Below are 72,089 nucleotides of genomic sequence, written 5' to 3' on the forward strand. Positions count from 1 at the left end.
TGTTTGGTGGCATAAAAACCAGAGAGAAATGCTAAGAGAGGGAGGGCAAGAGGTAGATACATGGACTGAAATGAAAAGGGTGATGAGAAAAAGGTATGTGCCCACTAGCTATAACAGAACCATGCGATAAAAACTCCAAAGGTTGTCCCAAGGGAATTTAACTGTGGAAGAGTACTATAAAGAGATGGAAATGGCGTTAGTGAGGGCCAACATCAAAGAGGAATCCAAAGACACAATGGCTCGTTTTCTGAATGGTCTAAACCCTGAAATCAGAGATGTTATTGAATTACAGGAGTATGTGGAGTTGGATGAACTGCTACATAAGGCACTACGAGTTGAATAACAAATTAAAAGAAAAAGTGCAGCAAGGAGGAACTCACCCAATACGTACAACCAGAACTGGGCCAACAGATCCAAGAAGGAGGGAGGTAATTCATCCAGCCCAACAGCAACATCCCCACATGGAAAGTCAGCAGCATCCAGTGTTGGTGGAAGCAAACATAACACTTCCACTTCCTCATCCAATATTGGAACCAAAAACATAAAATGCTTCAAATGCTTAGGCAGAGGACATATTGCTTCTGAATGTCCAACCAGGAGGACCATGATCATGAAGGCTGATGGAGAAGTCACTAGTGAGTCTGAAATCAGTGAAGAAGAAGGGGAAGAAGAAGAGTATGAGGAAGAAGCTATGTAGGGTGATATGCTGATGGTGAGAAGGCTGTTGGGAAATCAGATGCAGCCACTGGATGACAACCAAAGAGAAAATATTTTCCACACCAGGTGTGTCATTAATGGTAAGTTGTGCTCTTTAATTGTTGATGGAGGAAGTTGTACCAATGTTGCAAGTTCCAGGTTAGTGACCAAACTGAATTTGGAAACTAAACCTCATCCTAGGCCATACAAGCTTCAGTGGCTTAGTGAAGATGAAAAGGTAAAAGTGACTCAACAGGTTGAGGTGAGTCTCACCATTGGGAGATATAATGATAGGGTGTTGTGTGATATGGTCCCAATGGAAGCGACCCATGTGCTGTTAGGAAGACCGTGGCAGTATGATACCAAGGCAGTGCATGATGGCTTCACCAACAAAATCTCTTTCAAGCAAGATGACAACAAAATTGTTCTCAAACCGTTATCTCCGAGAGAGGTTTGTGTGGATCAGATAAAAATGAGAGAAAAGAAAAGGAGTGAGACACTTGAGAGGAAAAAGAGTGAAACACTTGAGAAGGAAAAGAGGGGAAAGAAAAAGAGTGAAACACTTGACAGGGAAAAGAGAGAAAACAAAAAGAGTGAAACACTTGAGAGGGAAAAGAGAGAAAACATAAAGAGTGAAACACTTGAGGGCAAACAACTTTGTATAGCAACAAAAAGGGAGGTAAGGAGGGTGCTTTGCGCGAGACAACCCCTCTATTTATTGTTTTGTCAACGTCAAATGTTGCATGCTAACCAATTTGATGAATTTAAATTGCCTTATGGTATTGAGTCTCTTCTCCAGGATTTTGATGATGTGTTTCCAGCAAGTGTACTGGATGGTTTGTCACCATTGAGGGGAATTGAGCATCACATTGATCTCATTCCAGGAGCGTCCTTGCCCAATCAACCAGCTTATAGGAGCAACCCACAAGAAACTAAGGAGATCGAAAGGCAAGTGTCCAAACTCCTGAGCAAGGGTTGGGTGAGAGATAGTATGAGTCTGTGCGCTGTACCTATCATTCTAGTACCCAAGAAGGACAGCTCATGGAGGATGTGTTCTGATTGTAGAGCCATAAACAACATCACTATCAAGTATAGGCACCCAATCCCCAGGTTAGATGATCTTCTTGATGAACTGTATGATGCATGTGTGTTTTCTAAAATTGATTTGAAAAATGGCTATAATCAGATTAGGATCAGAGAGGGAGATGAATGGAAAACTGCCTTTAAAACAAAATATGGTTTGTATGAGTGGATGGTTATGCCATTTGGTTTGACTAATGCACCTAGTACTTTCATGAGATTGATGAACCATGTTTTAAGGGAGTTTATTGGAAAATTTGTGGTGGTGTACTTTGATGATATTCTTATCTATAGCACTAGTCTTCATTTGTATGTTGAACATTTGCAATCTGTTTTAAGTGTGCTTAGGAAATAAAAATTGTATGCCAACCAAGAAAAGTGCTCATTCTGTACTGATCATGTGGTGTTTCTGGGTTTTGTTGTTAGTGCTGAGGGAGTACGGGTGGATGTGGAAAAGGTTAAGGCCATCCAAGAATGGCCAACACCTAAGACTGTGAGTGAGGTGAGGGGATTTCATGGTTTAGCAAATTTCTATAGGAGATTTGTTAAGGATTTTAGTACATTGGTTGCACCTCTAACTGAAGTTGTTAAGAAGAATGTGGGTTTCAAATGGGGTAAGAAACAAGAAAATGCCTTTGTTGCCCTCAAGCATAGGTTAACTAATGCACCTATTCTTGCTATGCCTAATTTTGCAAAATCATTTGAAATTGAGTGTGATGCATCAAATGTGGGTATTGGGGCTGTTTTGTTGCAAGAGGGACATCCGATTGCTTATTTTAGTGAAAAGTTAGGAGTCGCTGCCCTTAACTATTCAACTTATGATAACGAACTGTATGCTTTGGTTATAGCTTTACAAACTTGGCAGCATTAGCTGCTACCCAAAGAGTTTGTCATCCATAGTGATCACGAGTCCTTAAAGTACTTAAAAGGACAAGGAAAACTTAATAAGAGGCATGCTAAGTGGGTAGAGTTTTTAGAGCAATTTCCAAATGTCATCAAACATAAAAAGGGGAAAGGGAATGTAGTGGCTGATGCGCTGTCTAGGAGACATGCTTTACTTGCTATGCTTGAAACTAAACTGTTTGGTCTCGAGTCTTTGAAAGACATGTATGAGCATGATGTGGACTTTGCTGAAATTTTTGTTGCATGTGAAAGTTTTCTGAAAATGGTTACTATAGGCATAATGAATTCTTGTTTAAAGAAAATAAATTGTGTGTTCCATTAGAGAGTTGCTGGTGAGCGAATCCTATGAGGGAGGTTTGATGGGTCACTTTGGGGTTCAAAAAACCCTGGAAATTCTGCAAGAGCATTTCTTTTGGCCTCATATGAGGCGTGATGTGCATAAGTTTTGTGATCATTGCATTGTGTGTAAAAAGGCTAAATCTAAGGTTAAACCTCATGGATTGTATACTCCTTTGCCTGTTCCTGAATATCCTTGGACTGACATATCTATGGACTTTGTTTTGGGGCTTCCCAAAACCAAGAATGGAAAGGATTTTGTGTTTGTTGTTGTTGACAGGTTTTCTAAGATGGCACACTTCATACCTTGCAAGAAAGTGGATGACGTTTGTCATGTGGCTTATTTGTTTTTCAAAGAAATAGTGCGGCTTCATGGATTACCGAGGACCATTGTCAGTGATAGGGATGCAAAATTCCTTAGTCACTTTTGGAGAACCTTATGGGGTAAGATTGGTACCAAATTGTTGTTTTATACTACTTGTCACCCACAAACTGATGGTCAAACTGAGGTAGTCAACAGGACTTTAGGCACACTGCTTAGGATTGTTTTAAAGAAAAATCTTAAATCTTGGGAAGCATGTTTGCCTCATGTTGAGTTTGCCTATAATCAGGCTGTCCATAGCACAACTAATTGTTCACCATTTGAGATAGTGTATGGATTTAATCCTTTGACTCCTCTTGATTTGTTGCCTATGCCTAACATTGCTATGTTTAAGCATAAGGATGCATAGGCTAAAGTGGAGTATGTGAAGAAACTACATGAGCAAGTGAAGGCTCAAATTGAAAAGAAAAATGCGAGCTATGCAAGGCAAGCCAACAAAAGCAGAAAGAAAGTCGTGCTTGAACTAGGTGATTGGGTTTGGGTACACCTTAGGAAGGAAAGGTTCCCAGAACACAGGAAGTCCAAGCTTCAATCTAGCAGGAGACGGACCATTCCAAGTGTTGGAGAAGATCAACGACAATGCCTACAAGATTGACTTGCCTAGTGAGTATAATGTAAGTGTCACTTTCAATGTGTCTGATTTATCTCTTATTGATGCAGATGGAGGAGCCTTGGATTTGAGGACAAATCATTTTCAAGAATGAGGGAGTGATGAGGACACAACTAAGGACAAGGACCATGAAGCACTTGAAGGGCCCATGACCAGAGGCAGACTTAAACAGGTCCAACACGTCATAGAGATAAGGCTAGTCATTTGTATAGCTGCCATGGATGAGGATTGAAGGCCCATGTTTCCATAATTTTTATTTTTATTTTATTATTTAATGTTTGCAATTAAATAAATAAAATTGGTGGTTGTGGCTGAAACCTATGCCTTTTCAGGTGCATCAATTTATTTCCTTTTTTAGGGTTTGGTGAACTATATATTTTTTCGTCAAAATGAATGAAAGGGGACTTTTGGCATTCTTTTCAAATACGTGAGAAAGCTTCTCTCAGGGTTCCTGTTGAACCAAATTCTGACTTATCAAGGTTGTTTCTTTGTGGCGTCACCGTGACTTATCTTCCATCTCTGGAAGTGGCATCCCTCTCCGACAACAATCTTGTGTCAAACGTTCCGCCCCGTAAGATTCATGTCACCTTGAAAACCCTCGGCATCAGGAACTACATCATCAACAGTTGCTTCTTCAGGCTATTCGTGGACCTCGTTAGCTGCATGATCCACGTGTTGAACATCCTCAACAACAGGTGCAGCTTCCTGTTGCGTACGTGCAAATGTTGTGAGCCTTTGCCGCTAGGAACCTTCATGCGAATCACAATTTACTTCTCTTCCCAAGATTCTTCCTATAACCCTGCCTAAAGCCCAACTCGAATCTCTGGTTCTAACCATAATCTACACATTTAAACAATCATAACAACTAAAGTCATCATTCATTCAAACAATACTACAATCAATTACTATTTTATAATTCTTAAATATAAAAATTTATTTTTAAAATTACTTTTTTATTACTTTTATAAATTCTAAATGTATATGGAATTTTTTTTCCAAATATATAAACTTGACAACAATATTGAAGTAAATTTAAATTAATCACCAAAATGTAAGTGAAATTTTGGTTTTCATTTATAACAATTTACTAACACAACAACTATTAATTTTCTAAAACAAAAAAAAAAAATTATACTTGCAACCACTATTTATATAAATATTTAATACTATATTTATAACTATGAGTGTACTAAAATATACACCACTATATGAATAAAAAAAATAATTTACTTACATGCCAAATATAAATAAACTACTTACATTTTACAAATAAAGAAATATCAATAATATTTATACACTCATTTTTAAATAAACAAAATAGTTAATTTAAATAAAAAAACTTCAAAAAAACAAATATAATTAATTAAATATAAACATAAAAATGTACAACAATATTTTTTTCTTATAAAGAAACTTTCCAAATAAATAATTTAATTCTTTTTATTTATAAAAAAATAAATATATTATTATTTTATTATTTAATAAAATAAAAAATAATTACTTAATTATACAAATTAACAATCTGTAAAACAGATACGGATTACAGATTGGTAATCCGTATAACTCATGGGATTGTCAATCCGTAAGAGTTATATGAATATTCAATCCAAACAACTAACACACGCACACATTAAAAACGAAATCAACGAGGAGAAGCGCTTATCGCAATGGCGAAAATGCGATGGCAGTGGCGGTGACTACCTAAACGGCAACAATGGACACAAACGGCGATGACGGCGGCGCGACAAGAACAAGAAAACGAAGGAGGAAGGAGGCGCAACACAGACGTCGTACGAAAATGAGGGAGAATGTAAGATTTTTAAAATTTAAGTGAAGGGCATTTATGCCACTTCACATATTTTACTGGTGCACAAGTATTTGTGTTGGGTGCACCTAGCAACACCCTGATTCCAAACATACACTAAATATGTTGGGCCTGTAATGGGTCATCTAATATAATAACTTTTTACATCGTTGACAGACATGATGAAAAATACGCGATTAAATTGACTATTTATTCTAAAACACAGTCATATTTACAACATGAACAACTCTTCTTGCACCCTTTGTATTTATACTTATACTCCCTTTTTCATTTAATATATAAAAAATCCCAATATCACTTTCTCTCCTTGCTAAGCCGCCCTTCCTTTGTCTCTTCCTCTATCGTTTTCCAACCGAATATGCGCCGCTGAAGTCACCGGTAAGATGCTCATTATTTTTTCTCTCGATCTATTCAATTTTTCGAATTGTCGAATCTGAAATGCAATTTTATTCTAGTCTAGAAAACATAATTTGGTATGAAAGAAATAATGTTCTAGATTAAGTAATCCATAATGACACCCCTTTTTGGGTACATCTTGGATTACGATTAGGCATTTTGGAATACCTATTTCGAAAGAGGTAAAACTCATGTGATCTAAAAAATACACAATTAGGGTGAATGCTTATGGGTTCATCAATCCGTAGCACACAAGACCTTTCTGGAATAGGTATTCCAAAAGAACAATCATGAAAAAAAATTGTTTGGCGAAAGGGGAGATACATGGTGGTTGACATCTAATGCCAGGGTCGGCAGTTGCGGCGGCGACAGGTCACAATCTAAGAAGGGGATGCACCAACAAGGTATTAGGGTTTAGAGTGATGAGTGACGGGTATTTTAGGGTGGATAATTTTGTTTTTTTAAGTTAAAAGGGGTATAGATATATGAAGGGGTGAGGAAGAATTGCCCTTGTAAAATTACTCTCGTGCTGCAACTAGCTAGGATCCAAATGCAACTTTGGCCACTAGCGTTGAGATGCCTTTGCACGCTGTGTGTGTGTGTTTGTTACAAATACTTGTATCTTTAATATAAACAAAGATAAAAGTTGAATATAAAAAATAACTGCTGAACATCCAAAATAAAAAGTTGGATTGCGCTTTTATGCAGAAAGCTAGTCCTTCTTTTGCACACAGATCATTAGATATTGCTCGGGTTTTCCACGGTGGTTTTTGTTATAGCATCGTTGTTTTCCAAGAAAGCTCTGATAACTATAAGCAAAAACCAATTGTGGTTACAAGACCAAAGGCACAACGAATACATGTTGGGATTCCATAAGCAAATCCAACAACTTTAAAACTTTCACTGGGTTGAATTCCCAGTCTGTGCTCAAATTGCATGACCAAGATGCACAAAGCATACAAACTTTGGTTTGTAATTTTATTGGTCAAATTTACAACCAAAAGAAAACAAAATCATATATTAAGTACTTTTAACTTGGCAGCATTCCACACAAGCAACTATTGTATTTGGTTAAAACTCTGGAGCACTTTTTTTTTTGGAAGGCATAAAACTCTAAGTACTTGATTCTATATTAACACTGTTTATGTACTTAAATTAAGGAAGTGATTTCCCCCTTCATTCCCATTTACCTACATACTTGAGAAAATTCGGTTAAGCGCAACAGTGAGAGGTATTGCCTCCGTTTCACTCTGACCTGTCTTCCAGACCTTGAATTCTAAGGGATGTGAGGCACTATCACTCCAACGTTTGAGTGCAGACATTGAGAAGGGTCCTCCTTTTTTACCATAAGGACCTACACAATACCAAATAGAATTTTCAGGACTCTCCACCACCTTTCTTCCCATTGAATTATCTGCAGCATTGGCCTCTTGTTCATCATCGTCACTTAACACAATGACATTTGTCGTTGAAATGCTAATTTCCTGTTCTTCAACTGGAATAGCTGAGATACCCATATCCTGTTTGTCATTGACACTCACAACAGGAATGCTTTGCTTTTCCTTTATTATTTGTTCAGCATATCCAGTACCACTCAGATTTCTGCCATTTATGATAACAGAACCAGATTCAGTGTTCCTTGGTTGACACAAGCCATATTTTGCAGGATTGCTTAATTCTTCAAAGAGTGTAGCCTCAGGATCATCTTGCTTTGCTGGATTGATTAATTCTTCAAAATGTGTAGCCTCGGGACCATCTTGCCTTGCTTTTGAGGCAGACTGAGGCAGATTTCTTTGAGAAGTGCCTTTATCCTGGGAAGACGTATCGGCAAACAAATTCTCAACAGAGGCAACAGGAAAGGCTGTATCATCTTGGTTTTCCTTTACTGCAAATTTTGGACCTAAGCCATGAAAATTAACACAATGCATATAGTGAGTGACATTTTAAAAATACTTTATCTACACAAACTGTTGCTGGCTTAATAACTTTTAAAAACAAAATGAAAGCAAGCAAAAATCACTTTTTACAGTGAAAGGCATACACATCTATAGATTGCTATGGTAGACTAAATATAGGAATGAAATAATAAAAAGATTCATAAAATTCACATTAAAAGCTAATTAATCCAAGTGACCTTCATCTGAGTAAAACATGAATTCGGTGGTTTAAAACAGAAAAACTTAAAAAAATTGTGTATATTATTTCAAATGTACAGTATTCTCTACATATTAGAGACACTGCAGAATATTAGGGAGCAATTTCCAATAATTAAGGAAACAGATCCCTTTAAAATAGGAAGTTATTAGCAAATTACTTACTGAGCTGGCCTGTTTAATCACAACATATTTACAATAAAAAAGAATATTCTAATTCACACAATCAACACTTCCCCTCAAGCTGGCATGTAGAACTTGATTGCAAATTTGTAAACAATAGAAATAGCAGATTTATTGTCACAATAGTCTCATTGGTGCAGGACTATGAACTTTAGCTCCCTTAATAATTTGTTAATCCACAAACATTCACAAATCCTTTGTGCCATTGAGCTGTGTATTCAGCTCTTCCCTGCTCCAAGCAACCACATATTGTTTTTTACTTCTTCAAGTAACTAGACTTCCTCCAATAAAGATACACTGAAGTGGACCTTCTATCCGGTAATGTTAACAGTCCATTTTGCATCAATATATACTCCCAGATAGAAACCTGGTATCTTTATTAGAAAAAGTTTGAGAGATTTTCAGAATGAAAGGTTGTGACTCTTCACCAAGGGTCATGAGGTGTGACTCCTCATCAAGGGTTGTGAGATGTGACTCTTCACCAAGAGTCAAGAGATGTGTCTCTTTGAAAGGTTAAATCTCTTTACTAAAAGACATGAGATGGTCTATAAATAGAACCAATCTACATGCAGAAAAAGGACACAACCCAACAGATTCTTTGTATCCATATTGGCATATCATTTCCTTTATTCCCTTGTGTGCAGAGAGAACTAAGGAAATTATCATTCTATATTAGATTTCAGCTTAAAACCAATTGGCTCTAAGTGAATTTGCTCAATAGATATGTAAGATGCACCCTAAGAATTGAGACAGACAATGTGGGACTTCCTAACATTTTGTAAACTCTCATTGACGATACGCTTGTTGTGGGTGTGCAAACCATATCAAGAGACTCTATTGTATCCTAAAGGAGATTTGCCAAGACATCCTATTGTATCCAATTTCTAGAGATTGGTGTGGGCAAATCGAACCTAAAAGTTAGTGTTTACACATGCCTTAGAGATTTGTGCCTTCTCTCTTCTTTATTGCAGAACCATCACCACCAATTGCACCAACAAAAAGAATGGGGAAGATCTCGCCAATTTACAATACAAAACTACGAGGGTCCACACCTCCCAATACCAAAAGGCCCTAATTTCCTCTTACAAATGACAAAGACATCTCTTCCCCTCAACCCCTCTTCCTATTTATAGGCAACATGCCTTAATTCTTCTAATCATCTCAGCCCAACTAATTTACTAACTCTCGTTAACAATTATTAACAAATGCTAACAGATATCTAATACTAACAGATGCCTGACAATACTCCCCACTAGCCCCGGAAGTTTCAACTTGTTCTCAAGGTGAAGGGCTTGTGGCTGCTGAAGTTTCGCCTTCTAACAATATGTGATGAAGACAGCAATTTTACTAGTGTATGTTTGTAAATCATGATGTACTCAGTCTGGCTTTGAGTGTAGCCATGACATCTAAAACAATCCCAAAAGTTCAAACCAAGCTCTTAGGGATTGTTTTCAGTCCATATAATGATTTTCTTAATCTTCACACTTGATTTCTTTTTAAATTTCCTTAAAAAAGGCAGATGACTCAAACACTTACTCCAAATCCACATTTAGGAACATATTTTTTGCATCCAATAGATGTAGAGGCCAATTGCAATTTACAGCATAGGACAAGAGTTAATTTTAGAAACTGCCACAAATGTTTCTTGACAATCAACTCCACAGGTTTGAGTAAACCCTTCTGCCACTAATCTTCCCTTCTATCTGTTTTGTTAAAATAGGAGAAACAGAGGAATAATTGACTGAAAACTGTGTTTGAATACACAGCGGATTTGTGTTTATATAGGCTAATATACATAGATAGAGGATATTTTGTTTCCTATAAATCAAAGATTATTTTCCTATAAATTGCTATTATTAATAAATACAAAATATTATATTCTGGTTTTCAACACTGAAAGCCAAGTATTTGAATACACAGCGTATGCATGTTTATATAGGCTAATTTCCTTAATTATATATACATAGAGGATATTCCGTTTCCTCTAAATCAAAGATTATGTGCTTATAAACTACTATTAATAATTAATACAGTATTCTATTCTGATTTTGATATGTAAATATATATAAGAAAAAGATGTTAGTTAGTTAGTAAGCTACTGTTAGTTAGGATTTTATGGCTGTTGGGTAGCTGTCTATAAATAAGGTTGGGCTGTTGTCTTTTAGACAGACTGAATGTAGACTGAATGATAAGAACAAAAGTGCGGTGCACAGTTCTTTGACCTCTCTGTTTCTCTTCTCTTTCCTTTATCCTCTCTATTCTGTTTTCTTCTCTCTTCCCCTCTTTCTTTCTCATTCTTTCTCTTTCCCACCTAAATTCTATATCAGATTTTCAACGTGTCTATACTTAAATCAGCCTTATGTTTGATAGTGAAAACCCATTTACAACCTCTTGTCCCCTTATCATTAGGGAAATCAACAATGTCCCAAGTCCCATTCCTTTTAAGAGCATTCATTTTCTCCATAACTGCTAATTTCCAATTTAGATCAACTAGAGCTTCCTAAATGTTTCTTGGAACAAACAGATTGGTAATTCTAGAAGGGAAAAGCTTTATGTTTGAGACCAAGTTTGATAAGAGATGAACTAAGAAATAGGGTGATTTCTGCTGCAAGTTCTAGCACTTTTCCTAGTACAAACACTAACACCTTTCCTAAAGGCTATAGGGGTATTAGAATTTGAATTAGAATAAGGGGGTTCAGTATTACCTGGAACAATTTCAGAAGAGATTAGGAAATCTATTTGTTCTAGTGTCGGGATGATAGGCTGTACTTTCTTCTGTTGTAGTTTCCTTCGTGTATAAACATGTTGCACCTTATTTGACAGTGGTTTTTCTCCCCCTGTCTGAGAACTATCTAATGATGCCATTCCATCTTGAGCAATTATTTCAACTGGAGCAATAGAATACAAGATAGGATAAGATAAAAACTGATTGGTTCTCAAAAAGCAGTCAGAGAGGAAAAGAACAAATGAAAGGAAAGAATCAGCAACAAAATTACAGTTATTGCTCTGCCAAGGAAAAGTTCCCTTCAAACAACTGCAATACAGTTCTCATACAACAATTCTCAAATGCCCCTGATTACCTGATAAGCACCCAAGCACTTGGAGAATCCTCTCCTTAAAAGCTAGTTGTGTTTGTGTAGGGGGGACCAAGCACTTAAATACTTTACCGAACATCCCATGCTACTTGATGTGGGACTTAGACACCCCATAATACCTAAGTCCCTATCATAGCACCGCCCCTAAGAGCTGATGTCTCCGCAGCTGACACTCTACGACGCTTCACTCAACCTTTCCGGTTAACCCCCTTAGTGGGTAGCCCTTTCCTAAACACCAATAACCTTGCTCTGATTCCAATTGATAAGCATTCAAGCACTTGGAGAACCCTCCCTTAAAAGCTACCTATTAAGGGGGGGAGAACCAAACACTTAAATATTGGGACTTGGACACCCCATAATTGCTGGGATTAGGGGTAATTATGAAAGTTATTGGCAAAAATTAGGAGAAGTTACATATTATTAAATGTGTGTATTGTTTTATTAGGTCTAGTTACGTACTTATGTATTTTAGGAATGTTAAATTTCATCTTAAAACCAATTGGCATTAAGTGAAGGTGTCCAACAGATATATAAACTGCATCCCGATAATTGATGTAGGCGATGTGGATCTTCCTAACACACCCTCCACAAATGTCTGCCAAAACAAGTGAGCTTACTAGAATAGGCAATTTACAAAGTGGACTATAGGCTCTGATTCCATGTTAGATTCCATCTTAAAACCAATTAGCATTAAGTGAAGTTATCTGTTGGGAATGATTTTGGGATGCACTATAACTATGATAAACCTCTACAGGTTTATTATAGAAGGAAGAAAGGATCCAATATAGGATATAAAGGGGCAAACACTTGTAATCGACTAACGATTAAGAGTTTGTTATATTTGTTATTAGTTTGTTAGTTAGCTTTTGATAGAAATCTGTTACAGTTTGTTATTAAGTCTATTAGGAAGTTTGTTTTCCTTTATATAGTCCTTTTGTTGTAGATGAGGGGATCTGTTTGGAAAATCTTTGTAACTGGGAGTTCCAATGAGAAAAGGAGAGTGCTCCTTTTGGGGGTAAACTTGTTTACCTTGGTTCTATTGTGTTCTTGGTTCTTTGTTCAATTTAGAGGAAGTTTCAATATTCTTCTCTTCTGTGAGAGAGAGTTTTCTTGGTTAGGATTTCAGTATTCTAATCTCAAAAGGAGATTCCTAACAAATTGGTCTGACCTGCCGGATACAACATCATCACAATGGAGAATTGGGTTGGAGCGTTGGAGAAGGCAATTGATGTACACGGGGAGAAGTTGACAGAGATGAAGGCAGGTATAGATTTCATCAAAGATTTGTTGTTACAAATGAACAAGAAAACACTTTCAGTAGTGGGAGACCATTCTATGAACAAGAATGAAAGGCCTTGGGAAGAAGAGGAGAGTGGCAAAACTAAGGAAGATAAAGATGTGCCCCTTCGTTCTTGGATCAAGAAAGTAGAATTACCCACTTTTGAAGGTCACGATCCTTTGGGGTGGATGGCTAGAGCTGAAAAATTCTTTGAGGTGCAGCAAGTTAAACCCTCGGAGAGGTTAAGGCTAGCATTCATTAGTATGCAAGGAAATGCAATACATTGGTTTCAGTACTGGCATCTAAAATCCAAGAATCTGTCTTGGAAATAAGTTGCAGACACTTTGATAAGAAGGTTTGAAGGAAACGGGAGAGGAACAGTATATGAAAGACTGGCTTCTCTAAAGCAAACCGGAGGAGTCGAGGAGTATGTTCAAGAATTTGAGCTTTTGGTTGCTCAAGCCCAAACCTAGGGCGGAGGACCAAATATTGGGGTATTTCTTGGTTGCTCTGCGCCAAGATATTAGAAGTCTGGTTCGCCCACATGACCCTAGGGACCTCACAGGAGCCATGGAGGTAGCATGTGACGTTAAAGAAGCAATGAAACAGATGCGGAGCTATGGGAACACATAGGGACGAGGGGCAAGTTCAGGTGCAGGTTTTAGGTACCAAGTTGGCGGTGGAGTTATACCTCGTGCAAGGGCGTTTGGAGGTGCAAATAGTGCCCAAGCATCCAACGGTGGGACTCGGAATTCACAAGGATCCATGTCTTCAGTGGCCAAACCAAGTTTCTCTAGAAGCAGGGGAACTCGAACCATTCCTTATGCTGAATATGTCAAGAGGAGAGACGAAGGAAGGTGTTATCATTGTGGAAATGCTTTTGGACTAGGTCATCGCTGTCCCGAAAAAACCATGAGGGTGTTAATCTTGGCCGAGGATGAGTAGATGGATGATAATGGAGAGATTTCAAGAATGGAAGAGGAGAATGAACATGAGGAAAAGAGAGAGGAAGCTCCTGATGTGGAATGCCAATGGATGGATCTTTCAGTATGTTTAGCAGGAGGATTAACACAACCTCAAACTATGAAGTTAAAAGGTGAATTGCAGGGGCAAGAAGTGTTGATTTTGATAGATAGCGGAGCAAGTCACAATTTTATAACCAGCAAATTGGTGAAAAAATTGGGACTCAAGCTTGAATCAACCAAACCCTATTATATAAGATTAGGGGATGGGAATAGAAAATCCACTCAAGGTTGCTGCCAGAACCTGAAGGTGCAGTCGGGGCCATGTATGATAAAAGGAGATTTCTTTTTGTTTAACTTAGGAGGAGTTGACTTGATTCTTGGTGTGGCCTGGCTGGCCACTTTGGGGGAAATTAAAGCAAATTGGCAGACCCTAAGCATGTCCTTCATTCATCAAGGACAGAATATGATCATACAAGGAGATCCCAAACTGTCCCAGGCAATGATTTCTTCCAAGGCACTTAAGAAACTTGCCAAGGCAGAAGTAGACATAATGTCTATGCTCTGGGTTGTGGAGAAAGTAATATAGAAGAGGAAGGGCTGACAGCAGACCAAACCAGACAATTACAAGGGGTATTATCTGAATTTGCAACAGTTTTTCATGAACCAAAAGGGTTGCCACCACCTAGAGAGATAGATCACCGAATTCCAATTAAAGTCGGGACAGATCCAGTTAATGTAAGGCCTTGTCGTTATCCCCACTTGCAGAAAAATGAGATAGAAACCCAGGTAGCTGAGATGCTGGCTTCAAGAATCATTAGACCCAGCAACAGCCCATATTCCAGTCCAGTTATCTTGGTGAAGAAGAAGGATGGAAGTTGGAGATTTTGTGTGGACTACTGGGCTCTAAACAAAGCTACAATACCAGACAAATCCAGTGATAGAGGAATTGTTGGATGAACTAAGTGGAGCTGTGTATTTCTCCAAAATAGATTTAAGGGCTGGATACCACCAAATAAGAAAGCACGAGCCAGACATTCCAAAAACAGCTTTCAGAACTCATCAAAGGCATTACGAATCTCTAGTAATGCCATTTGGATTAACAAATTCTCCCGCAACTTTCCAATGTGCTATGAATGCCACCCTTAAGCCTTTTCTTCGATGGTATGTCTTGGTTTTCTTTGATGATATTTTGGTTTACAGGAAAACATGGGAAGATCATTTAAAACACTTGAGACAAGTGCTGGCCAGACTATCAAAACATTTTTTCTTTGTCAATCAGAAGAAGTGTACTTTTGGAAAAACTAAGATAGGATACCTTGGGCATATTATCTCTAAGGATGGGGTATCAATGGATCCCCAAAAGATTGAAGCTGTTTTGCGGTGACCTTTACCCAAGACTCTTAAAGCTTTGAGAGGGATTTTGGGACTTACCAGGTACTATAGAAGATTCATTTGCAACTATGGACAAATAGCTCGACCCTAATTGATATATTGAAGAAGAAAAATTTCAAGTGGACTAGTAAAAGTACTGAGGCCTTTACCCAGTTGCAGTAGGCTGTCACCACAGCTCCTGTACTATCAATGCCAGATTTCTAAAAAAAATTCTCCATAGAATGTGATGCATCGGGAAAGGGAGTAAGGGCTGTATTAACTCAAGAAAAAAGGCCTATTGCTTATTTCAGCAAGGCTTTGGCAGATTCAACACTCACTAAATCAATTTATGAAAAAGAATTAATGGCCCTAGTTCTAGCAATTCAACACTAGAGGCCTTATCTCTTAGGTCAGAAATTCACTGTGTTTACTGATCAGAAGAGTCTAAGGTACCTCTTGGAGCAAAGAATAACAACTCAGAATCAACAAAACTGGTTGGCAAAATTATTGGGGTATGAGTTTGAAATTGTGTACAAGGTTGGAGCTTCAAATAGAGTTGCTGATGTGTTATCTAGGAGGGATGAAGATAAAGAACTACAAGGAATATCAAGGCCCTTCTGGCCTGACATTGCAGAAATTGATGGAGGAACCGAGGAAGTTAAAAAGGATCTTGTCTTAGCCAAAATTCTAGAGGACTTAAAAGTAGACCCTGACTCACATCCTCAATATACCTTGGAGCATGACAAACTCTACTATAAAGGCAGGTTAGTTTTATCACCAGATTCAACATGGATCCCTAAACTCCTACAGGAATTCCATACTTCTCCTATAGGTGGCCATTTAGGTATCTACAGAACTTATAGAAGGATGGCTCAATCCCTTTTCTGGATTGGCATGAAGGGGACAATCACTAATTTTGTAGCAGCCTGCCATGTGTGTCAAAGGATTAAATATCAGGCTCCCTCTCCAGCAGGGTTACTGCAACCTTTACCCATTCCTAAGGCCATATGGGAAAAAATCAGCATGGATTTCATTGTGGGACTTCCTAAATCAAAAGGCTTTCATGTTGTGCTCGTAGTAGTGGATAGGTTGAGTAAATATGGACATTTCATTTTGATCAAACACCCATTTACTGCTAGGTCCATAGCTGAGATTTTTGTTAAAGAAATCATCAGATTACATGGAGTGTCAATCTCTATTGTTAGTGACAGGGATCCCACCTTCATGAGTCAATTATGGCAGGAACTTTTCAGATTACAGGGAACTACTTTGAACATGAGTACAGCCTACCACCCTGAGTTTGATGGACAAACAGAGGTCCTTAACAGAACCTTGGAGACTTATCTCTGGTGTTTTTGTTCCGAGCAGCCAAAATCCTGGGCAGGATTCATACCTTGGGCTGAATACTGGTATAATACTAGCTTCCAAGGGGCAGCACGCTGCACACCATTTGAAGTGGTTTATGGGAGGCCACCACCTTCTTTCGCTAGGATTGTTCCTGGAGAAACGCTAGTGGAAGCTGTTGCACAAGACCTCATGGACAGAGATGAGGCTTTGAAGTAGCTTAAATTCCATTTAGAGAAAGCACAAAATCAGATGGCTCATTATGCAAATGTGCATAGGAAAATCTCTCAAATTCAGCCAAGAGATTGGGTTTATCTCAAAATCAGGCCTCATAGACAAATTTCCATGCCTACCAAGATACATCCTAAACTAGCGGTCAAGTATTATGGACCTTATTTGGTATTAAAAGAAATGGGAGCTGTAGCCTTCAAATTACAACTTCCAGAGCAGGCTCAGATACAACCAGTATTAAATGTATCCCAGCATAAGAAGGCAATAGGGCACCATCCAGTTGAACCTGAACTTCCAACAGAATTGCAGGGCACAACCGAGATTTACCAGCCTTTCCAGATTTTGGGTACTAGAGCAGTCAATCTCTGAGGGACAAAAGTCCCCCAGGTGCTGGTCCATTGGCAAGGAAAGCTCCCGGAGGAAGCTACTTGGGAAGACACCTTCTCCATCAGAAATCAGTTTCCCGATTTCAACCTTGAGGACATGGTTGTTTATGAGGAAGGGAGAATTGTTGGGAATGATTTTGGGATGCACTATAACTATGATAAACCTCTACAGGTTTATTATAGAAGGAAGAAAGGATCCGATATAGGATATAAAGGGGCAAACACTTGTTATTTGTTTTCCTATAAATAGTCCTTTTGTTGTAGATGAGGGGATATGTTTGGAAAATCTTTGTAATTGGGAGTTCCAGTGAGAAAAGGAGAGTGCTCCTTTTGGGGGTAAACTTGTTTACCTTGGTTCTTTGTTCAATTTAGACGAAGTTTCAGTATCCTTCTCTTCTGTGAGAGAGATTTTTCTTTGTTATGATTTCAGTATTCTAATCTCAGGAAGAGATTCCTAACATTATTAAAGTTGCACCTCGATAGTTGAGGCATGCAATAGGGGACTTCCTAACAAGGAACAATTATTTGTATGGTATGATGGTAGACAGTTATTAAGTTTCATAGGAGCAAATATTATGAAACATTTGTATAAAAATGCCATAGAGGAAAGGATTGGCCAGAAGAGTGTATTTGGAAGTTCTTTGGACAGAGTTATTCTCTATAGGAGTGGTTACAACTTTAGGACATCTTTTGTTGTAAATTTTTGTTTCATTAGTGTGCCTAAATCTCAAATTTCAGTGTTCTATCAATAGTACACAAGTCTCTATCATAGGGGGGAGAACCAAGTACTTAAATACTCCATTGAGCATCCCATACTACACGATGAGTAACTTTGGCACCCCACCATACCCAAGTCCCTATCAATACCCAAGGTCCCACTCAATTGTTGTAACAACCATAAATATTCTTCCTTTAACTAACTAATCACTCTTCTAGTATATACTTTAAATATTAGAACCTTGGGTTCCTAACAATATCTCCCCCGGTTTGCTAAACATTGTCCTCAAGGTTGAACTAGGGAAATTGTTCTAACAAATTGGAGATCCTCCAATGTAGTTTCATCTTTAGGTTTGTTTTGCCATTGGATCAAAACATGCTTAGCTAGATCTGTTCCCTTGGAAATGTTCCTCATGTCCAATAGTTGTTCCAGAACTAATGCTTTTGTCTCAATCTATAATTGTGTGGGAAGAGTCTGCTCAACCGGATGTTGCCCTATTGGTTTCTTAAAAGGACAAACATGAAGCTGAAGTTGAAAAGCTACTGGTCCCATTTGCTTCACCACTGGAAAGGGCCTATAGTAACACACAACCAACTTTTGGTGTAACTTTTTCACAATTGACCCTTGTCTATAGGGCCTAACTTTGACATAAGTCCAATACCCACCTAAATTTTTGAAAGTATCATATGTTTGTAAGCAAAAAAATATCATATGCGCTTAAGCTTGGCTGAAATGGTACTTGGCTGCCTCATCCCTATCTCTTAATTACTATCTAATCATTATTTGATTAGATAGTAATTAGTGATTTAGTCCTTATTACACATTATTTGATTGATACTATGTAATGAATACTGATCCCATTTACTCGTTATAAATAAGGGCTTGGTGTGGCCATCCAAGACACAACATTACAGTAAAACACTGTTATAGTTAGCATAAAATAGAGACTTTTGAGGGGTACTAAGGACTAACTCAAGGTGTTGTAAGTGCTCTTGCCATGTCTTGCTATATATAAGTGTGTCATAAAAAAACACCAAAACAAATTTACGAAGATACAGCTGCAAGCGTGAGTTCATTGTACATTGAAATGTGGCAAAGACATTGGTTATAGCCCAAAAGGAATAACCAAGAACTCAACAACAATTCCCGAATGACCTTCACTACCCAACACAATTCTATTCTCAGGTTCCATTCATAACTGCAGTAACAACCATAAAGGCTCTCGCTTTAACTAATTAATCTCTCTTTCTTCTAGAATATACTTTTAATATTGGAACCTTTTGGTTCCTAACAAAGACTCATGTAGAAAATTATCTTAATTAGTCTTTATCTTGCCCGGAACACAATTTTCATGAAATAAAGGTTCTCCAAAAGGGTAACATCCATACTAACATAGCATTTTTTCTTGTAAAGCTAAAACAGTTATATCCTTTTTTATTAAGAGCATAATCAATGAAAACAAATTCTTCAGCACATGGATTAAGTTTAGACCTACAATTATTGTGTACATGAACAAAGATAGTACAACTGAATATTTTTTTAGGTTAGCATACATTCTAGAGTTGGATAAAGAGCTTTGATTGAAGCTTTCTAAATAAAATCAGTAAACAAGTAGACATTTTATTTATTAAATATGATGCTATTAAGACAGCTTCTCGCCACAAATATTTAGGAACATGCATAGCAAACATGATACCCAGAACAAGTTCAAGTAAATGTCTACTATTTCATTCAGCAATACCATTTTATCAAAGGGCATTAGGATATATGTTTTAGAATTTGGGCTTTGGGCCTAACTTCATCCTACAAAATCAACTTGTAAGTTGAGGATTGTCCAAGCTTTATTTAAACCTTATCTCTAACCGATGTGGGACTAAACACACCCTCTTCAACGCTGCAATTAAGACAGCCCAAAGAAGCCACAACTAAGGCGGGTCAAGAATGACCACAATTAATGCAACTTTCCATTAATATGGATTGTTGCTGAATTTCTATTTTAGTTAAAAAAATCCCCTAGGAAACTATTAAAATATTTGGTTTTGTTGTCAATACATAGAATACTTTTTTCTGTATCAAACTGATTTTCAACCATAATGAAAATGTTTAAAATAAATTTGCCACATCAGATTTATCTGACAGAAAATAAACACAACACAACAGTTGGATAATAATTAAAATGATTTTTATTTGTATTGACTGTTAGATATCTGTTAATGATATAGATATGTAAACAAAGAGTAAGTAGCTAGACAGAAAAACCTAGCAAACCTGCAACATCTGTTCTATTATTTAGACAGTGAACAAAACCACTGTGTTTGGAATGGCGTCCAGCAGAGTTACAAGTCTTTCCACTGGCTAATTCTGACAAGCCATTTTGCTCAAGCTTATCTTTCGTTGGGGAAGCCTTCAGGGACAGAGTGTTATCAACTATTTCAGGAATTACTTTTGGAATGTCATTCAATAAACGTGATTGCTCCAATGGTGTCTCAAGCTTCAGTTTTTGATCCATGTACTCAGAAAGTGTATGGAAATATAGTCAAGGCCCAAACTGCCAATTCACAGCTATTATAAAACTCATACAGAATAATACAAAATGTATCAAAATCCAAGCAGTAATAACAGATTTCAGCTTAGTTTACAACTCTCCCACTTTTAAGTAATTAAGAGATGGATATGCTTGATCAGCATTGAATTGACAATTCATAATACTTTGGCCATTAGCTACTAATCTGAGGCAACAATTTAAAATGAAGGATATTGTCTCCTCCACCCCTTTTCATTGGCCTGATCAATAAGGTTTTGTAACAATACTAACTTCCTCGGGATCCACTGCCACATAAAGCAAAAGATAAAGACAAATATCAGTATAAAAAAAATATTTATAGGTGTGGTGTTCTTTATAGTTTAGAAGAATCAGGTGTTCAATAATATTAACAAGCCATTAGAAAAACTAAGCATAAGGCATAAAGGATTAAATTAATAATTTAAGTGCAGATTTCAAAATTCACTTTGGCTAATACGTTTAGTGCCTGCTGGCATGTGCTTATGAGAGTTTCATAATTATAAGATTCTAAATTCTGTGCATGTTTGGTGAGTTTTAACCATATAATTTTGGAAAAGAGTAATTAGTGAGTCAGCGTTTGCCCTTGTTGAATTTTATGATGCATAGACCATGTCTAATTGCTAGCCAACAAGAAAGTGCATTTTGAATTGAGTTCTATCTTTATAATATCAAAAGGGATTTAGACAAAATAGTATTGATAAATACATACATGCTTCATTATATCTTCATGTAGAGTTCTGGCTTTCTGCTCAAGCTCCAGCTGTCAAACATAAAGTCGGTTGTTATCTGATGTTCACATTATTTTACTAGTACCAATCCAATAAATTACATTATATTATTCTACAACTCAAGAAACATAATGCTCACATGAGACAAATCCATTTAGGGCCTGTTTGTTACTTCTATAGTAAGTAAAAGAATCACGTCCTTTTAAAAGTAATTACTTCTTTTAGGCCCCATTTGGGGTGGTCGCAGGTTTTTGGTTTTGAATGTACTTTTCCAAACAAAACCTGTTTGGCAAAATTGAGGTTAAAATGGTTTTTAACCCAATTTCAAAACACTTTTAGGTCAGTTTTCAAAACAAAACAAAAAAGGTTTCTTAGCCAAAGTTTTGAGTTTTTTATAACTTCACTAAACGCAAATCCCTTCTTCAAACAAGCCACTGGCATTTCCACTTCCAGTGTCAAGTAGAATCGCCTCATCATTGTTGCCGAAGTGCTGGACTCTCCTGTTAGATTTCAACTTAAAACCAATTAGCAATAAGTGAAGTTGTCCAACAGATATATAAGTTGCACCCCAAGAACTGAGGCAGGTGATGTGGGACTTCCTAACACCCCCCCTCCACAGATGTTTGCCAATACAGGCAAGCCTACTAGAATAGGCAAGAACTAAGATGGGCTATAGGCTCTGATACCATATTAGATTTCAACTTAAAACCAATTGGCACTAAATGAAGTTGTCCAACAGATATATAAGCTGCACCCCAAGAACTGAGGCAGGTGATGTGGAACTTCCTAACATCTCCCATCCAATCTAACGCGGACCTCACCCTCTGCTTTGCCTTCGCCACCTGCAGTGTCAAACTACTCTACAAGATTTTTTGTCAAGAACAGGTGCAACAGCAAGGGGTGCAAGAACTCAAACACGCCATAAAGGATTTCCCAAGCAGGTGGAGCATGAAGGAGAATGCTTTGATTATGTTGTATTACCAGCAGAGTTTGGAACACAGGAACCATTTTTATTATGCTATTGATTAGGGAGCAGGGGCGTCGTTGATTACATTGTATCAAATAATGCAATAATTCTACTCGCACTCTCATTCGTGTATTATAAGCAGAGTAGGATTGAAATGCAGGAACCCTTTGAAGCAGAGAACTTCTGTGCTGGAGCAGGTGTTGTGTGGCCGAAATGGGGGAGGCTAAGAGCACGGTTTTGGAGACGCAAGGGACATCAAGTTAAAAGGACAATCGCAAATTGGCAACAAGTTTTTTAAAATTGGAAATAAAGAAAACTAAAACTATAAATTAAAAACCAAAAATTGTTTCTGTTTTGGAAATTTTGAAACTTGAAACTAAAATCCACTTCAAATGGGGACTTAGTTTTTTAGGTGTTTGTTTCAGCTTTTTAAAAGAATCAGAAGCTAGAATATAAAATCTTATTAAAATCCAAAGCTGTTTTGAATAACTTCTCATAAAATCAACTGCTTCTTTTAAAAAAAATGATTCTTATGATTGTTAGATTCGATTCTGCTTTTTCTAAAATCTATAAAAAAAAAAAAATAATCACTAGATTATTTATATTGGAATCACTTATTTTTTAATCTTAATCAAATTGATCCTTAATCAGTATGGTCTAAACTCTAAAAAGGCTAACTAAAATAAATGTTTAATGAACTGATGACACATAGATATTGTTGGAAATCAGAATTAATATTTTGATTCTATTAATAATTGCATTTTATATGAACTTAATCTCTAATTTAGAGGAAACAGAATATCCTCTATTTATGTATAATTAATGTAATTATCCTATATAGACATGTATCTGATGTCTATTCTGTCACACGATTTTCACTCAAATTCCCTCTATTTTCTCTTATTATCATATATGGTTGTAAATCGACAGCATGTCATGCCCCCATTCAACCCCTCACTAACCCACTCATCTCAGACCACTTTCCCCTTCTGTATTACTGACATATATTGGATTCAATCACAGGACAATAAACATCAATGAAGGGAATATTGAGTGTGATGTGAAAGGACAAACCCTACACCTTGCTTTCATTGCTTTTTACAATAGATGAAATTAACTCTTGACTTCAATGCTCATGACTCATGAGTCAAATCAAAACTTATTTTGGTTTCTAACCTAAGATTTGAGTTTACCAAAAGAAGTAATGAATACGGGATTTTCAAGCAAATGGTATGACAAGGATCTGCAGCACTCGTATCTCAAGCAAAAGAATTCCCAACACAAGTGAATAACTTTAGCTAAGGGTAGATTTTGAAGAAATTCGTTTAGTAGTAGACAACTACAAATTTAACAAATTGTAGTTTCTCAAACTTGGTTCTATAGTGTTAGTGTCGACAGCTATATGTACTTTTATTTTAAATTTCAAATAAGCATTTGAGAAGATTTAGGTAGTTAATATCAAGATCTAATCTGATCTGATTCGCCCTTATTTTCTCTCTATCTTGTCCTTATATTTATTTTGTAATCATGGTGGTTATGATCTCTTCTAACCAGCTCTACCTATATAGCTCTCATGTAATTATGATCAATCAATACTAAGAAATATCATATTTTTATAATAAGAAATATCTCATGTAATCCTATGTTAGCCCACCATATCTTCCGCAAATTCTAGAGGCGTTGAAGCAACATATCATCATCTGTGGTCAATGCTCTGTCATTGGTTTCTAATTTACAGCTTATAATCTAAAAATTCTTAATGGAAGAAACTACATTGAATGAGATCAAGCCCTTGACGGAAAAGATAAACTCAGCTACTTGACTGGAGTGGAGACACTCCTCAACCAGGAAAGACCGACCCTTTGCTTCAAAAATGGAAGTAAGAAAACTCTCTCATCATCGCTTTAGCTGATCAATTAAATGGAGCCAACAGTTGGGAAGCCATATTTAAACTCTCTCTTCCAAAAGCTTCCATAGATGCAGTACTACTGTACTGTTAATCATAATTAAACTTGGTTCATCTTTATTTGCAGAAATTTTCAAACATAAACAACATAGTTTTTCTCCACATGATAATAAACTATTATTAAACTCACAAAAGATTCACAGGCCCTTATAAATATTTTGATCAGATCAATGAGTGTAAAGTTTTTTCTAGTACACATCACTCACAAGTCATACACAACAAACTTACTACAGTAGGCTGTTTGAGCAGACCATTTCTCATTCTCTGATACAGATCTTGACATTCTTCCTGCAGATAACACCAAATCCAAATGTTATAATTATGAACCGTAGAAAATATATATACAAACAACTAAGATCAGGTAACTCTGCAGCTAAATCCTGAAAGTTAAGTATGATTTCTGTAAAGAATTAGGATATACAGATCATATATTAGAGATAACAAATTCTAACAATTATAAACAACGATCACCTCAGAAACCCTACTATGATCCTAGGCAGATAACTAATACTATATAAACTAACATTCAACAACTAACAAAAGATAAAAAAATGGCTTACAAAACATTAATATCAAATTTTACTTAGAAACTGTTGCTTATTTTTGCTCCAATGTCTCTGGAAACAGGGGAAATTGCAGCACAAAATCTTATTACAGCAGTAGTCATACATACCTCAGAAAAGTCAACATCAGAAATTTTGCAGATAGGTACAGCTTTTGGCACATTAGAAAGCTGAAGCATAATTTCCTTGTTGATTTCACCATTGTTTAAAGATCTGTTTATTCCTGTATTGATGTAAATATAGAATGTCAATTATGAAAGCTCAGAAAAGTATGGCGGCCAGCAATGTACTAAGCACCTAAAGAACACATACTACAAAATGCTTAACATTTTATACTTCATTTTTATTTTCTAGATATGAACTTTGGATACAACGTATAACTCAATATCTTTTTCTTCCAATAGAAGCAAATTAGTATCAAAATTACACACATGATCCACTAGTTCTTTTAAAAATCTTTAAAATATTAAAAACCACTGAAGCTCGAGATAAAGTTATGACAAGCTTAAATGTCTTGTCAAAAACAATAATATTATTCAATCAGAATAGAAAGCAGTAGTTTTCTGAGTAAAAAAAAAATTAAAAAGCAGTTGTAGTGTATATAATTTGACATAACAAAGCATTCTGTATAATATCTTCTATAATTTTACCTTACTACAAAAATAGTCTGTATAGACTATACCTGCAGACTACAGTTCTTTAAATTTTTTGTTTTCTTTCTTTAACTCGCATAATGCACCACAATACTTACTAGATAAAACAAGGATATCTTACTAAAAGCTGCAACAGACATGTGCATCTCTTCATTATGTAACACGAATTTTATTTTAGGAAAATCACATAACAAGAAATCTATTGTATAGAACTTCTGATGGCATTTCAGAAATAAGATCATCAATAAATTAATTACACTATAAGTAGTGTATTTGAAAACCTTTGGCAGCCAGCAAAAATTAACTACTCCCATAAAAAAAATTATAAAATATATCAGTTACTTCTTATGATGGCAGTTTGAAGCTGTCACAAAGACAATTACCTACAACTTGAACGAGCAGATGGGAATTCTTCTGTAAATAGTCATATGGGTCAGATTTGACTCTTACATAACTTCCTAGCACTTTGCCATCAAAAGTTTCTGGCTGCTTTGAAAGCTCATCCACTAAACTCCTCTTCAAATAGACAAGCTTGAGATTTGAACTAACTATGGCTGCGAAACAGCTTTGACGCTCTTCAGAAACTAGGTTTGGATGTTGAGATTCTGTACATGAAATTGATTTTCTCTTTCTTGAAAAATTGACTGGTTCATTGCAATCCCTATCTTCAGAACTACTACTGATATCATCCATTTCTTCGGAATTCTCAGCAAAGTGAGGTGCGAGAAGATTTTGTATGCTGTTTTTATTTACTGATTTCCTCCCTATTAAAGACCTAAGTTGTTCATCACAAAGTATCTTTCGCTTTTTCTTAGGGTCAAAAAGATTGTTTTCTCTGCAGTACTCTATAATGATTGAGGTAACATCATGTTCAGAAAATTCTTTGCTTGTATCTTTACCGATATATTTAAGGAATTCTATTAGCATTCTTGAACCCCATCCAATAAACTCCTTCTTATCTTTCACCTTTCCTTTCATTGATTTCAGCTTTCCCATGCCCTTCTTTTTCCTCGCTGATTTTGATCCTGCTGTGTCATTCAGGTCATCACAATCAGAAACTATAAAGTTACTCACGTCTTCAGAATCACCAGTATCATCTTCCCCTTCACCTATTTCATCTGGATCCAAGTCACATTTGTTTTTGCCATTCTTTAAAAATTTATGGGCTTGGTATGCATGTTGGGAATTCAGCCCTTCTTCTTTTTTGATGATTTCATAATATTCTGAAAATAAGCATTCATAGGTATCTCGATCTTTGAAATCTACCTTTTCCTGTTAATAAAAAAGCATGAATGAATAAAGTGATGTAAAGAAAAAGAAATTTGTTTATAAGTGGAGACAGACAAATGTTCCCAAAAATCCCTACTAAATTCCAAGTTTCCCACCAAGAAAAATAAAATAAAACATTTCTTAGTTCAAATGAGAAGATACTACACTTGACCATAGTTCAAAATGTAAAATTCTACAACTAGGCTTACATTGAAATCTTATCCAATCATAAGAAACTTTCCACTCATCAGAATGCATCAAGCATCTAACATTAAAAGACTACGTGTTAGCACTGATTACACTTAGTTAAACTTAAAATTCATTAGAACTGACTCTTACGGACAAAATGCAGGATTTTATTTGCTAAATCTCATTTCATACAGGTGATAAGAATGCAAGAAATACAGTGCCAATTTGGTTCCTTTTAGTGTTTTCAAAAACAATTTTTGCCTTTAACAAAAATAATGATGATAAAACAGTTAGAGAAAATGTTTCCAGGTTTCTCTTGGAAAAATAAATAGAACAATTTTGTTTTTTTGAACACATTAAAACAAAAATTTAGATATCATAAACAGGTAAAATCACAGAGAACAAGTGCCCCTGTTATTATTGTCACCCCAGCATAACAATCCTGTGTAGTTTACTTGTTTTAATTGCAATTCTTCCCACTAACTGGTAATTCATGTAAAAAAAAGAATTCGTAAAAATACATAAATGGTAAACAAATAGCAATTTTCCATTTTGTTTTCAAATTTAGGATTTCAAACAGTTTTGCAGAGTTTTTCTTTCTTTTTCCCTTGCTCCATATAAAATGTGATTTAAAACAATCTTACCCCATCAGAATCAACATCAGCATTTTCTTCAATTAGAAATGCAAGTTTTGAGCAGTGAGTGCAAAATCCTTTGTTCCCTTTGACAATAGCAAATTCAGCATCAGAAAAGCATTTCCCACAAACAGCTTTTGGGCAGCAAAAACACTTAAACTTTGACGGTTTCCGGCAAAGGGAGCAAGAATGTGAATCTGCAAAAATAATTTATTCAAAAGTCTTTCAATAACACAAGGATTAAAACCCATCTTGCCATAATCTCTTAAACATGAACAGAGAGAGGAAACGGGAAAAAGTGCATTTTATCATGTCAGCCAATACATTCCAAATTTTCTATGATGCTGCCAACTTAAGCATGGAGCTGTATCACTTTGCCAGGAAAATAAAAATGAACTGTATATGAAGTTTCTTTGAAATTGAACATGGATAAAACAGACTTTTTGTTTTTGAGATAATCAAGATATGCAGGTTTACACAGAGTAGTGTTTAAGAGAACAACTGGGGCAACTGCGCATAATTCCCAGATATATATAAGATGAGTAATTATATCTCATGGTGGAATCAATTGCATGAAGGATATTGAAATGTATTTGACTGTCATTCAATAAGGATAGAGTGAAAGGTTGAAGCAGCTTACCACAAGTCCATTTACATTCATTATCCAAAAAGGAATCATCTTCAGCCACGCAACGAGGATGATAAGCTTTCAGGCAATCCCTTGAAGCAACATGAATTAACGGTTAAAAAGAAAGTTACTTCCAGGACAATTATATCTTTATAAAATGATCCAAATTGAGATCCGCCATTAATTTAACAGAGGATTGAAGAAACATGAAGAATATTCTGAGTAAACAACAATTAAAAAACTTCGTACCCCATTGCCCAGAGGCTCTTGGCTATGCGAAGGTATGGGGGAGGGATGTTGTACGCAGCCTTACCCTTGCATATGCAAAGAGGCTGTTTCCGGATTCGAACCCATGACCAACAAGTCACCAAGGCACAACTTTACCGCTGCACCAGGGCTCGCCCTCATATTAAACTTCGTACCCCATTGCCCTGAGGCTCTTCGCTATGCGAAGGTATGGGGGAGGGATGTTGTACGCAGCCTTACCCTTGCATATGCAAAGAGGCTGTTTCCGGATTCGAACCCATGACCAACAAGTCACCAAGGCACAACTTTACCGCTGCATCAGGGCTCGCCCTCAAAAACTTCGTACCCCATTGCCCGGAGGCTCTTCGCTATGCGAAGGTATGGGGGAGGGATGTTGTACGCAGCCTTACCCTTGCATATGCAAAGAGGCTGTTTCCGGATTCGAACCCATGACCAACAAGTCACCAAGGCACAACTTTACCGCTGCACCAGGGCTCGCCCTCTCTGAGTAAACAACAATTATATCAACAAAAAGAAAAATAAACAAAGCCTAAAGTATGAGCAACTTCTTTGTTAAAACTAACTCGCAATTTTCCAATTTTGCTGAAAGGTCATGTACATAGTATAAAATAGGAAACGAGTATGAAATGATTGCTACCATTTATAAAAGCAGCAAAGCTAGCACAAGTCAAAATTGATGCACAGACCTCATATTTCTCACAATAATATATGCTCAGACACTACTAACTAACACTGTCCTGAGAACAAATAGCTTCTTGTATACGAAGAAGCAGACTCCAATTGAATTTATATAAATGATTAACACCTACGAAGCACCAACTCCGACACAGGCACAGACATGAACACCAAGACACAGCATATATAATAATGATCTTCACAGATAGCATACTAAGAGGAATGATTTCACAATGCAATCTTTACAAAATAAAAAAAGAAGTAAAAAATAAATAAATAAAAAATCTCAAGATAGGAAGATGAATCATCTGTTAAAAGTTAAAACAACTAGCTAAGTCCTTTGAAAATGAGCCTCACCAAAAAAAAATGATGAGTCTCGTAATACAATAAAAGTTCACATTTTCTTTCTTTTTTTTTTATTTTTTACTATAGGAGTGTCTGAGAAGTGTTTAGCCAGGAGTAAGTGTCAGCTCACTCTCTGGACTTGTGTTCAAGCCATGTCAGAGAGGTGTCCAAGCCAAAAAAAAAATTAATTAATTGCAACACAGTGGAGAGGTAAAAAAATTAATTAATTGCATGTCCGACAACTACAAGTGTCACGTCCGAGAAAAGTGTCTGACAAGTTGACATGCCATTCTAAAGAGGTGTTCATGCTTCTTAGATTAACACTAAAGCTAGTACCCTGGGGTATCACTATCATCCCTACAAATTGCGTATGTATGCAACAGCAAACATCATCATGGACACTTTAAAACAATTTTGCAGGGATAATAACTGGAGAACAAGTAGATTGATAACGACATATTAGATACCCCATCTTTTTATAGATAGCTTTGAGTTCCCAGTTATTGAGCACAGACAGAAATGAGCATTGCTAAAAGTTGGTACGGCTTTCCAATTGAACCAATGTGCACCAATGTGCAGATAAAAATGTGCACAATTACAATTATCAATTCTTAATTTTTGTAAAGTTAAAATTAAAATTGCATGCAAATATATGTTTGAGGTGAAACTCACCTATACTCACAGACCATTAACAACCCTCCATCCTTGCACACAAAACACCAGTCCTCAGCAATCTCCTCCTTCTTTCTTTTGATCTTCTTCACCATCTTGTTTCAACAAAAAATTCTCTGCAAAAATGTAGTAATTGGAAGAAACCAAAAATCAGAAATGAAAGAACTAAGAAGCATTAGTATTTGCCAACCAAAGAAGCAAAAATTCAGAGATTGCAGTGAACTGAAAAACCTCAGAAAGTAAAAATAAACAAAACCGATAGAGACAGAGAGAGAGAGAGAGAGAGAGAAATTGAATAGGGCAACGTCACAGTCACACCAAGTTAATGAAAGTTTCAGTGTTCAAGAAGAAACCGAAAATGCATTATGAGAGTGATGTGTTGAGTTTAGGTTGTCATCAAAACGACATTTTTAGCATGTCGTTTGAGGGAAGCTGCATACATTTGTGTTGTTGTGACGTGTTTGGTGGTGGTGGTGGTGAGTGGCGAGCGATGAGTGGTGGCGTCACAGTCACCGATACGTTCCCAAACAAGACGCATGGGGGAAATGGGCACGAGAATCGAAGATTACCTGAGTCAGACTTTGGTGGGACACAGTATCCAATTTATCTGTATATATGAATTGGAAACAAACGTCATCAACATTTTAAACTGGAAATTCAAAACAAGATTAATTCTACTTATAACCAGTAAAAATGTTGTAAATCTTTACTTTAGTACTATCATTTAATGATGATATTAAATACATAAAATTATATTTTTGATTTCCGAATTTTGATTTTAGTCATTTTTAAATTTATTTACAAATTTAATTTTTTAATTATATCAAATTATGTAAATATGGTCCGAGTTGTCACTCTCTCATTAATTATAAACAAAATATTATAATAATACATGCTTGTCAAAGTTATTTTGTGATAATAAACTTTTAAATTTGTAATATTGAGAGACTAAATTGGTAACTAAATTTAAAGGATGATTAAAATCAAAATTAAAGATAATTAAGGAGACTAAAAATATAATTTTGTCTAATAAATATATTTCGTCACAAAATAACTTATGTTTGAGATTATTTTACACATTACTAAAATAAGTATTTAAAGAAAATAACATTTATTAAGAAATATTTTTAATAAAATTATTTTATTTTATTTTTTAATTTTAATAAATATATTATTAAATTTTTCAAGATAATAATATTTATTTGAAGATAAAATTGAAAAAGATGTTTTAATATTACATTGAAGAATGACAGCATCGCTCATTTTGAATTTTTTTTCTAAAAACTAAACATACAATCATTTGGGAACCGACCAAGTAATAATATAATTAAATATTATTTAGTTTTTTATGCTTATTTTAAAATAATATTTTATTAATTATTTGTAAAAAGTAAATTACATAGGGTGTGTTTGGTTTGTATTTTCATTTTTTTTTTCTGTTTTCATTTCCTGTTTTTATTTTCTGAAAACTATTTTCATTTTTAAAAGATTAGAATTTTGAAAACATATTTAGTTTGATTTCTTGTTTTCTGTTTTCATGAAATAAAAATACTAAAAATTTATGATATATCGACTTCTTGTCTTTTTGTATTTTTAGATTTGCTTAAAATTGCATTCATTGTCACCACAATTTCATTTTACCCGAAATAAAGTTTTTGTTCTCAACTGGAAACGAGAATTTATTATTTTCATTTTCTGGTTATTTCATGTTTTCATTTTCACTATAAATGTTTTCAGAAATCTAACCAAACACATTTTCATCACCGTTTTCTGTTTTCAGTGAAAATGAACACAGAAAATAACTAAACAAAACACCCTCTTAATTTTTAAGGAATGATTAGTTTTCTTTAAAATAAAAAAAAAAGTTAAAAGTAAAGAAAATGAAAGTTAATGTAAATAAAAGTATTTGATGTCTTTTTTTTCATTTTAAGAAACATTGTGCTTTCCATTTTGAAATTGGAGCATGTCTACCAACTAGTCTATGATTCAAGTAAAATTGAAATTGATTCTTTAAAAAATAATACTATCTGATGTTAAAAATAAGAAAAAATATTTCTTTCTTAGTCTTAAATGTATAAAAAATTCCAATTAATTTTAAATTGAGATTGATGTAAATAAATGTGATTAATTAACTTTGTTAGTTAGTGTGAATATTTTTTTTCTTATATATGAAACTAAAGGGAGTATTTCATATTTAAGGGAATGTATTGGATTAGGATTTTAAAAAAATTTAAAAGATTTCTTTTATAAAAAAATTATTGTCGTATTTAATCAAAAAAATTAAATAATATAAATAAGTTTTGTGGTATTAAATGTGATTAATTAACTTTGTTAGTTAGTGTGAATATTTTTTTCTTATATATGAAACTAGAGGAAGTATCTCATATTTAAGGGGATTTATTGGATTAGGATTTCAAAAAATTTAAAAGATTTATTTTATAAAAAAATTATTGTCGTATTTATTCAAAATTTTCAAATAATATAAATAAGTTTTGTGGTATTCAATTAAGACTTTTAAGATTTTTTAAGGAAGACAACAAAATCTAGTTGTATTCAATTAATATTTTTTTATAACTTATAAAAAGACTTTTGGTATTAAAAAAATATTCAAAATTCGATGGATTTTTTCAAGAAAAATTTCGATGTATTTCATCATACTCTTAATATAAAGCATTTATCAAACAATCTTACCCAAAAGATTTTATTAGATTTTTTTCTTTCTTTTTCTATTAGATACCAAACTTTTTTCACTTATCACATGTATTTTTTTCTCTCTTTAATATTTTTCAAGATAAGATGTAAGTGTCATATGTATTTCTCTTTTCCTTTTGGAATAAAAAAATGTCAAATATATCTCATCCTGTGCACTTTTCTATTTATTTTTTAAATTAAATTAATGTTTGTCTTATATGTTAAGATTAATCATATTTTTCCTACACTAACTATGCACATCACGTGCTTGACGTAATATTTTCATGATTATTACCCTTAATTTCATTATCCACATAAATGAATAATCTTCTTACCAATTTTTTATCCTTACTTATAGTATATACTTAATATTGCATCACATTTAATCCATGTCATTAAATTTATCATGAATTAGTTGTAGTAATTAAAAAAAAATCAACTTATAATTTTAAATCTATTGTTTAAATTCGAAAGTGAGAATGAAATGATATTATTGTAAGAAAAGTTAGTATGGGAGGACATATAGTTTAAATCAATATAGTTATTAAAAAATTGAAAAAATTATATTAGTTTTATTTTTTTATCCAAATCTCATCATTTTTATTATTTTTCTCACTAACTCTTGTAATTTTGAATGTATTTTTAAAAATTCACATAAATCTTTTAAATTATATAAATCTATAAAATCATTTCAAATCTTTTTAAATTCTTTATATAAATTCATTAAAATCCAAACTATCATAAAAGTCTTAAAGAAATATGATAAGTCATAATATTTTTACATAATCTTTAAAATTCATAAAACTTTTTTATATTAAAATAGTATTTTAAAATCATAATTCAATATACTCCTAAGTTTTTGTAAATAAAAAAAAGTGATTAAGAGAATGACCAACGAGTTACCAAAAAAAATTGAAACATAATCTTTTCCTCCTAAATTTTTATGTATAAAAAACATGTTTTTGTGTCAAAAAATATTTAAAGTAGTTTTCATTAATAGTGTAAACAATTATACACCGACAAAATACTCCCAACAGACAAAAAAAAAATACAAGCAAAAAATAAACTAAAATGTACAATGACCTAAAATATAAGCAAGTTTTATTTAATTTCTCCTATTTAATTTAATGCTATCATCTCAAAATATCCTTCATTTTAATTAGTTTTATTTCCAACATCCTTTTCTTTGTCTAGTGCAATTAAAATTAAAAAATACTTTAGAAAATGAATTAATTTTTAAAAGAAATTATCAAAATAAAATAATGTTAACTTATTCTTAATTAGCATGAATAATTTTTTTCTTATATTTAATTGCATAGGAAGTATTTGATCTAAATTAAATTCATAAATAAATTATGAACTTTTTATAATGTATTTTTATATTTTTATTTATTAAAAATAAAATAAGATTTTCTAAGATGAAGTAATTACTCTAACATTACGTGGGATTTTTTGAGATCACACACAACTTTATACTTTTTTAACATTACTTCAACTTCCTTTATGTTTATACACAATATAATATATTTCAAATGATTAAAAAAGTTAGTATAATATATAAGGGAGCATCAATGTAATTTTTCTTAAAAAAAACTAATGGGTTAGTATAGGAATAAAACAAAAGAAATGGTACGGAGAAATTTGACCAAATCTCAAAAGGTGTCAATATAATTTTCTCTTTTAGATATTAAATATATTTATCTTTCATTTGTTATTTTTATAAAATAATTAAAGTGTAAAAAATATATAATATTACTTATTAAAAACATTAAAATTTTCCTAAAAACGATTAAATTTATGTAGTTATTATTCATATGGCATTATTATTCTTTCTCCATTCATCACTTACTTAAGGATGATTTTTAAAAAATAATACAATTAGAGTTAAATTTAATGTTAATAATTAAATTTATGTAGTTTTTTTTTATATTTTCTTTCATTTTTATCATCAATGTATTTATTCAATATTATAATTATTATTTTTAAATAAATCATTATTTCATTAATTTTTTTTGGTATTTTAGATTTTTCAATTAATTTTAACAAACACTTATAATATGATAAATTGGTTTTTTAGCTTTTAGTTATCAGTTTCCAACTTTTAACAACCAACTAATTTTTTAACTTTTAACTAATTTAATCAAACGTAGTCTATGAATTTTTATCTTCAAAAGGGAGGTTTTTTTTCCAGTGGAGAGAGAGTATGTTTCAGTATCACATACAATATTTTATTATATAAATTTAATATCACTTTTAGTTTCATTTATTACATACAATACTTTATTGTATATATTTAATTTCTCTTTTAATTTCATTTATTACATACAATATTTTATTGTATATATTTAATATCTCTTTTAATTTCATTTTGTCTACCTAGGAGTAGAGCTGGGCATGTGAATCAGGGCACCCGTATCCCACAAAGCTCGTAACGCACAATTCAAAATGGACTAAGTTTTAGCAAGCATGCACCAACACGCTAACCCGCACGGGCTGGCTTGCATCCCAAAAAAAAAATCTAAATTTAATCTATGTTAAATCATTTTAAGAATAATTGTGAATTGTCTAAAAAAAATCATTTGCCCTTAGTTAAATCACTACTAAATCAAAATATTGTATCACCTATCATATAAAAACTACTTAATTTTACTTTTTATTTTTATTAAGCTAATGCACGAGACACACCCACTTATAGACTGGTTTCTTTATTTTTTTATTTATTTTTACTAAACTAAGTCATTCTTATTTCATTATTATTCTTTAAGTAAGAAAAAAAAAGTTTGTGGGACCCACGTGACCGGCAAATAAGCTCGTTTTACCTGTGAGTTTAATGGGCTGAGCTAAAAAGTCGGTATTTTAAACCATCTCAAAAGATTCAAGCTTGTGTATTATGCGGATTACGGATTTCACTAGCTCAAAGCCAAATGTTCAGCTCTACGTAGAAGTAATCGAGTAGTATGTGTCGATTATTATGTCAAGTGTATTAAATAAACAAGGATTTTGTTTATTCAAAACAAGTGAGCTTTAAAGAAATGCTAAGTGAAAGGCTTAATTGTACCTTGTTTTTAAATATAAGATTCTTTTTTCAGATTTGTTTGTTTAAGATTATTTTTAAGTTATGTTGTATTAATTATTTTAAAACCAAAATCCCATTAATTATTTTACAATAAATATTATGAATTAAAAAGATTAGCAATTTGACATATATATTTTGTCAAACACCTTTAAAGCATCATATTTCATCAAAAAGATCAATATTAGCGTTGGAAGTAGGTCGGGTCGTCCGTCAGAGGCCTATGACTCGACTTGTTTAAGGCTTAGTTTGACCTAACTTATTAAGCATTATGTCAAGTTCAAACTTTAAGAAAAAAACATATTTAGTTAAATAGGTCATGTTATAAGCCTTAAGAAAAACTTATTAAGTCTATCCGGTCAACCCATTTAACAATAATATTTTATAATAAAAAATATTATTAATATGATACATAATATTATAATTATTTTATTTCAATTAAAAATTTATTTTAGTAGTTTGACTATTTGAATCATTTTAATTAATGTTTGAAATAGGTTAATTTGTATTAAGCATAGATTGGTAGCATGAATATGTATTATTTTCTTTTGGTAAGACTTAAAAGACATTGGAAGCATGTCACATGCAATATTTATTGGTAAATTTTGTTCATATCTTGTGGTTTAAATTATCTTAATGTTTTTAATGAAAACATTTGGTTTTGTTTAAAAATAATATTGTTTTACACTTTTTAATATGAAACAGGCTTTAAATGGGCTAATAGGTCTGGCAAATTTTTACAAAGGTCAGGTCCAAGCCTAAAAATTGTAGAAGCAAATATATCATGAAGTTTTGATGATGCCAAAGAAACGTGCTTCTTATGTTTGATCCAAGACAAGACTCCAAGAAATCCAAGATAAATGTTGAAGTTAGTCTTTAAAGTCTTAGAAAGCATTCACTAATTGATGATGCAAAGGTTTGGCCAAAGGATGCATGTTTGAAATTTTAAAATATGGTATTTACTCTCTGGTAATCAATTACCAGAGGATGTAATTGATTACCAGTGACCAAAATATTTTTTGAAATGTTTTTAAATATTTTTGAAAACTTGTAATCGATTACACTAGGCTTGTAATCAATTACCAGCAATTGAAACTGTTTATAACAGCTATTAGAAATTTGAATTCAATTTTTAAAGCCTGTAATAGATTACATAAGGCTTATAATCGATTACCAAAAGGAATTTTCGAAAATAACTCCCAAGAGTCACATCTGTTCAAGAGTTTTTTGAATGGTTTTCAAAGGCTTATAAATAGGTGACTTGGGATACGAAATTCCTCAGAGTTTTGTTTGCACAAAGAGTCTTATCCTCTCAAAAACAAAATTGTCTTATCCTCTAAAACATTCCTTGGCCAAAACACTTGCAAATTCAATAAGGAATCATTGAGTGATCTTCATTGTATTATCTTTCTCTTAAAAGAGAGAATTCTTCTTCTACCTTTTCTTATTCAAGAGAATTGATTAAGGGACCGAGTGTCTCTTGTTGTAAGGTTATCTGAACACAAAGGAAGGGTTGTTCTTGTGTGGTTTAGACATTGTAAAAGAGATTTTACAAGATAGTGGAACTCTCAAGCGGATTGTTTGGGGACTGGATGTAGGCACAAGGGTGTGGCCGAACCAGTATAAAACTGAGTCTGCATTCTCTCTTCCCTTAAACTTCTTTTATTTATTGTCATTTATCTTTTGTGTTAAAGAAGTTTTATTTTCAATTGTGTTTTTAGTAATTCATATTAAGGGTGCATTAATAATTCAAAAAGAGAGTTAAAATTTTAATTTGGAAATAGTCTTTGATATCCCTTCTTAAGATATCTGAGACCACTTGTCTAACAAGTGGTATCAGAGCTTCATTCTTGTATAAATTTTAGAAGCTTCAAGAATAATGGCCTCATCAAACTATCTATTTCCCGAAGGGAATTCTATAAATAGGCCTCCCATTTTTAATGGTGTGGGTTACCACTATTGGAAAACCCAAATGCAAATTTTTATAGAGGCAATAAATTTGAATATTTGGGAAGCAATAGAAATTGGGTCCTACATTCCCACTATGGCGGCAGGAAATACAACCATACAAAAACCTAGGATCAATGGAGTGGGGAGGAAATGAGATTAGTCCAATACAATTTAAAAGCCAAAAATATAATTACATCTACTTTAGGAATGGATGAGTACTTTAGGGTATCAAATTGTAAAAGTGCGAAAGATATGTGGGATACCCTACAGGTAACACATGAAGGTTCAACAGATGTAAAGAGATCTAGGATAAATACACTAACTCATGAATATGAATTATTTAGAATGAATCCAAATGAAAATATTCAAGATATGCAAAAGAGATTCACCCACATAGTAAATCATCTTGCATCTTTAGGAAAAATCTTTCCAAATGAAGAACTTATAAATAAAGTTTTGAGATGCTTAAGCAGGGAATGGCAACCCAAGGTAACAGCCATTACTGAGTCACGAGATTTAACTAACATGTCTCTTGCTACATTATTTGGAAAGTTACATGAACATGAAATGGAATTGTTGAGATTGAATCAACATGAAGAAAATGATAAGAAGAAGAAGGGAATCGCTCTTAAAGCTTCATCTTCAAACCAAGAAGAGAGTGATAAGGAGGATTCAATTGAAATAGATGAAGATGATGATCTTGGTCTTTTTGTAAAAAGATTCAACAAATTCCTAAGAGTCAGAGGAAATCAAAGGAGACCAAACTTTAAACCAAAAAGAAGGACAAAAGATTCATCTTCTACTCCAAAATGTTATGAATGCAACCAACCTGGACATCTGAGGGTTGATTGCCCGATCTTCAAGAAAAGAATGGAGAAATATGAAAAAAAAAACTTTAATGAAAAGAAGGCAAAGAGGGCCTACATTACATGGGACGATAATGATATAGACTCATCTAAAGATTCAGAAAACGAAGTGGTAACATGAGTCTAATGGCCAAAAGTTATGAAAGCGATGAAGAGGTAACATCTTCAAATAACAACTTATCCATTTCTTTTGATGAATTACAAGATGCATTTGTTGATTTACATAAAGAATCAATTAAACTTGCTAAATTGGTGTCATCTTCTAAGAAAAAATTTCAGATTTAGAAAAAGAAGTTTCAAAATTGAATAAAGAATTAGAAAATCTTAGGACTGAAGTTACAATTTCTAGATCAAATGATACAATTCATTTTTCTACCATGCCTAATAGTAAAGTAGTATCTAAATCATGTAATTGTTGTAACAAGTATATAGAAGAAATTAAAGATTTGAAAAATTCTCTTGCAAAATTTTCTATTGGCAAAAGTAACCTAGATGTAATATTAGGAAAGCAAAGATGTGTCTTTGATAAGGCAGGAATAGGATATAAACCTGAGAAACAACAAAAATTTTACAAAAATTTCTTTGCTTCCACACAAAATTATAATTCTCCCTTAACTTGTTTTTATTGTGGAAGAAAAGGACATGACACATCTACATGTTATTTTAGGAAAAATTGCAACAATATTAAAATGATATGGGTCCCAAGAGGATCTTTGGTTAACACTAACACACAAGGACCCAATAAAGTTTGGGTACCTAAGTCACAAATATGATTATGTAGATATCCTTGAAGAAGAGATGGTACATAGATAGCGGATGCTCAAAACATATGAAGGGAGACGCATCAAAATTCACTCATATCTCTCCCAAGAAAAGCGAACATGTGACTTATGAAGACAACAATAAAGGTAGAATTCTTGGAGTTGGAAAAATAGGTACAAACTCATCTTCCTCCATTGAGAATGTTCTACTTGTTGAAGGTCTTAAGCACAATTTGCTAAGTGTTAGTCAATTATGTGATAAAGGCTATCTAGTATCATTCGATTCCCATAAATGTGTTATTGAAAATGAGCATGATAGGAATATAAATCATATAGGTTATAAAACCAATAATGTTTACATGATAGATTTAAATCAAAAACAAAAACATAATCAATGTTTTCTTAGTAAAAATGATGATCCATGGTTATGACATATGAGGATTGCTCATATAAACATGGAACATTTAAATAAATTGATTTCAAAAGATTTAGTAATTGGTTTACCAAAACTAAAATTTGAAAAAGATAAATTATGTGATGCATGTCAAAAAGGAAAACAAGTAAAGGTTTGATTTAAATCTAAGAATATTGTTTCAAAAAATCAACCCTTATAATTTGCATATGGATTTATTTGGCCCTTATAGAACTATGAGTTTTGGAGGAAATTATTATGCTCTTGTTATTGTTGATGATTACTCTAGATATACATGAACATTATTTCTTACTCATAAAAATGATGCATTTCATGCATTCAAGAAACTTGCCAAAGTTATTCAAAACAAAAAAAATCTTAAAATTGCATCTATCAGGAGTGATCATGGGGGTGAATTTGAGAACAAAGATTTTGAATTATTTTGTGATGAACATGACATTGAGCATAATTTTTCTGCACCCAGAACCCCTCAACAAAATGTAGTTGTTGAAAGAAAAAATAGATCCTTAGAAGAAATTGCTAGAACTTTACTAAATGATACTCTTCTTCCAAAATATTTTTGGACTGAACTGTTAATACTGCATGTTATATCATGAATAGGGCTTTGATAAGACCAATCTTGAAGAAAACTCCATATGAGTTATATAATGGTAGAAAACCTAACATCTCACATCTTCATGTATTTGGTTGTAAATGTTTTGTGCTAAATAATGGTAAAGACAATTTAGGAAAATTTGATGCTAAATTTGGTGAAGGTATTTTTCTTGGCTACTCATTGCAAAGTAAAGCATATAGAATATATAACAGAAGAACTATGATTATTGAAGAATCTATTCATGTTTCTTTTGATAAATCTAATGCTATTTTGCCAAGAAAAGATATACTAGATGATATTTTAGAATCATTAGAAGAAATGCATATTCATGAAAAAGATCATAAGGGAAAAGGAGATGGAAACAATGAAGTTTCTCCAGTTGATGAAGTCAAAACAAATGATGATCTTCCAAGAGAATAGAGAGCTTCAAGATATCATCCTCTTGACAACATCATTGGTGATATATCAAAAGGGGTAACCATTAGACATTCTCTTAAAGATATATGCAGTAGTATGAATTTTGTTTCTATAATTGAACCTAAAAATTTGAAAGAAGCCATAATTGATGAACATTGGATAATAGCTATGTAGGAAGAAATAAACCAATTTGAAAGAAATAATGTTTGGGAGTTAGTTGAGAAACCTGAAAACTACCCTGTTATTGGAACAAAATGGGTGTTTAGAAATAAGTTAGATGAAAATGGCGTAGTTATTATAAATAAGGCTAGGTTAGTAGCCAAAGAATATAATCAGAAAGAGGGGATAGACTATGAGGAAACATTTGCTCCAGTTGCTAGATTAGAAGCCATTAGAATGCTATTGGCTTATGCATCCTTAATGGATTTTAAGCTTTATCAAATGGATGTAAAGAGTGCATTCTTAAATGGCTTTATTCAAGAGGAAGTATATGTAGATCAACCTCATGGATTTGAAAACTCAGACAAGCCTAACCATGGTTTTAAATTAAAAAGGGCTTTTATGGCTTAAAATAAGCCCCAAGGGCTTGGTATAAGCGTCTGAGTAAGTTCCTCTTCGAAAAAGATTTCTCTAGAGGTGAAATGGATACTACTATTTTCATTAAGAGGAAATTCAATGATATTTTATTAGTTCAAATCTATGTTGATGATATTATCTTTGGATCCACTAATGAATCTTTATGCAAAGAATTTTCTCATGACATGCGAAGTGAGTTTGAAATGTCAATGATGGGAGAACTTAATTTCTTTCTTGGGTTACAAATCAAGCAAACCAAGAATGAAATTTTTGTCAATCAGTCAAAATATTGCAAAGAATTAGTTCACAAATTTGGGATGGAAAATGCTAAGCACATGGTTGCACCAATGAGTACTGCTTGCTATTTGAATAAAGATGAAATTAGTCAGTCAATAGACATTAAGCAATATCGAGGTATGATCGGATCACTTGTTTGTTTATCTGCTAGCAGACCTGATATAATGTTTAGTGTGTGTATGTGTGCTAGGTTTCAATCAAATCCCAAACAATCACATCTTAGTGCCGTTAAGAGAATTATAGGATATCTATTAGGCACTATGAATATAGGATTATGGTATCCTAAAAATTCCACATGAAATTTAATAGGATATTATAATTCTGACTTTTCCGGCTCTAAAACTGATAGAAAGAGCACCAGTGGAACTTGTCATTTCATTGATTCTGCTCTAGTTTCTTGGCATAGTAAGAAACATAATAGTGTTGCTTTATCTACTGTAGAAGCGGAATACATTTCTGCTGGTAGTTGTTGTGCTCAAATTCTTTGGATGAAGCAACAAATTTCTGATAATGGAATATTATTTAATCATATTCCTATAAGATGTGATAACACGAGTGCTATAAATCTATCCAAGAATCCTGTTCAGCACTCAAGAACTAAACACATAGAAATCAGACGTCATTTCTTAGGAGACCATGTTCAAAAGAGAAATTGTGTTTTAGAATTTGTTGATACAAAGAATCAACTTGCTGATATCTTTACAAATCCTCTCCCTAAGGAAACATTCTTTGCCATTAGGAGAGAATTAGGTCTTTTAGATGTCAATGATCTAGACAATAAGTAACTCTAATAAGCTTTTATCATCCTTATGATCAATAAGATTACCTTTGAGTCTAGTTTCTTGTGTGTTATTACTATTTATATTAGTTGTTATTGGTAATATAGATAATTGATTCTTCATTATCTTTGTTTAAATAGTCTTAATAGAAATAGAACTTATTGTGTATAGGTAGTTAATTGTTAACTTAACTAGATAAACTTGTTTGTGATTGTTGATTGATTGGATGTGTTTGATAGTGTGTGTAATTAAATATGACTGATTGTGCTTGATTGAATTGAATGCTAGTGATTATGGTTTATTAGTATAGTTAGATGAAGTTTAGACATAGACATAGTTAGTTCTTTAAAAGAAAAAGCCTTGTTTATGTTCTGGTAATCGATTACCATTACATTAATCAATTACAGAAGAACAAATAGGCTGTAATCGATTATAGAAGCCTGTAATTGATTACCAGCAGGGCACATACTCATGTAATCGATTACCAAACCTTGTAATCGATTACAAGGCATAATCTTCTATAAATACATGCATTTTCAGAGTTTGTGTGCAAACCCTAACAGCTTCCCCTCGAGTGACGGCGCTCTAAGCTTCCAAATCTTCCAAACTCCATATCTAACTCATCTCTTAATCAAATCACGTCCACAAAGCCCAATCTTCATCATTTTCCTTCCTCTTTCAAACCCACCGATTGAAATTCACTAAAACATCATCAAATGGCATAATCATTGAAGAAGCACAAATAGGCTGTAATTGATTACAGAAGCCTGTAATCGATTACCAACAGGGCACATAGTCATGTAATCGATTACCAAGCCTTGTAATCGATTATAAGGCGTCATCTTCTATAAATACATACGTTTTCAGAGCTCATGTGCAGACCCTAATAGCTTCCCCTCGAGTGATGACGCTCCAAGCTTCCAAATCTTCCAAACTCCATATCTAACTCATCTCTTAACCAAATCATGTCCCACAAAGCCCAATCTTCATCATTTTCCTTCCTCTTTCAAACCCACCGATTGAAATTCACTAAAACATCATCAAATGGCAGAATCATCAAAGAAGCGCAAAGGATCTTCCTCCACCACCGCTGCTATTGGCCACCGCCGCCACGGACCTTCTAGAGCACCCACACCACCCATTCCTCCTTCCCTTTCATCTCCTCGATCACTACCTTGTTTTCTTCAGATGATCAATGCCAAAGGTACTATTCCCAATTTTGAAATAGAGTAATTTTAGACCCTAAGTATCTTGATCTTGATTTCTTCAATGATGAAACATTTGATTGTTACCAAGTGTTTCAACATTCTAGATTAACTAAGTTTATGTCTCTGAAATTGCCTCACTATCCCGAACTAGTTAGAGTCTTCTATAATAACTTGAAAATACAAGATGGTGTTATTTACTCTGAGGTGCATAATGGTCCAATTGTTATTGATCAATCTTTATTCTTTTCATTGACAAAATTACCCAGTCAAGGTGTTCCTTTTGAGGGCACCCTTGTTGATGACTAGAAGTTTGATTATTCTAGTCATGATGCTCGCCGCATGGTCTGCACTGACCAGGCTGATATGACCAGCAGATTGCTTGTTGGATCATTAACTTTTGAATGCCGCATCATGCATTATATAATTGTTCGCATTTTGCTTCCATGATCCTTAAACCTTGCTCAAGCCACTGAGGAGGATTTGATTCTTATGTGGGCTTTTCAAACTGGTCGTCAGATCGACTGGGCCTATTTGGTTCGGTACCGGATGCATAAGGCATTACGGGCCAATGCACCTCTCCCTTATCCTTACCTTGTCACTCTTTTTATTCATCATTTCAACATTCCTTTGGATGATGCACCATTTGTCCAAGTAAAGTGGTCTTTTTCTATTGGTGCTAGTGCGGTTAACTCCTTTGGTTACCATAAGGATGTTGATGGACAGTGGATTCATAAACAAGACGTGCCTCAACCTCTTCCTGATGAGCGCACCCCATCTCCTCCGCCGCAAAGGGATGATTCCTCTTCACTTCTGCACGATGTCCTCACTGAACTTCGTGGTCTTCGAGCTTTCGTGGGTGACCGATTTGATGCTATGGATACTCGCCTGGATGCCATGGATGCTCGTTTCGATGGGATGGATATGAGGATCACTCAACTTGAGGACGATATGGGTTTCATTAGGCGTTGCTTTGATCCACCAGCCCACCCTTAGTTATCTCTACTATCTTAAGTAGTTATTTATTTCATCTGTGTATTTTGGCTTTTGTTGCTTTAGTTATGGTTCTCTTGGATTTTTATCATTGTGTTGGATATTTCTAGACTTTGTGTTTGGTTATTTCTAGACTTTGAATTGGTTTATTACTACTTGTGTGGATTATTCTCTGGATTGATTTAGTTTATGAATGACTTGTGTTTCATTTTGATATTTACTTAGTTCTTTTCTTTAGACAATTTTGGCTTTTTGATGTTGCCAAAAGGGGAGAGAACAAGGGTTAGAATTTATAAACTTAGGCATAAATTCCAAAAGTTAGGGGGAGTAAGGGGTGTGATTACGCATTATCAATGATATGTAGTTTATCTTGATTTCAAGATATTGTCATCATCAAAAAGGGGGAGATTGTAGAAGCAAATATATCATGAAGTTTTGATGATGCCAAAGAAATGCACTTCTTATGTTTGATCCAAGACAAGACTTCAAGAAATCCAAGATAAATGTTGAAGTTAGTCCTTAAGAGTCTTAGAAAGCATTCACTAATTGATGATGCAAAGGTTTGGCCAAAGGATGCTTGTTTGAAATTTTAAAATATGGTATTTACTCTTTGGTAATCTATTACCAATGGCCAAAATGCTTTCTGAAATGTTTTTAAATATTTTTGAAAACTTGTAATCAATTACACTAGGCTTGTAATCAATTACCAGCAGTTGAAACTGTTTATAACAACTATTAGAAATTTGAATTCAAATTTTAATGCTTCTAATTGATTACATAAGGCTTGTAAGCGATTACCAGAAGGAATTACATAATGCTCCCAAGAGTCACATCTGTTCAAGAGTTTTTTGAATGACTTTCAAAGGATTATAAATAGGTGACTTGGGATACGAAATTCCTCAGAGTTTTTCTGCACAAAGAGTCTTATCCTCTCAAAAATAAAATTGTCTTATCCTCTAAAACATTCCTTGGCCAAAACACTTGCAAATTCAATAAAGAATCATTGAGTGATCTTCATTGTATTATCTTCTCTTAAAAGAGAGAATTCTTCTTCTACCTTTTCTTATTCAAGAGAATTGATTAAGGGACCGAGGGTCTCTTGTTGTAAGGTTATCTGAACACAAAGGAAGGGTTGTTCTTGTGTGGTTCAAACATTGTAAAAGGGATTCTACAAGATAGTGGAACTCTCAAGCGGGTTGCATGGGGACTAGACGTAGACACAAGGGTGTGGTTGAACCAGTATAAAACTGAGTCTGCATTCTCTCTTTCCTTAAACTTCTTTTATATATTGTCATTTATCTTTTGCATTAAAGAAGTTTTATTTTGAATTATGTTTTTAGTAATTCATATTAAGGGTGCATTAATAATTCAGAAAGAGAATTAAAATTTTAATTGGGAAATAATCTTTGATATCTTAATTCAACCCCCCTTCTTAAGATATCTGAGGCCACTTGTCTAATAAAAGTAGGCTCATGACGGGTAATAGACCCAGACTCAGGTTATAAAAATATAAAACAGGTCAAACCAGACTTAGGTAGGGCCCAGTCCAACCCAACCCATTTCCATTCTAAGCCAACATACATATTTTTCGCTTATAGATTTGGTTTTTATGAGAGATTTACTTTACATTCTCTATGTTATAAAGATTGGAGAAAAATGTTAGCATACATATTTTTCGCTTATAGGAACTAAAATCGAAAAACTCAAACTTACATGGACTAGAAATGAACAAAATAACTTACAAGGACTAATTTTTAAAAAAAATCACAAAATTACATAGACTAAAAAATAATAAAATAACTTATATGGACCAAAATTAAAAAAAAGTCAACTTACAAAGACCAAAAACATTTAAACCATAAAAATTTAAGTCATAATAAAATCAACTAAACAAGTAAGTGACAACGATCGAGGTGCACAAGTCTTAGAACTTAGAAGTATTCGACCTATTCATGGGACCTTTTGAACTTCTTTTTGTGTTTCCATAACATTCACTCAAACAAAATCAAGATCTCAATATTGGAAGCAACCATCAAACTCCAAATTAGGCATACAAAGCTTAACCATCTAGCACAAACCACAACTTAAGTCTTACACCCTTGGTAGAAGTAGGGATGCTAAAAAAGCTAGCTTTAAAAAATATCTATAACTATAACTAGTTTTATATAACTAGTTATATAAAAGTAGGTATAAAATTATAACAAATTTTATAGTTATGAGTAGTTCAAATAAATTATTTTTATTCATCCATAACTAGATATGTGATTGGTTTTAGATATAAATTGTTATATAATTGGTTATATAACTATTTTTTTTTTTACAAAAACACATTTAATTCATTTCATTCAACACCAAAGAGTCAATACAAGAAATTGCATGTTAAGAGGTATGAAGACTAGGTAAAAATGGTGCTTCCCTAGCTAGTTCATGGGCAACACCATTGGCTTGTCTCCTAGCAAACATAATTGAATAATATGTATTCATAGCAAGTAATCTTCTTTGGGCTTATAATTTTCTCTACAACTCTTAAAATCGCTCTCAAATGTGATGTTATTCAATAACTAACAACAATGCTTCATGAAATTTGTCCTTACCACAACATCTCTCTCATTCTCATCTCTTATGCAAGGACCTATTAGACTTTGGACAAGCGTACCAATTGTCGTCGCAGGTTACAAATTTATAAGAAAAGATCGTCTCCACAGGGAATTGAGTGACTTAATTCATTTCAATAAAGGTTATCAATTCAATAGTTATGTACAAATTTAATCGAATTGTCATGGGTTTGATTTAACTACCTAAAGATAACTTAAAGTAAAAGAATAGTGAAAATAACGGAATTTACAGAAATAACTGAATTTAGTGACAGAAATACGTAAAATTACGGAAACAATAATAACAAATTTAATTAATTCAAGAAAACATAGGATTAAATTTCATATTTCATACCCTTAGTATCCTAATAAGATTAACATATATGAATTATTTTTCTAACATTACTAATGCACATATTCAGTTACCCCAAGTCGATCCTTCGCACTTAGAACCTAAAAATATTTACCAAATATCAATCTCTCGCATATGAAGTAAATACCCTAGCATTACAATCATATTCTCGTTCTTTTTGCATTCAAAGCGTTATGCTCTATTCCTAGCAACATAATGTAAAGAGTAATTTCATTTAGTTCAAATTCTAAGAGTACTTCCCTGTCAAACTTAAAATCCAATTTCATGAAACTAGTGATCAAATAGAATCAAGCATTACAAGTAGAATGAAATCACCAATAATGAGTAGAAAAGATTTATACATATATAATATCAAAAGGGATACGTAAAGGTACAAAGATTGCATCCAATCCTTAATAAAAACTAACCGATCATTGCGTAGAGCACAAGATTAACAAGAGAAATGACGAAAGATGCGATACACGGTCACAACTCTGCAGTGTCTGGGCTCCACTTTCCACTTTCTTCTTCTTCTTCTTCTTCTTCTTCTTCCTCCTTAGCTTCTCATGAATTTTCTCTACTTTGGATAATCTTTTTCAACTCCCTAAACATGACTATTTATAGAAAAGAACCAAGAGGTGTTGAGAAATTCGCCCAGGCGAGTTGGTTGCTTATGGATGAAGAAATTTCATTAGCCCAGGCGAGCTGGATGCTAGCTTGGATGAATGGATGTCTGAAATCTTAGGAAAATTACCATTTGCCCTTCCTTTTGACCTTGTTTCTGGATCTAACAAACAACCATCAAAACCTACAAAATCATGGATGAATTCTTTCATATTTAAACAAAAACATTAGTAAATGTACAATATATATAAAACAACTAAATTTAAGGGTAGTTTATAAGAAAACTATTACAATCGAAAGATAAGTGCTAACATTTTAATCCCTAAAATAACTGAAATATGACATTTATCAGGGTCCATTCTGGTAACATTGAGAGCCTATCTAAAACTAGCATCAACATTGCACTTCAATGTTCTTGGTTTTGGAGGTTCCCAACTATCACTGTTGCTAATATTATCCTTATTCGTTGAACTATTATGCTTCTCCTTCACACGAACCCATTCTTGGAAAAATTCATCCCCTCTTCTAACAACTTCAAAGTTTGTCACAACTTTGTTATTCCATAACATATCATTTCTTCTCCGCCAACTACTCCACAACAATATTGTTACCCTTCTTCCTTTGGTGCTCACTCAGCTTCTGGAAAATTTAAAGATTAGACTAGACAAACTATCTACCTCAAGGATAGGGCTATTAATAGCTTGTGACAGACCAAGTCTATCCCAACACCCTTCATTCCTCGTGCAATCAATAAAAATATGGAATGTGTTCTCAATTTGGCTTTCAAAAAGGGGACATAACGTGGAACACTCTACACCTAGAGACTGCAACTTTATCTTAATAGGTAGGCAATCAAAAAAACCCTCCAAAGAAACAGTTCAATTCATGGGGGGGACAATGAGTTTTGAGATCATATTTCATTCTCCTTCCATACTCAAACCTCCATAGTCCATCAGATTTTCCATAATGATTTTGTACACACTGCGTACACTATACTCTCCATCATCCTCCAGCCTCCAAACGATTATATTGTTGTCCATATTCTGCAAAGTTGGTGTTCAAAGGACAACATGCACATCCCTCTCGTTGAAGATTTGATTAATCAACTCCAAGTTCCAACTTCCATGAAAAACATCAATAATGTCGAATACTTTCAAATTTTCAAGTTCACCAATAATAAGAGTTTCAATGTACAAATTCTTTTCCATTCTCAACCAAGGTTCATTTCAAATACCAACATTGAAACATTACCCAACTTCCATATATATCCTTCCTTTATGGCCATTCTAGAAGAACATATGCTTCGCCATGTAAATTATGGGTTATGCCCAAGAGCAGCTCCCGTGACCTTTTGAAAAATATTTAGCTTTGAAGACTTGTGTTGACAAAACATCTGTATCAGAAATGAAAGATAGATGAAAAGCAGTTTGAGAATTCATTCATAAAAGTATTACAAAGTTGATTTATTTATACAAAGACAGAAAATAATTAACTTGAATAACCAACACTAACTTACTCAAATAACTTCTAGTAACTAACTAACTGTCATAACCAAGTAACTACTCAAATAACTTCTAGTAACCAACTGCAACTGCTTAATCATGATATCCCCCTCAAGTTGCCGAATAGATGTTAATCATTCCCAACTTGGCAGTGAAGTTACCAAAAACCGGGCCTAAAAGTGCTTTTGTAAAAACATCTACAACTTGGTGTTGGCGCTTGACATGGACAAGCGTGACTACTTTGGACTGAACATATTCTTGGATGAAATGATGATCAATGTCAATGTTCTTGGATCGTTCATGATAGCAGATTTATTATCACAAAATAGCATCACAGAAGGCACATCAACTTCAAAGTAAAGAAGTAACTTGCTTAACCAAATAATTTCACTAGTAATAGAAGACAAGGCACGATATGCTACCAAAATCAACCAAGACTGCATGGTTGACACTATCTCGACGGAGAACGTCGAGATGGAAATCGAGTCTACTATAGAGGTAGTCGATTGGGTCGATCATGAGAACCATGATACCCGAACCCCAATCTTTGGAGTGGATAATCACCTTCATACGGATAACGAGATTTTTGTCGTTAGAGACAAGAACCATCACTGGTGGAAACCTGTTTCTTTTCTCAATCTCATGGAGGAGGTAAGAGTCAGCTTCAACGAAGAGATGAAGTCTAGCCGCGACCACTGGAGGAAGCGGAGAGCCAGTCCTGAGAGACTGGATAAACTCATCAAGATGGGATTCTTGAATGAGGCCCCGATTTTCATCGGGTGAGCAGGGAAAAACAAACCTTGTCCAGGAGCAGATTTGATATACTGCAAAAGATGATGTCATCTACATATACTAGTAAAATGACTAAGGAATTTCCTGAGCCAATGGTGAAAAAAATTAAAGTGCGGCTAGACACCCGAAAGGTCCCCTTAAAAATCGGTTCATAAAGGAGTGACCTACCCAGCTATATAAGAACTTACCATGCTCATTAACCACCCGATGTGGGACTCGCAACACGCCCCCTAGAGCCAGGGCTCGTCACCACAAAGCGAGGGTTAGCAACACTATCCACACCACCAGGCAGAACCAGAAATAGCTTTAATAGGAAGCAAAAGGCATAGAAGCAAAAACTTTTGATACCATATCAGAAATGAAAGATAGATGAAAAATAGTTTGAGGATTCATTCATAAAAGTATTACAAAGTTGGTTTATTTATACAAAGACAAAAAATAACTAACTTGAATAACCAACACTAACTTATTCAAATAACTTCTAGTAACTAACTAACTGCCATAACCAAGTAACTACTCAAATAACTTCTAGTAACTAACTGCAACTGCTTAATCGTGATAATCTGGCATAGACAAAATCCTCTATACTTGCTTTCCTAGCATTGTCATATTAAAAGCAAATAGATTTCTAAACCTCATTCCTTCATTATAACTAGTTATATGCTCATATTTTAAAAACAATAACTAGTTATATCGAATTATACCCATATTTTAAAAATTAGTTATGATTATAGTTATAATACTCACTTATAATTTAGTTACTTATTGTGTTTGATTGTAGTTACGTAAATACCCAAATCATAAGCACCCTACGTAGAAGCTACAATCCAATGAGAATGTTTAACCACTATAAGGTAGAAGCAACAATCAAGTTGAAATAGACTAGATAACAATGAAATCATCAAACAGTTGATGTGCATGAGACATAACTACCAACAAGAGAACCATCAAACAATGTAGAACCTCTGAACAAAATCTTCACCCACCCAGAATGAAACTCACCAACTAAGACCTACTGTATGTCAAAAAACATTGAAATTGTGGAACCTTCCAAGATCACACAGAATTGGATTTTTCCATCACACGAAAACTAAATCTCTCATACACATTTCGTCAAACACTTTTCAAGCATTAATGTATCTACTGCACCAAATTTGAATGTAAATCAAGCACCAAGAACTTTGAAATTGCTCAACTTCAAAGTTGGAATTTCCTTTTGAGGACGACGGTGGTGACAAATCAAGAACCCAGTCAGTGGATTGTGGTGAGGATGACACCAAAAAACTGTCTATCATATTGAACCTTCAATTTGACGAAAAAGAAAGAAAAACAAAAATCAATGGAAGAGTGTTGTGGAAGAGTGTTGTTGGAAGCATCGATCCATGCACAAATTCCACATGTTGTAGCGACAAAGGAAGAATGGGAGAAAAAAATGAATCCAATAGCAAAAAAGAGAAAGGATCTGTATATTTTTTCTTAGGAAGATAAAAAAAGATAATCAAACAAATGAAAAAAAAAGAACGAAAACAGCAAAAATTATTTTCAAGGTGTGACAATATTGCTCTAATACCATGTAAGAAAATATGATTCCACAGAAGGGAAGAGAGGAAAAAAATGATACTCAAAGTATTAGAGAACGTTAGGTTTGCAGTCTAAGTTGATGCGCACGAATTCCAAGATTAAATTCAATGGCTCAACGCTAACGGAACGCGAAAGAAAGGGTCAGGATGCTTCTGCATGACCTCCGTTTGGTTCCAACGTCAAACTGTTACCCAAACATGCACTTAGGATATGGGGGCTATTATATAGCCAACTATAACAACTAAATTCCTATATACCTCTAATAAAATGAAAAAGGAAGTTGATGGCAAAGTTTGTATTTTAACGTAAAATCAAGCACTAGTAGAAAAAGCTAAAGCCATCCGTGATTCATGCATGAACACCAGTGTTATAATACAAAGAAGAAGGAGGTCAGGAGTTATATATAACTACTAAATTATAAACTCAAACTTAATGGCAATGCATGTCTGTCCTAAGTCCTAAATTAACGTACACAACAACAGTATATGCTATTACATTAATATATTAATTGTAGCAAACACACACATATGAAGCATGAAGTTGTTATTTATATATTTTGGGTGAGCTAGCTAGCCAGGGAAAGCAGCAACCTCAATGGCTTCAGTGGCCCTGCTTGCTGGTGCATCATACTTGGTGAAGAGTTTGTAGGAGGAAACGAGGGAAAGCAAGACATAGCAAAACACTGCCACAAATGTGATAGCTACTGATGCTGTGACCTTATGGCAAAATCGACCAAAAGAGCCACATGCTGAGCTCCACGTTGTTGCGGCGTCTCCATTCTCAGCCAGGTATAGAACCTCCGTTGACACTGCTCCAGCCGCTAGAATTATGTATGTCAGCACCTATCAACGCAAATATATTGGACAATTTTTTCAGTACATATATTATAATAATATCTATAGAGAAAAAGAGTTATATACTAATATTATACGTACACCATCCTTCAATCATAACCTATTATATATGATAAGATTAATAATTTTTATAATGACTATTTTAAAAGTCATATCCATAATAATTTATGATTGAATGACGATATAATATATGACCATTAAACTTACATCTTTATGCAAACTAATATTTAATTCTAGTACCAAATATAGATTTGAAATTAACAAATATTGACCATGCATTGTATGGCCACTTGACCATAATAAATATGGACATGTTGATAAAAATAATACAATTTTAAAAGAAGAAAAAAGGTATATAGATTTGTTTTTAAAAAGATATAATTTGTAGTATTCTTTTACTGCATGACAATTGTTTTTTATCATGCATGTGAGGTAATGTTTTGCAATTGAGAGGATAAATATCGGAAAAATTTTATCTATGAGTCATGAGAAACTACATAAGAGAATTTAATACTACACTTTAATCCAAAATTTTATGACAATTTATGAATTTTATTCTTATTTTTCAACAATTTTTTTCCTAAGAGTGTGTTTGGATGAGGAAATTTAAAATTATGAGAAATTTTAAATTCTATGAATTTTAAATACTTCAATTGAAATTCTTTTATTTTCAAAATTTTGTGTTTGGATAAAAAAAATTAAAATTGTGAGGGTGAAAGAAAATGAAGACAAAGAAAAGAAAAAATATGATTGGTGTTCTTTCAAAGAGAAGAACCCTGATGCGGCATAGGAATTGCAGGGGAATCGGGACACGACGATGTATCCTACCACACCCGACCACAGCATCCAGTCAACGACATAAGGCATAATCCAGGTCCTCCACGTCGGCAAGCACCTCCGTCGCGTGATGGATAGTGACGGTTGTTCCCTTAACTAGCAGGTGTAGTTCTATGTGTCTCCCTACGCCCAAACTCGATCAATACTCCACGAGCTCAAACAACATTCCTTGAAGAAGATGATCATCGGTGTGAGAAAAGAGTCGTAAGTTCGAGAACGGGATTTTAGGAATTTTTCGGGTGGAAGAGAGGATGAAGGTTATAAAGGAAATATGCGAACATTAAGATTCTTCTATCAAGAAGAGAATTTCAATTTCTCACATTTTAGAAGGAAATTGAAATTCTACATTTTTAGTTGTTTAAAATTCTGTTTTAAAATTCCAAAAATTTAAAATTTTCATAAAAAAACATCCAAAGAATGAATTTTAGATTACAGAAATTTAAATTTTCTGATAAATTACTTTCGATAAAATTCTCCATCCAAACACACTCTAAATGTGAATCTCATCCACATAAAAGTTTTTCCTTAGAGTGAAAATCATTTTTATTTATGAATATTTTTATGATAATCATTAAAGTCCATATACTTTAAATATTTGTAAAATATAAAATTTTGATGATAATACATATAACACTGGATGAAAAATGGATCAGTCCAGATTTTGGTGATAAAATATAGAATTTGAATCTTAAATTTTAACCTCAAATTAAATTAAATCTTTTTAACTTGATCCCAACATGCTTTCATCTAGCCTTAGTCGCAAAAACTTTCAAAAGCCCCTTGAACTGGGTTCTGACATCTCTTTAAAAGTCTGAACTGATTCAAACGCTTTTTGTTCAGCATGCATAACCCACAACCCACATCAATGATCAAACTAGCCAAATTGTCCATTTTGTCACCTTTGCACACCACTATGTTTTGTGCCACCTAAATTATTACATGTTTAATAACAAGGTTAATTGAATTCACCATGATTGTTTGAGACAACAAATTAAATAATTTGTGGTAATTTTAGCTTGATTTTATATATGAATCATAGTTTTCTATCACCAAACCAAGCACATGCACTATTTGTACAATGCTAAAACTATTTACAAAATTTGAAAGTGTGACACATAATAGCACCACAGGGCATCGCGCTAATCGTTGCGACACCATTGATGAAGCCACTAGGACCACCATCACATCTTTTGCTATTGTCGTGTGGCGCCATAGCAGGTTCCATGTAATTGTATTTCACTATCATTTTTTTGGAGCATTTATAATGTGTTTAGTAAAGCTAAGATATGTGCGAAGTGTGTGAAAAGGACCATTTATCAAATTCACCATAACGATCATCGTCCAAACTCCTGTACTAAATTTACTATGTTCCATTTGTTTTCAAGGTAGATGAAATCTGTTTTGAACTGTTAATATAAGCAAAAGCAAAATATGTATTGAAATCAATTTCAACTATATTAATTTACACAAGAACGTGTATAAAAAGCATATAACTACAATAGGTTCAAGTTAGCTAGCTAACTGTTAGGATATTCAAAAGAGAAACAAAATGATGTTTAAACACCACAGTGGATGTATATACTTTTAGGAGAAAAAGAGAAATTAAAAAACTGATAAACATAACGGGTGGAGCGATAAAAAAAAATACTAAAGAAAAAACAAGTGTAAAAACAGAATATGAAAATATTAAGGTTGAAAGAGAAAGTGCTAAGATGAGAAAACAATATATTGAGAGTACTCCAATCAAAATTAGAGTTGCACTTTAATAATATGTTTATTAAATGTCGGCTTTAATTAATTATTTAGGTAAAATTTAATTTTAGTTAAAAAATAGTACAAAACGCAAAAACCACATAAATTTAAGTTTTTTCCTTTATATCATCTTTCAATCAACTTATTAGAAGAATTTATTACGATAACAAACACTTAATAAATTAATTAAACTATTTCAATAATGGAACAAAGACAAAACTGAAACAACATAAAACAAAAATAGTAAAAATAAACCAGCAAACAGTTTGCACGGCTTTGCACCAAAAAGCAATTAGCACGGGTCACATATGAATGCAACATTCAGTGCATGCAAATTGATAAAAGAGTATTAATACATGACCTTAGTTTTTCTTTAACACTTCTGGGTTTTAATTAATTTAACTAAATGAAATTAGAACTGTGAGTAAAATGTTATTGCAGTTCATCGAGCACTGCTGGTATTCTTTACAATAATAAAATTCTGTTTATTTGCTGATAAAAAAAATAGTAATAATTAATTAGCTATGAATTTTTTGTCTTTTATTTTATTTATTTAAGTCAGAAAGTGAAATTGCAGCAAGAAAATGAACAAGTTAAGAATTAGCTAGTGAGATGACCTGATCAAGCAAAAAGAAAGTCCAAGCACGAGGTATAGTGGAAGGGCATGGCATAGCAGCAATCACAGCTGAAAATAGAGAGTAGCCGGCACAAATGCCATTTGCATGCACCAAGTACCTGCAACATCCAAAACAAAATAAACCAATATAAATTTACTGTTGTTATTGTGTTATTTCATTTTAGAAATTTCAATATTTAAGCCTAAAGTTCAACCAACAAACTAAGATTTATCTTACACACAATCCCAGCTCAAAAACCAATTATACATGCATGAGTGTTTCTACCATCTATTTATTTTCACCAACATTATAAGTTTACATTAACAATAGCATGTACTATGGTACTGTGTTTTGTAAATAAAGAAAATTAATACTCCATATTCCATGATTATGAACTAAATGTAATAACATTAATTAGCATTAAAAAAAAGCAGGTATAGCATAGAGACCAAAAATGTTTCAATGTGTAAATTAATACAGTTCATGGTTATGATGCAACATTTAGTTACACCAATTGGCATAATAGAGACGAAAAATGTTTAAAGTTTCTACCACATTTTTTTTTCAACTACTTTTTCTTCTTCTAATTTCTTTATCGAATCACTTATTGGATCTTATGTTTCTCTTTTTTTCTCTCCTTTCTTGTTTTTTTATAGATAAATATTAGTTGTTAATATTATTAGTTTTTGTTAGTAAAGAATTTAAATCTGCAACTTCTCTTCATTTTATTTCTTCCTTTACTAAATTACCAACTTTATATCTTCTAATTATTTTTTACTGTGGTAAATCGTATTCTAAAATTTAAGGAAAAACACCATTTCTACTTGATATATAACTATATACACAAAATTTGTACATACCTGAAAGCTCCAAGATCGCTGTAATCAACAGATCCATATTCATTCTGCTGAGAGCTCTTAAGCATGAGAACAAGTGCTGAAACACATAGACCAACAGGGAACAAACGCAGAAACGTCTCGGCAGTGCGTAGGGCACTGGTAGTGTTGCCTTCTAATTCATGATCCCCCATCTTCATCTGCATGGGAGATCTAGTTACTGCAGCTTCAACCACACTTCCTTTCTCCATCATCCCTTTAACTTGTATTGTGTGGTTCAATAGTCTATAACCTCTTTCTTTCTATATATGTTAGTTTTCTTGCTAGGTTTTGATGAAAGTATGGGGTAGCTAGCTAGCACTAGTTTTTAACCTTTAACAACGGAAGAGGTTTTGATTGATCCAATGTCCACACACCATACCAACCATTACTCGAGTTTTTAGGGTAGGCATGTGGGGCATTAAAGAAAAAGAGTGGGAGAGGGAGGCAGGTATGGTGACACTGAAACTGCATTCAATGTCATTATGACAGGCCACATATTCCCAAGGCTATTGATAAGTCTTTTACGTCTCTCTCTTTTGGATTTGTGTTGTCCTTTACCCATTCATCAACCTGTTACGACAGTTTGAGGACAACGGAGCACAATAAATATAGTAGAAATGCAACAGTACTTTTGGTTTACCTTTTCACATGATGCCACTTAAGGTACAAGTTGAAGTAGGTTTGTTATAAAACAGATATTAAATGGAAATGTACTTGTGCTAATATACTAGCCAGTAGCATACTCCATGCTGCTAGTAATAATTAACTAAATCAAACGATGTTCCTTAGTAATAACATACATATAGAAAGAGGAGGTATTTACTTGTTTGAAGAGAAACATTTTTAGAATTATTTTTTATTTTTATTACTTATTTTTTTAACATCTAATAATTTTTATATTTAATTAATTTTAATGATTAGATCTTAAGAAAATAAGTTATAAGTATGAGGAGTAATTTTAAAATAATTATTACTTTTGGAGTATATATATATATATATATATATATATATATATATATATATATATATATATATATATATATATATATATATATGTATGTATGAAACTCTTTATAGTTAAATTACTTATTTATGCAAACTCTCTTTCAGTAAATTTTATAAACTCTAAGTAAACTTGGTAGATTTTAAATTTATTGAGTCAACTAGTCAATAAATTTAAAAAATTAGACCAAAATGTAAATCAATTTTTGTTGTTTTCTATCTGATTAGTATTCAACATATTTTCATTTAGTGTGTTATTCTCGAATAAAAAAAATTTACCTTCAATAATATCAAATCTTTATTCTCTAATAACATCAAACTTTCGATGAGAATTATCTATCACTATTATAATATCTATAAATTATTATCTAGTAGTAATCCATTACTAAATTTAGTTATTTAAGTATTATAAAATTTATGATATATTATTTTATTTTATTATATTGTTAAAATATTTAATTAATATGTTATTTATAGATATTCTATTAAAAGAAAAAAAGAAGTCCTAAGTTCCTATTCAAGCATGATAGTCGATTTACTAGTAGTCAATTACAACAACCAAGCATAAGCATAAATGGGCCGGGGACGCAACCTTTAGGGGAGAGCAGGAATGAAGAATTACTTACAGACGAATTAACGTAATAATATGTATGTACCATAGAAAAATGAAATCTAAAAGACACGATAGTTTGGAAACAATAGCCAGTTAAAGCTAGTTGGTGGTCTTATAATTAACTAATATCAAAATCTATGACTAAACTCTCATTTGTATTTTTTTTTTTTTACTTTTAAGGTGCCTTTTTAATTTATTTTTTCTATCTTGAAATATATAAAACAATTTTCGCCTCCTAAAATTTTATTGAGATGTTCTAATATATATGCTCATAGATATATAGTGTAGAAGTATTAAATATTCAATTTCATAAAACATGAAATAGGTTGTGTTTTCAATATGCTCTCTTTAACTCTCCTTTTATTTATAGTTTAAGATTATGACATACAAATTAATAGAAAAAAAATCCCATGGCTTCTATTAAATTTTATTTGGAAATTCTTAGTATATAATTTATGTTCTATTTATTGTTTTAACATTTCATGCATTATTATTTCCCCCTCTTATTACGAATATATATATATATATATATATATATATATATATATATATATATATATATATATATATATATATATATATATATATATATATAAAATTGGCAAACTAGTGATTAGTGCTATATATCTTAGAATTTTAAAATGATAAATAAGAAATTTCAGAAAATTAATAAATGAAAAATAGAGAAAATGATATATATATTTTTTTATTTTCAAATTCTTATCGTGAGGTTGTATACACACGACAGGCATCTCCAAATTTGTTTTGAAAAATATATAGCTAAACTGCTGAGTAGAAAAACTCATTATTATCAATATTAAAATTTATAAAAAAAAGGAAAGGAAAACTCGTTCTTCATGAATTATAATGCTTGAACAGATTAAAGAATGAATCTGATTTTTTTTTTTTGGCTGAATGAATATGATGTTATCACGTACATAAGGATAAATATATAAAGAATGAGAATAAAATCATTAACAAAACATTAAAAAGGGTCAACAGAGTTTGATTCAATCGTCTTTAATTCTTACGTTAAAAAAACATTAAAAAAAATAAAACATCGTGATTCTCGTGTTTTCTCGCACACATCAATTTTTTTTTATATGAATAAAAGAAGATAATAAAACAGAAGACAGTATAAAACAAATTAAACTCTAACTGGCTCGTCAACAGGCAGAAGAGACCTCAACGAAGGAGGAGGATTCACAAGAATGACAAGAGGACTCAGTTTGGCAAGCTCAGTCAAACTAAAACACATTGAGGAATATTGAAGAGAATGTTTGATGAATATTTTTAAGAGAGAAAAAATAAAATATTTAATATGAAATATATATATTTATTAAATTTCATCTTAAAACCAATTGACATCATGTGAAATTATCCAACATATATAACCTTTATTATAAGGATTGAGGAATTGATGTGCGACTTGGATATTTCCCAATATTCTTTGTCCAGCATGAATAGTATGACAATGAATCAATGACCATAAAAAAACTGGATTTAAATTGGGTACACACACAAAAACATTCAAAAAAAAAGCAACAGAATTACCGAATTAGTCTTTAGTTAAATGAGTGGTGGTTAATTTCTTTTTAGTTATATGGTTGCCTTGAACTCGGATAATTCTTTCTCCCTAATTTTTTTCCAAAATTATTTTTATTAAATTTTATAAACTAATATTTCTTTCACTTCTTATTTCTTTCATAATTATACATTTACTCTTTTTAATTTTTATCTTACTTTTCTTCTTCTTTACTTCTTCGTTTTTCATCACATTACTTATATATAAATATTTATTAAGAAAGAACATAAGTCCCTAAAATTTAGAATTATTTCATTTAAAATTTTAAACTTAATCTCTTAATAATGTATTAAATGTCATCTGTTAATATTATTATTTAAATCACACATGTTTTTAAATTTTTTGAATTAGTGTGATTGACGAATTGGACTTTCAAAAACTTATTTGGAATTTGCTTAGTTTTAGAGATTAATATGAAAGCGTTAATCATATCCATGGAGTAAAATGATTATTCACTCTACATTTTACCTTTTATTTTGTGTTGTTTATACTTTATTGTATTATTTTATTATAATATATAACTAAGCAACTTTAATTTGTCCATAATTAATGTATGCTTATATTTCAAGAGTGAAGAATAAATCTTACCTAAACATTAAGCTTTTTGTTGGGAAAAAATCAAATTATTTTAACAACAAAAAAATAAAGAATAATAAATTTTATACCTTTGTTTATATTTTATGTCCCTTTTATTAAGGAATATTTTATGCCCTTTAGTAAAATGCTTTTTTGGTTCATGTACTCTCATTCAAAATTAGTTTCAGTTTTGGTTTCAAAATATAGTCTTTCAACATTTTTTTTTTAAAGGAAGTCTTTCCAACAATTAAAAATATGCGATTTTGACCTTTTCACAAACAAAATCACATTTGGAAAAACGAAATTCATATTTTTAAAAGCTGAACATTAATTTCATCGATTTAAAAATACAAGAGCAAAAATTAAGTTTGATGAAAAAAATGTAGAAATTAAATATAAAATTTTCATTGTTGTTTTATATCTTATTGTGGTAGAAAAATAGTTTAAAAATACATTTTAAGATATGTTTGAAAAAATCCAAACTATTCATATTGATAGATCGATCTATCGTTACGGTCGATTGTTGTTCTCCCTCTTCCTTTTCCCTTTCCGATGATTTCCTCATCAAAGTCTGAGCCTTCGGTTCCTCCAGTGGCAAAAAAGGTAGAGAAGGTGATTTCGTCATCAAATCATATTTCATTGTATTTTTTTTTTTTTTCTGTTTTCTTACTTTTGAATTTTATTTCTCTTATGAAATCTGCATAAGCTTACAAGTAGTATATTATAACAGTAATCAAGACTGTGCAAAAATGTATTATGAATTTAAGAAGTACTCGCCTATGTCATTTGTGGTAGATTCACACTTACTCGAGGGAGGTGCACATGCATTTCCTTCTCTCATTTTTAAAAAGTTAGGTATAAATATCTTAAATGTATATATTATGTCTCTTCTAAATATATATATTTGAACTCCCTGCTTATAATTTTCCATCCTTTTATGATAATGATTTTTTAAAAATAGATTGTCCCCAATCAGATAGGTTCTAGATCCGTCACTACATATCATTATGAATTTGTTAAAAAGAGTAATAATAACACTGAATTTGTTATTGAGTTTATATATGTGTTTTAGGTGTTTTCCGCAGGTTGGTCTAAAAAATTTTTGTGCCTTCAATAAATCAAAAAATCTACACCTTCATAATTATTTAAATATTATTTTGTTACAAAACTCATTAATAATTTCTTCATAATCAAAATTATTTAAAACAACCACAACATGGATAATTAATATTATTTTATAAGTTATTATTAACACGAATATTTAATAATTCGTATATTTTTTAAAAAAACAAAAAGAAAATTATTTTATCTACTTTGTGACATAGGAGATCACGAACTTTTGTTTTATACTTTAAATGTTATCAATCTTGTAATAAAACAAAATTATAAAATTTAAATGATAAAACAAAAATAATTATATTTAATAATTTCATTTTCTTTTAAAAAAATAAAAAACAAAATTATAAAATTTAATTTAATAAATAAGTAATTTTAAAACCAATTAAAAAAATTATATAATGTAATATTTATATTTTATAATATTTTAAATTATAAAAAACAAAAAGGAAAGAGAAAGTCCCAAATAATATATATTGAGAATTATATTGCATCGTTATGAATTTGTTTTGTTAAAAAAAGAGTAACAGTAACAATTTTTTTATTGATTTTTTTTTTTATGAAATCCGCATAATAACTAACATTAATTTGTTGGAGCATTCTCTAGTGGACTTGTGAGATAGGTTATCCACCGGTGAGCCACTAAACAGTGACTAAAATAAATTTAAAAAATTAATTATTATTTTATTATAATTTGTAAAATATCTATTATATTCTTTTTAATATAATAAATATCACTTAATTGATGCGGCGACGATACACACGACCTTGCATAGGTTGTCATTGTCCACCCTTCTCTGTCATCCATTAATTAAATTTATGATCTTCTATACTAAGTCTTATAAAAGAGATGTATAGGGAAAAACCTATTATGTCCATGCTCCAGGTGCTGACATGTGTCTAATTTGTTAGTTTTTTGGGCATTTCCAGTTGCCTCCAAGTGTCACCTTCGGCTTGCATTGCTGGTCAATGGGTCCAAATGTCATTTGCTGGATGCTTTCTGGGAATTCTTCAACAACAACAACTCCAAACCTTGCTTCCTTTCATTTGCGTGAATGCTTGCTCTGTGTGTTCAACAACTTATAATCCGCTTCTTCTGTTTTCCTGATTTTTTTTGTCGGTTTGCTTGGGTTTTTCTTCGTTTATCCTATTTTCAGTTCCAATTGAGTTTGCGAGATGCTATGGTCTTGCATTTGATGCTTGCTTTTTTGCATGTTTGGTTGCATGTGGATTTTCTGGGTTGTTGTTTTCATATCGGGTTGATTTTGTGCATGTTGGTATGCCTTATGAGGTTTTTCTTTTGTTTCATGCATGTTGGTTTTGTTTCACAATGGATGTTTTCTTTTTTTCGATTGTGTGCTTGATTGCTTATGGATGTTTTTTTGTGGTGTTGATTGCTTCAGCTGCAGAGGAGTTTTTGTTTTATGCATGTTTACTTTGTTTCACATCGAATGTTGTTTACATTTTCTGCATGTTGATTTCTTCAGCCACAGAGGAGTTTTTGTTTCATGCATGCTTAGTTTCATATTGGAGGTCTGGAATGTTGTTTGTTTTCCTCCATGTGTTTGGTTAGTTATGGTTGTTTTTGGGTGGTGTTGGTCATTTGTTGCTTATGGATGTTTCCTTGGTTTTTTTATTTCTTGGATGTTTGGTTGCTTATGGCTGCAAGTGTCATTTGCTGGATGCATTCCAGTTCAATTCTTCAACAGTTTCAAACCTACTTCCTGTCATTTGCATTAATGTTTGCTCTCTGTGTTTAACAACTCCTAAACTTGTTGTTTTTTAGGGCATTTCCACTTGGCTCCAAGTGTCATCTTCTGCATGCATTCCCGGTCATTTCCTCAACTACTGCAAACCTGCTTTCTTTGTTTTTGCTTCATTTGCTTATTCTTGAGTGTTGGATACTGCTTTCCTTGCTTTGTTTCCTTGCTTTCTTTTTCATGCAGGTGTCTTCAGTTCCAATTTACTTTTCCAGCTGTTGAGGCCTTCCATTTTGTGTTCTTCATATGAGGTTTTGCTTTTGTTTCCTTCCTCCTTAAATATTTCAAGTTTTCTTGCTCCTTAAGTTTCATTTTCCCGTTTTGGTTTTTTTTTTCTGTCTATTCTTTTACGTCCACACGAGTTTTAATTTAATCCATGCTTCCTGTTGTTTCTTTTTGGTCATTTGGCATATTGTTTGGTTTTTGGCTTTGTTTATGGTTTTTCCTCTTATGAGGCGATCCATGAAGGAGCATCCATAAGGCAAGTTTTTTAGTTTTTTTCCCATGGTTCTTTCTGGTGACTCTGTTTTCCCAAAACTGATATGCCTGATGTTATTTGGTGTTTCACAGCCGAATGTTCAAGGTAAGCTATAACGACCATGGCTGGAATGTTTTATGGTATCTATGCATGTTTGTTCGTTATCTTTTTTGTAACATCCCTGTCATGCCTAATGTTATTTGGTGTATATTTTGGTTGTCATTTAGGCAGTCGATGAGGTTGTCTTTCGCCATGTCTCATCAAGAAGTTAAAGGGTTGTTTTTAAATTTATGGACTTGAGGTAAATGTCCAATATGTTTATGAGTTATTCATTGTTGTATCAGTTTTTTTAAATTGTTTCTAAAGTTTATTTGACTTTATTCATTGTTCTAAAATTTATTCATTATTGTGGAAGCCTCATTATTATGTTGTCGACCAATGCCAGAATTAAGGAAGCCCAGGGTATACTATCATATATAGTTTGTTGTTTTTCCTCTTCATCACATCCGACTTATGCTTCTATTTCTAACTACTGCAAGATCATATCCATCCCCAGTTAGCAATTCTTTGGAGGCTTCTAAGTTGGCTATTAATCAGCCGGTGGCAACGAGGCAATAATTCAATAAGAGGTTTTTTTTGCTGATCTTTTGTGCATGTTGGTCTACCTTATGAGGTTTTTCTTTTGTTTCATCCATGTTGGCTTTCTTTCATAGAAAATGTTTTTCCTTTTTCAAAACCTGCAATATTATTTGATTTTCTGTGTGGTTGGTTGGTTAAGGATGTTTTTCAAAAATCACTAAATAAGATTAGTGTGGGGTAAACCTGTTATCTATGTTTCCTATTTGTTAGGTTCAATACAAAGTCTAATCAAAAGAACTGTCATCTAAAGGAAATGCATACAACGTGTGAGAACCTGAAAGGTATTGGCCCACCAATAGTTTTTGTTACTATTAGCACCATTAATAGGAATCTTTAAAGTGGTGCCTGCTTGACTAAATGACATTAACTTTATTCGTGTTTAACACTCCTGATAGTTTTAATCCTTAACTTTAAACTAATTGGCCAACTTATTAATCAGATATTTTATATTAGATATGTATTTCCTTTTATATTTTTCCAGGTTTTGTTGCATGCATTTGCCAAATTTACTTCTATTTCACTGTTGCATTTTCCTGTCAATCCTACTTTTTTTATGCTTCTTTGTTGTTTTTCCTCTTTATCACATTGACATGATGCTTCTGTTTTCCATTGGTACACGGGTTCCTATCCGTCATTAGCTAGCAATTGTTTTTAGTCAATTATGTCATAGGATGCATTTCTTTCAAGAGCTCAGTCCAATATTGTTTGCCGACATTAATTGCATTCCTTGGGTAAACCAGTTATTTATATTTCATATTTGTTTTGTTCAATGGAAAATCTAACCAAAAGTACTGGCAACTAAAGTCTATTAGTTAAAATCTATTAGCAGTATTGATGCAATTGTTATGCATAACTATGGATGTTGTTTTTAACCCGTACTACTACAATATTTCTTTCTTTTGAATGGTGGTTGATTCTTAAAGTCAGATTAACTTTCCTTGCCTTGAACACTGCTGATGCTTTTAATTGTTAAACTTTAATTGATGTGGCAATTTTTATATCATATATTGTTTGACTCTGACCCCAAAGTTTCAGATATGGTATATCTGATATGCATTTCCTTTGATATGTTATTAGATTTTGTGTCATGCTTTACATAAAATTGCTTTTATTTAACATATTACATTCTAGAGACAATTGCCATAATCCTCTTTGTTGTAATATCTTATCTAATCTATCTATATACATGCTCTGTATTCATCTATGCCAAAATTTCAAATTCATTTATAAAAAACATTACCTCCCATATCATATGATTTTGATCCAACGATGATGGATGAGGTCAACTTCCAATTATATTTCTGCCCATGCAAAATTTAGAATGTTGTTATCCTCTGTTCTCCATTTCTTTAACACAAATTCTCAGTATTAGCCCAAGTTCATTAAATTAGAAACCAAGTGACAAACCTCAGTCTGCATTGTTTGATCATGTTGTTGTGTAGCATTCAAAGCGTTTATGATATAATTATTTACTATGCATGAATAACCCTTCAGCTGCTTGCATAACCGTGTACCTTGCGAATAATTCTAACGCCCCTGCAACCTTGACTCATCAGAAATAACAATTGAGACTGCACACTTGCCAACCAAACCAATCTGCCATTAATTGGAACTTTGGGAAAATGCAATAATTTAATGCATGCAATTTGCTGCTTCAGCTTCCTGTAACACAATGAATGAGAGTTTATATAGCAAAGGATGCACAAGCTTTATGACATTGCTGCAATCTCCTTGATGTGTCATCATTTTCTCCTAATTCTTAACCCTTTTTGTCACCATTTTAATTACTGATTAGCCTTAATTGTCAAATTAATTATGCAATTTTATTATTTGGGCCTACTGGATTAATTTTGTGTTTTTAATTTAATTTCAGGAGAATTATAAGCAATTGGGTTTGAATCCAGAATTGGGCTTGGGCTTGGACTTGAAGAGAGCAAACTATTTTATTCTACCAAATCTTATCTTATCTAAATTTTATCTCATCTAGATATTATTTCATCTAGATTTTATCTTATCATATCTAGATTTTATCTCATCTAGATATTATTTCATCTAGATCTTATCTTATCTTATCTAGATTTTATTTCATTTAGATATTATTTCATCTAGATTTTGTCTTATCTTATCTTATCTAGATTTTATTTTATTTATGTGCTTGGACTTAAAACAGATTTGTAAGCTTTGGGGCTGAGAACTATATAACAACACCAAGGTTCTAGTTTTAGTCTCCTCTCTCTCTTTTTCGTTTTAGTCTTTTTCGTTTTAGGGACAAAGAATAATTTTAGGTTTTGCAATTTCTGTTTTTACTATTCACGTAGCAATAAAATTTCATTTTCTGCTTCATTATATAATTTTCGTTTCTACTGATTAATGGAAGGCTAAGTCTCCAGCGTTGTTTTCTCTTGAAGATCAAGCACAACTCTCTTTGAGGTTTTATTATTTCTATTGAATTCTGATCAGTTTTTTCACTTCACCAATTACTCTATATTTGTTGCTATTAATCCATGCATGCTTAGTGCTTGATTAATTGTCTCTGCGCTTAATTTACGTTCATGCTTAATGATCAGTTTCATTCATGATTAATTGGTGTATGTGTTGCTTAATCACATAATGAATGCCTTATGTTAAATTTCTCTTAGTAATTTAATTTAGGGTTGGATTAAGTGGTTGAATTGATAAAGGATAAATCCTCGTAACCTAGGATAAGAGACTTGCTTGGGAATCAAGGGAAAACAACGTGTTTTAATTCTGATATTTTTTAATTCAAATTTACTTGCTGTTTAATTTACAAAAATAAACAACCCCCCAATTCGTTACTGTTTTATTACAATATGTTATGAATGTTTGGTTGACCATTGCTCGTTGGGAGACGACCTAGGATCACTTCCTAGATACAACATTTTTAATGTTTATTTGATTCGGGTACGACCCCGATCACTCCTATTTTAGATTTTTCCCCGAAGAACCATTAACTTTTGACCATCCTGCTGCAAAAGGAGGTGGAGTTTTATTTTGATGACCGATGCAAAGAGGCTTTTGATTGACTCAAGCGTGCGGTAACTACCACCCCTATCATTCAGGCACCTGATTGGACAGCCCCATTTGAGCTAATGTGCGATGCATCCAATTATGCATTGGGGGTTGTCCTTGCTCAAAAGATTGATAAGCTGCCTCGGGTGATTTACTATGCTTCCAGAACTTTGGATGCTGCTCAAGAAAATTACACTACCACAGAGAAGGAGCTATTAGCGATAGTTTTTGGTCTTGAAAAATTTCGTTCATATTTGCTTGGTACTCGTGTTATTGTTTATACTAACCATGCAGCTCTCAAGTACTTGTTGAAGAAGGCTGAATCAAAGCCTAGATTGATAAGGTGGATGCTTTGGCTCCAAGAGTTTGATTTGGAGATTCGTGATTGAAGTGGTGCAGAGAATCTCGTGGCTGACCATTTGAGTAGGATTGAGCATGCATTTGAGGACTCACCCATTCGAGATGATTTTCTGGATGACCATTTGTACATCCTGTATAGTATTTCTAATTCCTTCCCCACTCCTTGGTTTGCTAATATTGTGAATTATTTGGTTGCTTCTGTTTTTCCTCCTTTAGCATCTAAAGCTCAAAAAGATAAAATTAAAAGCGATGCTAAGCATTATATTTGGGATGATCCCTATTTGTGGAAGTTGTGCAATGACCAGGTTATTAGGAGATGTATTCTAGACCATGAGATTGACTCGGTCCTGCAATTCTGTCTTTCTTCCGCACCAGGTGGCCATCTTGGCATACAGAGGACAACTCGCAAGGTGCTTGACTGCGGTTTCTATTGGCCCACCATCTTTAAGGATGCGTGGAGAATCTGTAGCACTTGTGAGCCTTGTCAAAGAGCAGGTGGCTCACCTTCATGGAGACAACAAATGCCTCAACAACCCATGTTATTCTGTGAGGTGTTTGATGTCTGGGGTATAGATTTTATGGGGCCTTTCCCTGTCTCTTTTGGTTTTGTTTATATTCTCCTTGCTGTTGATTATGTTTCAAAATGGGTGGAAGCCAAACCCACCAAAACTAACGATGCTAAGGTTGTTGTGGATTTTGTTAGATCTAATCTGTTTCGCAGGTTTGGAGTACCTAGAGCCATCGTTAGTGATCAAGGCACCCATTTTTGTAACAGATCCATGTATGCCTTGCTCAAAAGTATGGGGTCGTGCATAGAATTTCCACACCTTACCACCCCCAAACTAATGGGTAGACTGAGATTTCAAACAGGGAGATAAAAAGGATCTTGGAGAAGATTGTGCAGTCGAACAGAAAAGATTGGAGCGCCAGACTAGATGATGCTCTTTGGGCGCATAGGACTGTCTACAAAGCACCCATAGGAATGTCTCCTTATCGGGTTGTCTTTGGCAAGACATGTCATCTTCTTGTAGAGATAGAGCATAAAGCCTACTGGGCTGTAAAGACCTGCAACTTCTCTATTGATCAGGCTGGAGAGGAAAGGAAGTTGCAACTAAATGAGCTAGATGAGATCCATTTAAAAGCCTATGAGAATTCCAAATTCTACAAGGAGAAGACCAAGAAGTTCCATGACAGCTTGATAGCTAAGAAGAACTTTGTGGTTGGACAGAAAGTTTTATTGTATAACTCTAGGCTCGGACTTATGAGTGGTAAGTTGAGGTCAAAGTGGATTGGTCCTTTTGTGGTGACTAATGTTTTTCCTTATGGTACAGTTGAGATCAAAAGTGAATCCACAGATAAGGGCTTCAAGGTCAATGGACACCGACTGAAACCATTCCTCACAAATCCCTCCTTAGTGGATGTAGTGGTGGAGGAGACCTCCTTACTTCACCCTACTTCTCTTCCGCCATGACTTAGGGAGTTTTCTTTTTTTGTCTCCTTCTTTACTTTTATTGCACTTGCCCAAATTTATTGATTCTTTGATTGTTCTTGATCTTATGATTGTGCTACATTGAGGACAATGTGTTGTTTAAGTGTGAGGAGGGGGGGGGGGGGAGGGGGGAGAAGATTATTCTTTAATTTTGTTGGGTATTCTAGTTTAATTTTATTAGGCTTTCTAGTTTAATTCTGTTAGGTTTTCTAGGTTAATTTTGTTATTTTGGGTTTTATGTTTTGTGTACAACATTGCATGTTCTCTTTGAATTTTAGGTAATGGGTAATTGTTTTTGATATAGGAGTTTCTTGGCATTTTGTGAATTGAAATCCTAGTTTTTTTTTGTACATGTCAAGTTAGTTTTGAAAGTTCGAATTGAAGGTGATAGATTTACCCCTTGTGAGAATTTGAGCCATCATCATTTATTTTATTCGGTGTGTTTTGCTCCATTGATTGCTTGCACAATAGCCTTGGCTTGACTCTTGTGATACTTCTTGCTTCACATGCATGTTGGGAGATGATTTAGGCATCTTATTCTTATAAGCCCCTAGCCAAATGAGCCTACCCTGAATTAATTCCTTTGATAGCCCCTTTGAGCCTATGTTCCCCTTTCTTTGTTTTGAAGCTCATTACAAGCCTTAAGTGAAAAACCATGATTTCACCCTACCCTTAAGGAACTTTGGAGCTTTGGAATTGTTTTGGGAATAAGTGTGAGGGGGGGGGGGGGGGGTATGTTTCATTCGATGATATGTTTTTATTGGCCATGCTTGATGATGTATACATATATTGCCTAATTGTTGCTTTATTTTTCAATCTCATTCAAATGCTACTGTCCACGTGCAAAAAAAAAATAAAAAATAAAAAAAATCAAAGAAAAAAAAAGAATAAATGAAGTTGAATAAATGAGGTCCTTGTTTGAAGACTTGGATTGGTTGAAGACTTGGTTGATTTTGGTTTGGGTTTACTTTTTAAGGCTTAATTTGTAATTTTGATTTTGGGGTTTACTACTTTTTCTTACTTCCCACTTATTTCCCATTGCTCCTCTATTCCTTTGGGTTTTAGCTACTATCCCATAATTTCATCTACCTTGTCCTTGGCCCCATTACAACCTTAAAAAACCTTTTGATCCTCATGTGCATGTACTTGTGATGTGGTTGTCAATTTTAGAATCTTGCCAAGTCTATGTGGTGTTTGTTTTCATGGGTGCTCTGTGAGTAAACACTAGCCTAGACACTTGAGATATAGAGTGCATATCTTGTGAGGCTTTATCAATTTTCATTCTTGAGTTGATTGACTATCTTGTCGTGTTTGAGATGCTTGGATGATTTTCATGACTGCCTTGACTCTTTAACTCTTTACGTGTTGGATGTTACCCATTCTTTTCATTCCTTGAGATTCATCGAGAAATATGTAATTGTTGTTGTGTCTGTTTGTTTCTCTTTAATGTCTCTGGATTTGTCCCTTGCTTTGTTTTTTATTTTGCCTAGGAATGCAAAAGGCTAAGTGTGAGGGGATTTGATGTGTCATCATTTTCTCCTAATTCATAACCCTTTATGTCACCATTTTAATTACTGATTAGCCTTAATTGTCAAATTAATTATGCAGTTTTATCATTTGAGCCTACTGGATTAATTTTGTGTTTTTAATTTAATTTCAGGAGAATTATAAGCAATTGGGTTTGAATCCAGAATTGGGCTTGGACTTGAAGAGAGCAAACTATTTTATTCTACCAAATCTTATCTTATCCAGATTTTATCTCATCTAGATATTATTTCATCTAGATTTTATCTTATCATATCTAGATTTTATCTCATCTAGATATTATTTCATCTAGATCTTATCTTATCTTATCTAGATTTTATTTCATCTAGATATTATTTCATCTAGATTTTGTCTCATCTTATCTTATCTAGATTTTATTTATGGGCTTGGACTTAAAACAAATTTGTAAGCTTTGGGGCTGAGAACTATATAACAACACCAAGGTTCTAGTTTTAGTCTCCTCTCTCTCTTTTTCGTTTTAGTCTTTTTCGTTTTAGGGACAAAGAATAATTTTAGGTTTTGCAATTCCAATTTTTACTATTCACGTAGCAATAAAATTTCATTTTCTGCTTCATTATACAATTTTCGTTTCTACTGATTAATGGAAGGCTAAGTCTCCAGCGTTGTTTTCTCTTGAGGATCAAGCACAAATCTCTTTGAGGTTTTATTATTTCTATTGAATTCTGATCAGTTTTTTTTCTTCACCAATTACTCTATATTTGTTTCTATTAATCCATGCATGCTTAGTGCTTGATTAATTGTCTCTGTGCTTAATTTACATTCATGCTTAAAGATCAGTTTCAT

At 33.2% G+C, this 72,089-nt stretch overlaps 2 protein-coding genes across 4 annotated transcripts; both read right to left on the minus strand.

Annotated features, from left to right (window-relative positions):
- Positions 1-7,073: 7,073 nt before the first annotated feature.
- LOC114376918 (uncharacterized protein At5g08430-like) lies at positions 7,074-30,662 on the minus strand. 3 transcript variants are annotated; one of them, XM_028335244.1, is made up of 12 exons: positions 30,514-30,662; positions 30,074-30,189; positions 28,127-28,206; positions 27,496-27,683; positions 25,777-26,665; positions 24,851-24,963; positions 24,406-24,465; positions 21,226-21,276; positions 20,712-20,782; positions 20,222-20,475; positions 11,270-11,452; positions 7,074-8,128 (listed from the first exon to the last, which is right to left on the minus strand). In XM_028335244.1, the coding sequence occupies exons 2-12, from the start codon at positions 30,166-30,168 to the stop codon at positions 7,419-7,421; spliced, it is 2,694 nt and encodes an 897-aa protein (XP_028191045.1). In that variant the 5' UTR covers positions 30,169-30,189; positions 30,514-30,662; the 3' UTR covers positions 7,074-7,418. The 3 variants fall into 3 exon arrangements, with proteins under 3 accessions (XP_028191045.1, XP_028191044.1, XP_028191046.1); XM_028335243.1 differs by lacking the exon at positions 30,514-30,662 and adding an exon at positions 30,305-30,458; XM_028335245.1 differs by lacking the exons at positions 11,270-11,452; positions 30,514-30,662 and adding an exon at positions 30,305-30,458.
- A 21,811-nt stretch (positions 30,663-52,473) lies between these two features.
- LOC114375042 (CASP-like protein 2A2) lies at positions 52,474-57,520 on the minus strand. The gene is made up of 3 exons (XM_028332780.1): positions 57,075-57,520; positions 56,215-56,332; positions 52,474-52,996 (listed from the first exon to the last, which is right to left on the minus strand). The coding sequence occupies exons 1-3, from the start codon at positions 57,302-57,304 to the stop codon at positions 52,724-52,726; spliced, it is 621 nt and encodes a 206-aa protein (XP_028188581.1). The 5' UTR covers positions 57,305-57,520; the 3' UTR covers positions 52,474-52,723.
- Positions 57,521-72,089: the final 14,569 nt, after the last annotated feature.

The sequence above is a fragment of the Glycine soja genome, chromosome 11 (genome assembly GCF_004193775.1).
Source record: "Glycine soja cultivar W05 chromosome 11, ASM419377v2, whole genome shotgun sequence".
Classification (NCBI taxonomy): Eukaryota; Viridiplantae; Streptophyta; class Magnoliopsida; order Fabales; family Fabaceae; genus Glycine; species Glycine soja.

Excerpts from the sequence above, each read along its gene's own strand:
- LOC114375042 (XM_028332780.1), bottom strand. The coding sequence starts at position 57,304 with ATGATGGAGAAAGGAAGTGTGGTTGAAGCTGCAGTAACTAGATCTCCC. Across the intron at positions 56,333-57,074 it reads AGCGATCTTGGAGCTTTCAG|GTACTTGGTGCATGCAAATG; the intron begins GTATGTACAAAT and ends TGGATGTTGCAG. Across the intron at positions 52,997-56,214 it reads CTTTCTTTTTGCTTGATCAG|GTGCTGACATACATAATTCT; the intron begins GTCATCTCACTA and ends TTGCGTTGATAG.
- LOC114376918 (XM_028335244.1), bottom strand. The coding sequence starts at position 30,168 with ATGGTGAAGAAGATCAAAAGAAAGAAGGAGGAGATTGCTGAGGACTGG. Across the intron at positions 27,684-28,126 it reads TGAATGTAAATGGACTTGTG|ATTCACATTCTTGCTCCCTT; the intron begins GTAAGCTGCTTC and ends TTATTTTTGCAG. Across the intron at positions 20,476-20,711 it reads GAAAAGGGGTGGAGGAGACA|ACTTTCTGAGTACATGGATC; the intron begins ATATCCTTCATT and ends ATATTTCCATAC.